This window comes from Penicillium canescens, assembly GCF_028828765.1.
Source record: "Penicillium canescens strain IBT 15451 chromosome Unknown utg000003l_segment0_segment0, whole genome shotgun sequence".
Lineage (NCBI taxonomy): Eukaryota > Fungi > Ascomycota > Eurotiomycetes > Eurotiales > Aspergillaceae > Penicillium > Penicillium canescens.
Genome location: NW_026703965.1, coordinates 4399652 through 4470315, shown reverse-complemented (window position 1 = coordinate 4470315; position 70664 = coordinate 4399652). Strand labels below are relative to the sequence as shown.

General features: G+C 48.4%; 11 protein-coding genes across 11 annotated transcripts in view; 3 read left to right on the top strand and 8 right to left on the bottom strand.

The window, feature by feature from the left end:
• Positions 1–940, bottom strand: part of N7446_005043 (carotenoid oxygenase family protein) — a gene marked incomplete at both ends in the record, with an annotated part of 1590 nt that extends 650 nt beyond the window's left edge. The window contains one exon of the mRNA XM_058513791.1: positions 1–940. This exon is cut by the window's left edge and continues 650 nt beyond it. Coding sequence (XP_058375120.1) covers positions 1–940 — 940 coding nt within the window.
• Positions 941–7764: 6824 nt separating this feature from the next.
• N7446_005042 (uncharacterized protein) lies at positions 7765–9702 on the bottom strand (the record flags this gene model as incomplete). The annotated part of the gene is made up of 7 exons (XM_058513790.1): positions 7765–8049; positions 8108–8813; positions 8896–9137; positions 9213–9346; positions 9453–9522; positions 9579–9609; positions 9674–9702. The coding sequence occupies 7 exons, from the start codon at positions 9700–9702 to the stop codon at positions 7765–7767; spliced, it is 1497 nt and encodes a 498-aa protein (XP_058375119.1).
• A 7384-nt stretch (positions 9703–17086) lies between these two features.
• Positions 17087–18170, bottom strand: N7446_005041 (intradiol ring-cleavage dioxygenase; the record flags this gene model as incomplete). The annotated part of the gene is made up of 2 exons (XM_058513789.1): positions 17087–17399; positions 17452–18170. The coding sequence occupies 2 exons, from the start codon at positions 18168–18170 to the stop codon at positions 17129–17131; spliced, it is 990 nt and encodes a 329-aa protein (XP_058375118.1). The 3' UTR covers positions 17087–17128.
• Positions 18171–38022: 19852 nt separating this feature from the next.
• On the top strand, positions 38023–40066 carry N7446_005040 (transcriptional regulator family TF; the record flags this gene model as incomplete). The annotated part of the gene is made up of 3 exons (XM_058513788.1): positions 38023–38082; positions 38136–39770; positions 39824–40066. The coding sequence occupies 3 exons, from the start codon at positions 38023–38025 to the stop codon at positions 40064–40066; spliced, it is 1938 nt and encodes a 645-aa protein (XP_058375117.1).
• Positions 40067–41527: 1461 nt separating this feature from the next.
• N7446_005039 (NmrA-like family protein) lies at positions 41528–42627 on the top strand (the record flags this gene model as incomplete). The annotated part of the gene is made up of 2 exons (XM_058513787.1): positions 41528–42484; positions 42553–42627. The coding sequence occupies 2 exons, from the start codon at positions 41528–41530 to the stop codon at positions 42625–42627; spliced, it is 1032 nt and encodes a 343-aa protein (XP_058375116.1).
• A 655-nt stretch (positions 42628–43282) lies between these two features.
• On the bottom strand, positions 43283–44194 carry N7446_005038 (SDR family NAD(P)-dependent oxidoreductase; the record flags this gene model as incomplete). The annotated part of the gene is made up of 1 exon (XM_058513786.1): positions 43283–44194. The coding sequence occupies one exon, from the start codon at positions 44192–44194 to the stop codon at positions 43283–43285; it is 912 nt and encodes a 303-aa protein (XP_058375115.1).
• Positions 44195–46241: 2047 nt separating this feature from the next.
• N7446_005037 (SDR family oxidoreductase) lies at positions 46242–47198 on the bottom strand (the record flags this gene model as incomplete). Its single annotated transcript, XM_058513785.1, has 1 exon — positions 46242–47198. One exon carries the CDS (start codon positions 47196–47198, stop codon positions 46242–46244), a length of 957 nt encoding a protein of 318 aa, XP_058375114.1.
• A 108-nt stretch (positions 47199–47306) lies between these two features.
• N7446_005036 (uncharacterized protein) lies at positions 47307–47573 on the bottom strand (the record flags this gene model as incomplete). The annotated part of the gene is made up of 1 exon (XM_058513784.1): positions 47307–47573. One exon carries the CDS (start codon positions 47571–47573, stop codon positions 47307–47309), a length of 267 nt encoding a protein of 88 aa, XP_058375113.1.
• A 4125-nt stretch (positions 47574–51698) lies between these two features.
• Positions 51699–52312, top strand: N7446_005035 (GFA family protein; the record flags this gene model as incomplete). Its single annotated transcript, XM_058513783.1, has 2 exons — positions 51699–51821; positions 51890–52312. 2 exons carry the CDS (start codon positions 51699–51701, stop codon positions 52310–52312), a joined length of 546 nt encoding a protein of 181 aa, XP_058375112.1.
• Positions 52313–56470: 4158 nt separating this feature from the next.
• N7446_005034 (Gfo/Idh/MocA family protein) lies at positions 56471–57698 on the bottom strand (the record flags this gene model as incomplete). The annotated part of the gene is made up of 3 exons (XM_058513782.1): positions 56471–56967; positions 57026–57430; positions 57503–57698. The coding sequence occupies 3 exons, from the start codon at positions 57696–57698 to the stop codon at positions 56471–56473; spliced, it is 1098 nt and encodes a 365-aa protein (XP_058375111.1).
• A 2147-nt stretch (positions 57699–59845) lies between these two features.
• Positions 59846–61587, bottom strand: N7446_005033 (cholinesterase; the record flags this gene model as incomplete). Its single annotated transcript, XM_058513781.1, has 3 exons — positions 59846–60682; positions 60733–61079; positions 61134–61587. 3 exons carry the CDS (start codon positions 61585–61587, stop codon positions 59846–59848), a joined length of 1638 nt encoding a protein of 545 aa, XP_058375110.1.
• Between the last annotated feature and the right edge of the window lie 9077 nt (positions 61588–70664).

The following is a 70664-nucleotide window of genomic DNA, read 5'->3' as shown; positions in this document are numbered from 1 at the left end:
AGGCGCCGGCGGAATGCAGGAGGAATGAATTTTGTGTCCATTGGTAAGTGCGCGCCTCACCCTTACTCCACCCTTCAGGTACTTTGTCAGCTCGTCTCGGAATAACTTGGAAGGTGACATTCCGGCCTTCAGCCCACTTCCAGTGATGACCACCGTTTTTCATGCCTTCCAAGTCCGCTTCGAATGGCCACATGAACAAAATTATAAAGTTTGTGGTGATCGCACAGTCATGAATCATGGCTGCCCATGGAGTATGATTCCACTGCACATCCTTGATTTCACCATCCCGTGTAATGCTGTAAGTCACAACATCGTCAGAAGCTAGCCCATTTGCTTCGTAGCCGTAGACAACAAGCTCGTTGGTGAATGGATCGACCTTAGGGTGCGCGGAAAACGTCTTTCCCGGAGATTTAAAAGGGTCGTAGCTCAGGGTCTCCAGGGTATTTGGGTCGACCGCGTAAGGCAAGGCACTTTCCTTGAGTGCAAGAACCTGCCCATTCCAGAATATCAGATTGGTATTTGCGGTTGAGTCAACTGCAGCGCGGACACATGGATGGTGGCTGAAAGGATTGCGGTACAGCCCGAACAAGCGTTTGCCCGCGGCTCGCTCGAGCTTGAGGCGCTCTGTGTCGACATATCTGATTTTAAGGTCGACCTTGCCGTCATGGATGCGGAAGGCAGAAATGCTCCCATCCCCTTCAATGGGAGGATTGCCCGGCAGCAAGGGATAGAAAGGATCAACCATGATGCGGTAGAAAGTACCATCAATCTCCTTCGGTAATTCACCGAGAACAACTAGGTCGGCCATCTCACCCTCAACGCGGCCAGGAGCACCCACCGATGCGGGCCCAAGTGCTGGAGGCTTTCGATCTGATGTAAGGCCAAAATGGTCGGGGTTGGGGTGCGCGTTAGACTGGTTGGGGGGTGAAGCAGGCGACATGGCGACCGAATTAGCGATTCAGGAGACTCGTGTGAGCTTTGGATACTTGAGGATACTTCAAAATGTCTACAAATACACCAGTGGTGATCTGAGGTATTTGTAGGCGGACGGCGCGCTATGCCTTTGCTTCTACGTGGGTCTTGTTCCATCGTACTCCATACACGGCTCGGTGATTTTGTGGATCAACAGCTGCAATGGGTTTAAAATACGGCGCCCGCTTGCACTTGTTCAGCCGAGAAAGTTGTCAGCGGATGTCGGAGTAATTCTTGGTTCTGCAGCAGGTGCCACCGGCAATTCTCGAGCTCATGGTTTGCGAGCCGCACGAACTCTATTTTCCGAACTGTTACGGGCGGTCTCGTAGGGAGAATAGGAGACAATGCAATGTATGGGAGTTTTCGCTGTAGATAGATTTCAACGATTTAGCAGACAGACCAGAAAGTACTGGGCAGGTCGGAAAATTAGATAGCAATAATTGAGGGAAGGAAAGAAATGAGTTTACGCCATACAACAATTGCGTTGGCTGAACCTTGTCCGGTCTTTGAACAACATATTGGCTCGTTACTCGGCAAATCCCCGTTGTAGACTCGGTCCGTTTTTCCCAGATTTCGATGCAAGGGTGTAATCGGCAAATTAGCGACCATTTTTATTGGAGGGATTAGATCTGAACGTGCATGCAGTACTGGTCTGTACGTTGTCGGTAGACTGTATCTCGGAACGTCTCGACGCGAGAATGGGGCATTGCTTTCAGGGCCATGTTACTTTACCAATATCAGCTGCTTGGGAATTCCAGAATATAAAAATACCTCTTGTCATTTACCGGAACCGCAACCCGTGCCCATCGCTTTTGTTTCGCCCGTTACCCTGGCCTGGCCCACTGGTCCCTACCAGAACCTTTGAGAATGCCGCAATTATAATCTGAGGGGTCAAGAGTCGAGCATCTCTGCTGCTCCACTCTACTAGTTATAGCCCGCGCAAAGGTTGTCGAAGCGAGGTCTCTCATAATGATGGATGGAGTTCTCTGTTCTACCTCTACGACAGGAAGCAGCCGATTTGTGATACAAGATGTCTCTGTTTTCGGACTTGGCCGTTGGAGATGCTTCTCAAGTTTAATGCTGACCAGCCCTCTTCCCGCGAGCAATTGGCGTTTTAAATTTCCTGTCGGTAACCACTTAACTTAGATCACACTTACAAAAAAGCAGGGTAGTGCTATCATGTGGGGAAGGCAGGGAGATTCCTTTTCCCGCCCATGCGGAATGGTTTCTTGACAACGAAGTTCCTCGAAAGCTCGGTCACGTTATTCTGCAATCACATATGCGTAGCCCAGCTAGCCGTGCCGCGTTTTCCGGGGAGTTAGTGCTTGTTGCGGTTACCCAGATAGCCATCCCATACCATAAAATTATCACACAACCACACTCTCAATCATCCATCATGCAGCGAGCCACCCGCGCTTGTGATATCTGCCGCAGGCACAAGATACGGTGTGGTGGGCAGCAGCCTTGTGTGCGCTGTAATCAGAAGGGTCTGGTCTGCCTTTACACTACTCCACATCGCCGGCGAGGCCCCGAGAAAGGGGCCAAATCACGCATGACCCATAGGATGGCTAGACTGGAGGGTCTAATTTATGGGAGTGTTGGTGTATCAAATCGAAGCGATCCGCAACAGCCTGCCTTGTTTTACGGAGATCCAATTGGAAATATGAAGTCAACTTCAATTCAAGAGTCAGCATCTCCTCAGCAGGATACACCATCTCGTAGGGTGGGATCAGACATTACGTCATCGTGGAGAGGACAGGGTGCGTATCTAATTTAATTCCGCCGCGTATACCATGCGACATATCTAACAAATATAGAATGCTCCGTGAGCGCCCAAGGGTCAGGGTTACCGCGAACAACAGTCCCTTCACAAGAACCCGTGCCAGACAGTGTCAATGCCTCGACATTGGGAGTGGCAATAACCGGTGATTCAGCTGAATTTTCGTGTCCTGCCGTGCCCCTTGTGGCAGTTGAGGCTTATGCTCACTATTCTACATTTCCAGAGAATGATCCATTGAACAAGTGAGGGATCAACGGTCCTGCGTGGGAAGGTATGGCAACTTACGAATTCTTTCAGAACGTATCCGGATACCGAAATCGTCCTTCATCTCATAGACAAGTATTTCTATCACTTGCACGGCCAGCAATATACATTTCTGCATCGTGAGTCGCTTGTTAGGGGTATATTAGAAAGGTCGGCTGCCCCAGAGCTCGTATATAGCGTCTGTGCAGTATCCGCAAGGCAAGTGGGATTTAGCCGTAGCAGGTTAACCGAGAGTACAATAACTAATATACGGGGACTTTGTCTAGGTTTTCGGACCATGACGCCATTATAAGGGAGCCTTTATATGCTGCCGGTGATAGTTATGGGGATGAAGCCATTCGACTCATCTACCAAGACCTTAATAACCCCACCCTAGCCAAGATCCAGTCGCTCCTTCTATTGTGCTTACATGCTGCGGGGGCTTCGCAATTCGCAAAGGCATGGACGCTGGGTGGAATGGCCTTTCGACTCTGCTACGTTCTGTGTTTGCACAAAGACACTGAGTGGCCAAGTGACTGTTGTTGGCTGGACGGGGAATTGCGAAGAAGGACTTTTTGGGCTGCCTTCCTGTTGGAGAGATTTTCTGGCGCAGGATCTGACTCCACGTGGATAATTGGGGTCAATGGAACCACTCCATGCCTCCCAGCCTGCGAGAGGGATTTTTTGCTAGGTAGAGGTATAATTACTCCTAAATTATTCGATTCGGACAATACCGATGCCTCTAATTTGGGTCTTGTCGCTTACTTGGTTCGAATCGCCGAAATATGGAGCAGAGTTGTTCGCAGCATTACCCACCGAGATCTACAAACCGTCCATGGCACCGCAACAACCGCATATACCACCTTGAAGTCAGACATTCAATTCTGGCGCTCCAGGCTCCCCGAGCGATTACATTACTCTATACAAAATCTTTCGCGATGTGTTCTGACGGGTGAAGGCGGTGTCTTTGCATTCCTTCACATGCTATATCATCTTACATGCTGTTTGATTGAACAACTGATCTTGATCAAACCGCGCGGCAGCATTCCTAAATTCGTGACAATCCAGTCAGAGTCAGTATTGGCAAATAATGCAATGGAGTGTATTATGGTATTTCACAAAACGACAACGACACATTCCTCCCTTTTGAACACTCCTATGGCTGCATATTTCCTACTCGTGTCTGGCATTGCTATGGCCCGTCAATGTTTTTGTGCCGACTCAAGATTGTCTTCTACCGCCCAAAACTGGTACAACAAATCAATAAACGGTCTCTCCAAACTCCAGAAGTACTGGAAGCCGGCAGAGCAGTATTCTGAAACTCTTCTCACCTATCGACGGTCCTGTGAAAACCTAACGGGCTCTCTGCCGGTTAGAAGACCACTGGGCTCTCAGAAAAGAAGAATGCATTCTCAAGAAAAACCTCTACATATTAATGAACTCCGTCGCAACACCCGGCATACAGGCTATTCTGATTTATCAACGGCGCCCCGAAGGAGCAGAGTGGGAAAGATGGCAGAACAGGCCTCAAATTGGGTCGGGCAAGATTTGCTCAGTCCTATGGCCATAGACTATGACCTACAGCCAATGCCCTGGTCTGCTCTAGGTTTATTGATGCCTATGGAATACGGGAACTTCTTCCCTATGAGTCCGCTGTCCTGGCTACCCAATGAAACTGACGGCAGCCAAGCGAATTTTGACTGCAGTCCGATCACACAGGACATGGAATGAAAGGCTTAACCAGTAAAGTTGCTTCTACGACTGCACCTGGTTCAAAGGAGAGTCCTACAAATTGATAGATCTTTGCGCACCCATGTACCTCCTCGTGTAGCCCTCCAATTTTAGAGGGTATCCCAGAAAAGCCCAACCTACACTATAAACTGTGCCTGAGGCAGTATACTAGGTCCCGGATAACTAAGATCTGCTGACCCATCTTAAGTCAAATTGGCCATAGGTATATTCTGCGAATGGGTAAAGCAAGATCTAAGTTTAATCTAAGTAGAATACAAACGGTGTACAAAGGGCTTTACTAAAATCAACATTATATGTACGTTTAAGAATCCCAGAACAAAGGAAAAAAAATACATTACTGTCTTTTTGACCCGACCTGGCCTGTTTGAGACCCTATTGGTGCCATTTGAACTTATTGATGCACCCGCCAACTTCTATCGATTTGTTAATGATACTCTGCAAACTATCTCCATTTGTTCCGCAATGCCTGACTAGGTGATATCCTGGTCTATAGCAAAGACCGCGCCAAACACACCCGTCACGTCTGTCTAATCCTGCAACGCCCACGTGGGCCACTAGGGCCAAACTATACAGGTCCGCGATCCCTCTTGGCTGTATGATGACACAAAAAAGTTATACAAAAAGGAAGGGGGTTCGCCTAACATAATAATACTTTTACGTAGTCACTGTATATTTATACGTTGATTCCACTGAGTTGCGGGATAGGGAATGGCAGCCTGTGTCTACAATTGAGCAACATTGGAAAGTTTAACATGAACCGTTGGTAGTAGTGTGCTTTATACGCTTCCCAAAGATCAACCACATTACCATATAAAGCTAGCGAGTGTAGGGAGGACGGAGAGTAACAGAAGCGCTCAGTCACATGATATTTACCAAGGAAGCCTTAGCGGTATTTGAAGACTGTTGAAAACTCAACTAATACAAGGAGTACCGATTTAACCCAGTGACGGGACCACTCATGGCTGGCCTTTGTTCATTAACTCTCAATCTCGGAGGTCGCATACCTGGCAGCAAGTCCGGTAGCATGGGCCCCTATATTATCTTCTTGAGCGCTTCGCCACTGCTTGAGATCGAAGCACACAAATACCAAAACCATGATAAATCTCTGTACGCTACCTGCGCGCAGTATCTGTCGCTTCCGAGATGGCACTTAATTCGCGGATGTTTCTTCTTTTGCCTGGTCTGAAAGACTCTGTGGTAAATTCGACTGTCGGAGGAAGACACATTGAAGTAACTATGCCCGAGAATGCTCGAAAATCAATGAGTTGATGGCAGAATAATGGAGATCTGCGTCGTATTGACTCGTCAGGTATTCTACGGAAATCTGGGATATACCATCCTGCAATACCACCGGGGCGCGCCCCCTCCTCTTCCCTCCTCCAATCTCCTCCATTATTGTAGGTTTATGTGATACTGTTACTATATTTGTGGCTGTCCCGGCGCGAATAGTTGAGGACCTGACGATGGAAACCAACATGGCCGGATCGGGATGATAACGGAAGGCGCTCCTGTTTCATGGGACATATCAAGCATCACCCCCCAGATAGAATCCTCTTCCTTTTTCTCTCTCCGGACTTGATACCTTCGTTAAATGCACAGGTTTCTCCCGAGTTCCTTCTGGCTGTAACAATACGGGCCACCTCGGACTATAACCCCCGAGTCTTGATTGTTCTCATCAACACCCGTCAAGTCCAGTAGTCTGGTTCGTTTTTCAGGATATTCACTCATTTAATCTCATCCATTGATTTCCCCTTTCATATCCCAATGTTCTGATGGGCAGGAAGTTCTTCGTATTTCGTAGTTTATACTTTCATAGTTCATACAGGCCAATCCAGTCAGTAACTCACCCTTTCGCGGTGAGGCGCTATGGTCAATACCTGTTCCGTGCGAGGATTTATGATGGAAAGGATATTGATTTGTGAGAGGGACAGTGCAATAGTTATCAGGCCAGCCCTGTGGGGGAAAACAGGGCTCGACCGCGGTAACTGATGTTGCAGCCACGACGCGAGGTGGAACCGGTTCGACTCAGGAGAGCTTAGTGATTCGCCAGACTTCATGTTCTACCTCATCTTGAACTTTCCCTAGTCTCCTCAAACCAAATCTCGATTCCAAAAATATTACGCTTCATCGACTTAATTTGTTTCCCGGTGCGTCAGAAACCTTCCACGGCGGCGGGTTCTCGGCACCGGTATATCTGATGACTGGTCTCAGTATGCAGGAATAAATCTTCGATCCACTTTGCTAGGAAAGTGCCTGTTTCGAATATCTTCGTGTCGTAGTAGAGAGAGAGCTTGTCGTAGACCTGTGCAGCAGAGTAGTTGCAAGTGGGGACGACTTTGCCAGTATTGGGCTTGGTTTCGACGTCAGCCGTGACGTAGTAGTCATATTAACTATTGAACATCACAAGCGCACAGTCCATGGAAGTATAGGGATGTCGGGCTTGGGTGCGTGGGGTCCAGGCGAAGTAGAAGGCTGAGTAGGACCGTGAGGAAGAGGGGCCCGCAAAATGAAAAAGATGTACCTCAATATATTAACTACGCCGAACGAAAATTTTCCTGTTGTGAGCGAGAGCGGTGACTTCTAAGCTTATATTGACATTCGTACCAGCGGACGACCCCGTTGTAACTTACATTCGTAATGACACCCGGCAACTCTTCAAGTTATAAGGCCAAATTGACCCCGAAAATGGGTTCCATGAGGTGCATCCTATTCCATTGCCTACCAGAAAAGACTTGAAGAAGTGAAAATTTCTCGTTGATTCCTTACACGCCAGTTTGGTATGCTGGTACGTCCCTTCAGACGCCGATAGCATACATGAGATGAGTGAATGAGGTATTGAGAACAAAATATGGATTATTCGCTCCGGAATGGTACAGCTTGCAATTAGTCTTCTAGATTTCTCGGAAGGCTCTCAATCTAGACAGAATGTGACATAGCGCGAGAAAGCATGGTACAGAGAATAAATTTACAACTCCAAGACGAAACAAAAGCATATTGCCCTTATCATGGGATTTTGTCTAGGGGCGAGGAAGGATATGATACTTGACTGCCTTGACGGTTGTCCAGCCTTCAAGGGCATCCTCACCCATATCGCGCCCGAACCCACTCTCATTCACTCCGCTGAATGGAACATTGGGACAGAGCACTGCCCATGCGTTTAATGTGACCTGGCCAAAATCAAGTGCCTTCGGGACGCGGTGGGCGCGATTGATGTCATTGGCGAAAAGGGCCGCACTGAGACCGTAATGAGAGTCGTTGGCTTTGGTGATAACTTCTTCCTCGGTGAAGAATTTGGCAATGCTCTGAATTTCCCATGGAGTAAATATCATTGGCTCGAAGAATTAGTGGGAAATAACTTACTGCAACGGGACCAAAAATCTCTTCACGCATAATTGTTGCATCATCCGCGACGTCTGCAAAGGCTGTGTTTTGAACAAAATACCCCTTTTTGCCCAATCTTTCTCCTCCGAACAGCAACCGGGCACCAGACTTCTTACCCTGCCGAATATAATCCAAGATCTTCTGATGCTGGGTGCAATTCACCACGGGACCCTTGGTAGTCGCAGCATCTAGCGGATTGCCAGCGACGGTTGGATTGTTGGCGGCGGCGTTTTGATACGCTTCGACGAAGCGATCGTAGATAGTATCCTGGACGTAGATGCGCGAACCCGCCGCACAAACCTGCCCATTATTCGCGGTAATTCCAATGCGCGTCCAGAACAGGGCATTTTCAAGATCGCAATCGTCGAAGACAATCGACGGGCCTTTGCCGCCCAGCTCGAGGCTCACTTTCTTTAAGTTGGTGCGTGACGCAGCTTCCAGGATTTTGCGACCTGCGATTGCACTGCCGGTGAATGCAACTTTGCGGACCTCCATATGTTCGGAAATAGCCTGGCCAGCGCCGGCTCCTTCGCCGGTCACGATGTTTACTACTCCAGCTGGAATGCCTGCTTCCTTGATGAGCTGCGCCAATCGCTGAGCGTAAAGTGGAGACACCTCTGAACTCTTGATGATCAGGACATTGCCTGTCGCCAGCGCTGGGGCAAGCTTCCAGATTGTAATCATTCTACCGGCCGGCGGAGATGTCAATTTCAGCACCGTTAATTGACATCGGGGATATCTCGCATGGAAATGGGTAAGTAACTTACAGTGGGGCATTCCAAGGAATGATTGCAGCACAGACACCCAGTGGCTCACGGTGGGTGTAGGCAATGCCACCATCCATCTCGAGCACTTTCCCATCGATCTTATCAGCCCAACCAGCATAGTAGCGAAGACAGCCAAGCGCCTGTGGGATGTTCGTTTCCATGGAATCCGTATAGAGCAGTCCGGCATCCACAGCCTCGAGCGATGCCAGATCCTGGGCATCGCGCTCAATCAGATCGGCCAGCTTCAGGAGAAAGCGACCTTTCGCAAACCCTGGGACTGCTTTCCAGGCCTGGAGGCCAGTCTTGGCCTACTCTACGGCCTTGTCAATGTCCTCTTTCCCGGCAGCGGAGATAGTTCCGAGCTCTTCGCCTGTTAAGGGATTCTCTATGCGCAATGTTTGGCCGATCAGAGACGGCACAAATTCATTGTGAATGAAAAGACCAGTAGGAACTGTATGAGGTTACAACATATTAGTGTCGAAAAAAAAGTGGACTTGGATCAATGTTAAACAGAGTGGAAAGGGAAAAGGATCACCTGTAACTTGGCGGCCTTTTACCCCAACTATAGCCAATGAAGACGACATTTTGAGCATCAGCCGATGTTTGTAAGATAGCCACAGGCCAATTCTACAACCGTTACGTATGAAGGGTAAATATCAAAGTATTCATTCATTTTGACCGACCGTCTCGAGGATCCTTTTGAAGACGCGAACCCTTCAGGTATAGGAACCACTGCGGGAGAACCAGACCGGCCCTGCGCGCCAAGTGCCAAACTTACACGGATTTAGGAGACGGAACAGGCCACATTTCGTCACAGCTTGCAGAGGGAATTTACTATGCGTATTCCTCGGAAATCAGGGAGCTCCGCTATTGGTTGCGCAACTCCCTAACTACCACCCCGCATTCCCCGGTGCAGTGGATGCGCCCCGCATTCCGGAATCGATCCCGGCCGGAAAAAAAACGCGGCTTCTCAAGCCGCTAAGACTAAGTGGAGCTGGAGCACCGGGAGAGTAAAAGATCTTGCGACTTTGGTCCTTATGTGGAGCTTGCACAGAATTTAGACTTGCAACTATCTTCTTACACTTCTTGGTCTAAAATAATTAATAAATATCGGCAATTAAATGACCACTAAGCCCTTACTGCATGTGTTCATGTATCTAACTTATATTTCCTCAGGCCTTTTACGACCTTAGCGTATACAGCCTCCGTTAGTCCACCGTGGACGCAGGCAATACAAAACATGCATCCCAGAAGATTAACAGTGGTTGTCAAGCGACATTATTCCCCGTATACTGTAACAGTCTTCGGCAGGATATATCCACAGTGGTAGTGCGGTATCGATAATGTTTCCGACAATAGTATTCGGAGGACAGAGCGTTTAACGCCGACAGTCCGCACCGAGGGTCACTTTGGCAGCCCGTTGCGTCAAACCCGGAGACGAACGGTCTTTCCAATTCGCTAGCAAACAAACCCTCCGTTCTTAATATATCGTTTCTCTATTGATGTAGCGCGGTAAAATGGGAGGTAGGCCTTACCTATTCTTCGATGTCGCACTGTTTAGAGGCGCGAGAACCGTTGGAGGAAAACGCAGGCGTGAGTCTAGGGACGGAAGAAACTCAAACAACACAGAGTTATGTTCTATATGGTAAATTGAGTCATCAAATAATAATATTGGAGGGCAAATATCCAAGAATTAATCCAGTGCCTAGCGGCCCATGATTTGGTCAACCGAACAGGATTCAATTGGTTATTCCACGTATTGCTCGTTTGATCCAGTTGGGTCTTAAAAATGTACTTGGTCAAGTAAAAGAAAACCCTAAAAATGAGACGGCGGAACGGGTTTGCTCCGAAGCCCACGACGAATGTGTTCGGACGAGAGTCCGGAAAGAAGAAGGTCTAGATTCTCACGCTGAGCCCAGACTCCACTTCCGTCTTTCTATAATGGTTCTTGGAGCATACAGTACTGAGTAGGCCTAGCCCTTTCTCAGCCACCGCCCCACCCCACCCCACGTCTGATTGCAGGGGAAAGACAGCGAGGAAGAAAGTTATTTCCTGGATGCATGCCCGGAGATTATTGAATGCCACAAATTAAAGTTCAACCTCGGCACCCAATGAATGTCGTCGCAGTGGGCACGGCAAGCCACGGCATCCGTCTACGCGCCGGAATGAAGTCCCTGTCTCGGCGCTTCAGAAGGACTCCAGCTGCCGTATGGATGATTAGTCGGCTGCTTTAGAGACGGGAACCCGGCTGGGAGAGGAGATATGAGGGGTGGCTTATAAGTTTTAGTAAGCGGCGTTTCGGAACTCACGAAGTCCTTTAGGAAAGGAAGGACGATTAACTTCTGTTTACAGTACTTGAATCCCTCAAAGCTTCTTCCTCATATTCCTTGCTCTACTTAGACTTTACTAATATCACCTACGGAACGAAGAGGAATTCCAGTTAAAAGCGCCCCGTACGACGGACTTCAGATTGGCCTAGCTTAACTCCCCTAAATTATCAGGCTAGCGCTTGATTGTTGATAAAACAACGCTGACAGCCCATTACTTATCAAGTGCACTCTACTATCATTACCACGGCCTGTCTGCGACTATCGAACGATGACACTCCCACGAGTTTCATCTCCAAACATCTTAATTTTTCAAAGATTGCGAGATGACAGCCCAGAATTTGCAACCAAATATCTATGTACTTTTGCCGTTCTGATTACTTCTTATTACCTCGTTCCGCTTCTAGGTTGTTTGTTCTTCTCTCACCTTTGAGGAAGCTTTCTGGTCCATTTTTGGCCCGGATGACACGCTGGTGGGCATATCTTTTAGTGATGAGAGGCTACTCGAATCTGGAATACGAATATCACATGATACATACGAAAAGTCTGTCGAATTCCATAGAATCCCATAGTGGATCCCTGCAAATTGGACTTTGCAGATGCCACCCGATGTCTTATTACCGGGAGATCTGCCTCGAAGCACCAGCTTTTCATTTCAGCCGCACAATAGACACACACTCCTTTACTAGCCACACAATTGCGTCACTCAGAAATGCTGGATCTTCGCCAACCTCTCCAGAGTTTCATTTCCAGTTTCAATAGAGATTAGAAAATACAAAATAAACGTCTTTCAGATACTTTCCGTACGATTAGTAATCAAATTGCTTTTTGCCATGAACGTAAAGAAGCCACGTACTAAAGTAATATAGTGATGATTTCCTATAGGGACGATACTGCAAGGCACTACTTTACATCTGCAATGCGCAAGGTGTTTAACCTCTCTGCAAGTCGCCGGGTCCTAGTCAATCTCACAACAGCTTCCTCCTTGACAATAATTCACAGTTCGGCAAATTCTATTGGGGTCCTCTTGTTAAGACGTATAAATTGAGTTATGCAAGGGACTCAGATCGAGATCGAGATCAGCAAATTTGGATGTGACCTCACCACATGTAAACAATCCATAACATTTTGCCTAGTAATCGCAGCGCGTGGAATACGAAGTATCCTTGATATATTGTAAATGTGATACCATACCTATCTATATCCTAAATATTGGTTATCTTTATTTTATTGACAAATAGTTCAGCTGAAGAAGCCGCGAATTTGTTCGTCAGACAAAGTCTTCAAACCAAACGCCTCGTTGAACAGCTTTCCGGAATCGAACTGGCTTCCGAAACCTTCTCCAAAGATCGCTCGCTGGATGAAAAGGGGTGCAAAGACTCCTGGGTTAGGAGCCGGCTTGCCCAACTCCACAAACGCATCCTTTTCCAAATCAATTGTCGGGACGGTCTTCGTCTCAATACTCTTGCCCGACAAGGCCAACAGCTGTTTCTGGGACACAGAGGTCGAGCTGACGTAGACGGTCTTGTTCTTGGTTTCCGGGAGGTTGTTGATGATTCCGGCAATTCCGCGACCAACATCGGCGAGAGTGGTGGCGTTGAATTTTCGCTCGCCGCCATCATACAATGTTACAACAGGTCCAGAACGTTTGAGCAAGAATCCCATTTTGAGGCCCCAGTCAAGGAATGGGCCAGTGATGAGGAGCGAGTAACTCAGACCAGATTTCTTAGTGGCCTTTTTAAGATGTTCCTGAATGGCCACCTTGTCGCCATAGACGGGAAGCTTGGCAGTCTGGGGATTGGTCGTGTCGCATCCGTATTCTGAGGGAATGTACCGCTTTACTCCAGCGGCGACAGCAGCGTCAACGAGACGGAGGTGGGTGTCCCGTGGAACTGCACCCACACCAAGTGTGCTGACCACGACATCCTGGCCAGCCAGGGCATTCTTGAGGGAGTCAAGAGATTCATAGTCGACTTTTGCGACTTGGGCTCTTGCGTCGAAGGTCTTGTCACTGTCTTGACGAGTCAGAACTGTCACATCGAACCCAGCGTCCAGCAATTGATTCAGGACAGCTGGGCCTAGGTTGCCGCTTCCCTGGTCGACGTTAGTTAAGCGCAAAAGATAGGATGGCAAAGTTACTTACACCGGCGAGAGCAACTTTAGCAGGCATTCTGTCAAGATCAAGTCTGGCTTTGGTAATGTTCGTATCGAAGTTGGTCTGATTGAAGGTTGAACAGTTCAACTTTCGAGGAGGCGTACCCTCGTTATATACCTGGATACATCCTTGGCATTGTCGGAGGGATTCGCAATCACTTTCCCCTTTGTAATCACCCCGGGCCCTCCGTTTTGCATGATAAGTGATAAAAATGCCGAGTTGGTCAGCCTTAGGATCTTGGTCCCGCGCTTACATGTATATCGTTAGAAATTTGCGGAAAACTCCCGCACAGGCAGCGGCTTTGTCACCCCTCCCGTTGGCATCGTTAGCGTCAGTCTACCTCTCTCAGTTTGATACTGATAATGGTCGGTGTCAGTTTCCCAGTAAGAATTCTACCGGATATTCTTGCTGACCGATATACTGGCCCGATCAATCCCCTCATTCCGGTTGCCCTGGTTTCATCGATCATGCTATTTAGCAGGATAGGCGTTACAGGATTGAGCGGTTTGTATATATTTGAAGTGTTTTACGGCGTATTCTCGGCTAATCTGCAATCCTTGTTTCCGGCCAGTCTAACATCATTAACAATGGACTTGGAGAAGATTGCTGTTCGAACTGCAATGGTGTTAAGTATCAGCTACGCAGCCCTCACAGGATCGCCAATTGGGGAAGCATTGATACAAACCGGTAGCGGCAGTTACTTGTGTACCCAGTGTTTTGCTACTGTTATTATGCGTGTTGGGACTATTGTACCTGCTAGATGGCAAAGTGAACAACATGGCATTATCGTCGTTTGTGAGAGGTGAAGCTGGACTTGGGGCACAGAAGGTGTGGAACGAATTGAACGAAATCTTAGAAATTCAGCCAGGAATCACGAGCTATCTCGGTGTACCTGAGGAACACAGGGAGCCAAATGGCGAGGCGTCGGGCTGAGAAAGGAGTCAGACGGATCTTGTCGATCCACATACGGTTACGTGCCTGGATCATAAAGCACTAGGTCAAGTACCGCAAATTGCCGAAGAACTACCGCTTATGGCCGTGTCGAGCAGCGGCAGTTGCACATGATGATAGCTATCCGTTACCTTTAAGATATTGGCAGTCTATGGCCTGCAGTGCTTATCAGACATGGAGGTTGTGTGTCGAACGCGAAACAGTAGAGAACATGGCTGAATCGGGATGACAAGACAAGGCGCTCCTTATCATGGGACATATCGGGCAGCATACCACCAGCTAGATTTCTCGTCCTGTTTCCATACAATTTGCCCGGATTACTGCAGCGCGGCGTCTTCCGCCGTATGGGAATGAACTGCAGCATGGGTTTGGTTCGGAGTGGAATTAGGGGGCTTGATCTCGTTTTCCCAACTGACTAACGGGCAAATGCTCGCCGCTTGTAAGTTTTCTTGCAACCCGCCATTTGTGGTGGTGTTGGTACGAACTATGCGAAAAGAATTAAGCGTATAGTACACAAAATGTGAAGGAGGCTGTCTTACCAAAATCGGCTCTGCTTTGCCAGTGTGGATTTTCATGTTCTCCCGATCTCGTTATTATCTGGTACCCATTTCCGCAGGATTCTCCCGAACAGGAAAGTGTACATGGCGTCGGCCGTAGGGAGTGAGCGATCGGAAGAATACATATCTTTAAAACACAGTCCCACTGGATTTGAATGCTGAGGGGGAGTCATCCTTCGTTGAGCCGTGTATCCGTTCACCGGTGGTTTCTTAAGAGCTTATTCATGCTGAACTCAGAATCATGGATGTATTTCCGCATATCATAGAGATCGAAAACCATGTCTCGCGCATGAAATGAATGGTAATAAAAGGCCATAGGAATCAGATGAGACTATCTGCGAATTAATTTGCTGTATTAGCGACAAAATACATAACAAAAAGTGCAATGGCTCGGAGAATCAGCAGAACGCAACTGCCGGCAGACCCCGCCGCGGATGACACTCATTGTGGTGGGGTGAGGGACTATAAGGTCCCAAGTCTCGCCCGAAGAGATGAGGGCACAAAATGGACGCCTTCGAGTACAATCCCAACCTCGGCCGTGTCGTCTTCGGCAGCGGCACACTGCAGAAACTCCCCGATGAGATCGCCCACCTGCAGGTGAAGGCCCCGCTGGTGCTGTCGACGCCCTATCAGCTCAGCCAGGCGGCAACCGTCAAGGATGTGCTCAAAGGTCAAGTCGCTGGCATCTTCAGCGAGGCCACCATGCACATACCTACGAATATCACTGACAAGGCTCTCGAATATGCTAAGGTAAAGGGAGCCGACTCAGTCATCTCCATTGGAGGTGGAAGTACCATCGGCCTTGGAAAGGCGATTAGCATTCGTACTGGGCTGCCACATATTTGCATTCCGACAACTTACGCCGGTAGTGAAATGACCCCCATCTTGGGCGAAACCGCCGATGGGTTGAAGAAGACTCGTTCTGATCCTAAGATCTTGCCTGGGACTGTCATTTATGACGTTGATTTGACGATGACTCTGCCGGCGGCTATGAGTGCCACCAGTGGTGTCAATGCTATCGCTCATGCTGGTAAGTACTCACAGACTCATATGAAGTCCCAAGAAGATAAGTCCAATGCATTTCGACAGTCGAGGCTCTCTACGCACGCAACACCAACCCAATCATCACCATGATGGCACTGGAAGGAATACGAGCTCTAGCATCCTCCCTCCCAGAGATTGTCAAGAACCCATCCTCGCAATCCGACCGATCCAAAGCTCTATACGGCGCCTGGCTCTGCGGAACATGCCTGGGCAGTGTTGGCATGTCTATCCACCACAAGCTATGCCACACCCTCGGCGGCAGCTTCAATCTCCCTCATGCTGAAACCCATACCGCTGTTCTGCCGCATGCCATCTCCTACAATGCACCTAGTATCCCTGAGGCTATGAAGCAGCTCGCCGACGCTCTGCCCGACAGCAATGGTGACGCTATCCACGGCCTGAACGTGCTCCTGGCTAAGCTTAAGGTTAAGCGCGGCGTGAAGGACTTCGGAATGAAGGAGGAGGATATTGATAAGGCAGCGGATATTGCCCTTTCCAATGCTTATTGGAATCCTCGTCCGATTGAGCATGCGCCTATTCGGGAATTGCTTCGCAGAGTCTGGGCGGGTGAACCGGCTCGGGCTGATCTGTAGATATACTACGATTTGAATAGCGAAATGAGAAATGAGTAAATTCCTGAAACCTTCAGACTTATTCAATTGTTTTTGAATACAAAACAACACGTTAAAGGTTTCTGGCGCAACTTTATGATCTGCCAATGGGCTTTTTTGTACTTTTGTTCTCGATGGCGGGGGAAAGTGGGATATATCTCTTTTTCTCCAAAATTATGGCTTCCCATATTCCTGTGACATCACACCACCCAAATCCTTCAAAATGGTCTCTGAAACGGAGACAGCGCCTGTGCTGTCGACTCCTGACGACCGCATTCTCGAAAAAATGAAGCCTGTAGCCTCGCGAGACATTACAACTCGAGTGTCGGACGACGAATGTTCTATTACCTACGATATCGAGTGCCAGCCAGTACTGCGGCAGATATCTCTAGCTCCCTGCCGACAATCTACTCAAGCCTTTAAGGCCAAGATATATGGATGCACGGTACTACGTACTTCAAGCTATATTGATATGCAAGTCTATTTTTTACTAGTTGCCAGAAGTAAACAAGAAATATCAAAGACAGTAGAAAGAAGTACCACTTGCTCTAATTCATCTTATATTCAATTTCATAGCTCTATCTACACCTAATCCAAATCCGGCACAGGCAACCCATTAACAATCTTAACCCTCCGACCCAGCTTATCCAGCGCAACCTTGGAATTATAAGCGCGCAACTGGCTAGTCTCCTCATCGGAAACAAGCACAAAATCATAACTGAGCAAAGCATGTCCTTCAGGAACATCGTACTTCTTCGACAATTCAGGCCCGACCTTCCCAATATCAACGGTAAGGGAATCCTTAACACCGAAGACAGCATCCGAAGTCTCATAAGGATCGTTGCGAAGGTAGAGAGCCCTGTATAAATCAGCAAATCGTCAATCCAAACGGAAAGAAGAGAGAAACCCACGTAATCAAATGATCATACCCCTCCTTCTCAAACATAAAATGCATATGCGAAGGCCGGTACGGATGCCGATGCAACTTCTTCAACAACCTTCCAACAGGCCCATCATGCGGAATAGGATACGGCACGGGCGTAATCGCCTTGAACCAAAACACGCCATCACTCCCAGACCGCATAATACAACGCCCATCAGGCCCCTCCCGTCCAGCATACTGAACATCATAATGACCCGATGAATCCGTCTCCCAGATATCAATCTTAACACCCTCAACAGGCCGTCCCTCCGTATCACGCAGGGTACAAACAACAAGCAAAGGTTCACCCTTGGGGTCGTGGGACATGGAGTCTCCGGCACTCATTTCCTCGGCATCGTGCGTGTGGAACGGACCGAGGACTGTGCCTTCTGTTGAGCCTGGTGGTTTGGGGTGGTCGATTGAGTCGACGAGAATTGAGAGGCCCAGGACATCAGACAGGAGGATGTATTCCTGTCGCACTTCTGTGGTGATTTGGCCCACTTCTGTTAGGAAGCGCAGGCCGGTCATCCATTCGTCGCTGCTGAGTCTGGTTTCGCTGGCGAAGTCGTGCAGGTGGGTTACTAGGCGTTCCAGCATGAATTTCATGCGTACGTCTTTGCAGAGGCTATTGGTTCGGATTACATTTTCCGTTATGTTGCCCACTGTTAGGTTTTTCATTGGGGGGATTTTGACTTCGGAGGGATCCATGGTGCTGGCGGCAATGTCGATGTCAATTGGGTTGTAAGAGAGGGGAGGGGAGAAAGAGACGAAATCTGGAGGTTACAGGAGTCATACCATGACTTTTTAGTTCGGATTATGGCATTCGGCAGTTCCGACGGGAAACAGCCGAATCGGTCAATCAGCAACTGTCGAAAAGAAATCAACACCCCGCACCCCAATCGGGTATCCCCAGCCAAAGCTACCCTTCCATATTTCAGCTATGCTGAAATAAACCACTGTACATGCAAAACCATATCCAGAGTAAAGCCGAATACGGCAGAGAGTATATCCGAACGCCCTACACTTGGTCATCACTCACTAAGTTCTTCATAAGATCAGTTAGAGCTAGGGTACAGAGCCGGAGCTGCCCAAAACTACTGTTTTATCCACGAGTGCCAAAAAGAAAAAGAAAGGAAAGGTTGCCTCCAAGCTTCAATTTTCCGTCGATACCCCTTGTGAGCATCCTGTGGAGTGAACTTGAAAACATTGTCGGAGAGAATATACAACTGTTTGGACTAATCGTCTTGTCCCAAAAAGACTAAACTGATTTATTAGGTGGAGAAGAGACAATAATATGGGTGAAGACGAGAAGAGAACTTGAGTGAACGGCCAAGACCAATAACTTTGCATTGTAGAATCATCCCATAAAAGCTTGGTAATTATCAGCTCGTGCAACATCCTTAACCATCTCCCACGAACGGTCGACTAGTCCAGATATCATGGAATTTACAACTCTTTCGTACGAACAGTTCAAAAGATTCCGACCAAAGAAAATACTTCGATATCATGACAAGAGCTTCACACAATATTTTCATTTCAATGCTACATCCGGAGTGTTGTAGCTCGTCTCGGCCGTATGTTACCTCGGGATATAATGAAGGGACACTCAATACGAATGCCACCGGGAGGATTCGTGGGGAGGCGGCAATTGTAAAAAGCCCAGCAATGACATAGCCAAGGGGGAGATCAGTACGCGATAAAAATCTGTGCCGCTGAGCTCTAAAAAGCCTATACTTAGAGCAAGTTAGCAAGATACACAGTGGCAATAAACTCATTGTTGTCATCATTAATCCACGTACCAGCAATATGGATGAAATATTGATTAGTTACTTGCTTACTGATGTCATTTACTCTGGCCACTCGCAAAGTGAAACCGATGTGCAGGATACCACAACTACATGTATCCGAGTATGTCCAGTATGCGTATAGTAATCTATTTCTGGAAACAAAATTAGCCTTATCAAGATCTACCATGTTACCGCTTCCATTTTTAGTTTTCTCCACCTGACGCGCAACTACGAAATCGCTAACACTTTGGCGAAGGCCATGACATTGAACGTCCTTGTTCACGAGACGATACGGTTGATGATAAGGATGACTTCATTCACCCAGGCCTCTCACAATATTTTAAAAGCGATATGCACGATACCTCAACTATGTATATCCCTGCATGTACATGTGTTCAACCTCCTGAAACTGAACTTAGAGTCTCGTCACGGCCTGCGGTGGCCTGTTGCCGCTCGCAGTACTGCAGCTTCTGAACATATGCTGCAAAGAAGCGGTCCAAACTTATTCAGTGTTAATTTAAATGAGATTGTGAACGGAAAAAAGACACTTATTCTTATACAGAAGAATAACTTATAAGGATGCACCCGTCTCCCAGTCGCACCGTAACAATCGAAGAAGACTCATCTCAATCTATCTTAGTCCCTTGAATCTAGAAATGCGATCTGTCACCTATATTGGACAATTGAGTTAGCAACACATTTGTTGTTTTTAATAACCAGGGTGTGTGCATGATATGGTCTGATAGGACTTTCCGCTGCACTGGGTACTCAGAGCCCTTCGCCGTACAAGATGGGGATGATTGTTCAAGTGAGTGCTAGAGTGAATGGGAGGATAGTGGTTAGTGACTAAGATGATCAATCTAGACTTTTCTATAAATGGAACAAGTAGACTTCTCTTGGGTATTTAGGGATCAATCTGCGGGGGTTTAAGTCCTCCGAGCAAATATTTCACATAAGCTAAATAATCACCAGCGAGCAAAAAATAGGAGATTGCAGCAATAACCTATTATTCAAGCAGAGGTGGCTTTTTAGCTGTCGATGTTGTGCTAGCTAGTGCTTACAGGCCGTGGCAATGTTAAACGGCTGCTGAAAGTCCCCTTGCGCTGTGTAAGGCGAGAATAAACACGAGCCAATGAAGAATTGTTGGTCACCGAATCATCTTGTGATAACTTGGGGACAGGAAGGTGACGTACAATTAGTGTTGCATGACCCCGGCAAATTTTACGAACAGATAATGCAAAACTAGCATAGTTGGTGAAAAGTGAGGTTGCTTTACTTATTCACTTGAATATGTTCACTTTGGCTGAGAATCTGGCGCATAAAAGCTAAATATTGACACGTGGACTTTATATTCCGACGAAGACTTGAACCAACAGCATCTTGAACCAAACGTATCTTGAACGAACATTATCTCGAACTTCATATTCTGACGAACATTATCTTGAACGAACAGTATCTTGAACGAATACTACCCTTGATGAACAATAGCATGGTTGGCTTCTAGTATTTAGTTGAGCCACTAATTAACCAAAACCGTCTCTGTAATAAAATGCATACTAGATATTTTAATAATTCTTTCGCTCTGTCTACAGGCTGGGGAAATCGTTATAACCACAGTTAAACAAATATGTTTTGACCAATGATTCCATTAAGGATAAGCCTAACACGATCCACGTCACCTGCGGGTATTTTTGCCGTAGGGGGATTCTTTAACAGAATCATATGTGTAAATACTATGGCCAAACAGAAAATAAAAGTTTTATCTACTTATAGAATGGTCATTTTGAACAGGTTCGAGTTGAGCTAAACAGGTTCGAGTTAAACAGGTTTAAATTAAACAGCTTAAAGCTCGAGCAACCCAATAAATGTGTAGCCTCAAAGTTATGTGGTCTTATATTTTGCCCATACTGATTTGGATATTGCGTAGTCGAGATTAACTACCCTGTCGTTCTGCGATCATTATTTGCCTCTTTCAGCTATCCTATGCCGTTTAAAGGTGGTGTTAATTGCGCGGACATATGGTCTTTGAACAACATTGAAGTTTGAAATTTTGAATTGTTCTTGCCAGTTCCACGGACTGTGTAAAATGTCGTGTAAAACTTGAGGATAGATCTTGGCTTCCTTGGCTCAGATTAAACCGAGTAATCTTAAGGTGGGATGAGATATCTTCGCGTGCAAGACTTCGTCATAATCGTCGTGCTAACATAAAAGGTCCTCCCCATCGCTCAATAACCATGAAAGAAGGTGTTCTAGTGTCTCCTCATCTTCTACGATCGGCTCGTTAGAAGGGGTTGATGTGGTGGACGAAGATGTCAGCCAAAGCGCAGAAAGCAGAGCCACCGGCTATATTGGAAAATGTTCCGAAGTCTCGTGGATACAACGTCTTGACTTAGAGACTAGAAGAGAGGGACGCACCGGGCCCTTTTCTGGAGATTACCAGCAGTATCGGGATTCAGCCAAGGCTCCGATTTCCTCATTGAATTACCATCTTGATTCTACGGATATATCGAAGCTAGGAACGAGCAGTCTTTACGTGTCACCACCAAAAACACTTGCCTACCAGCTAATCGGTCTTTACCTGGGAAGTATCCACCCATCTTTTCCTATTATACGACAAGATCAATTCACCGATCACGTCCACAGGCTGTATTCGACAAGTGCCACAGATCCAGGTAAAAATTGATTGGCGCTCTTCACTGTGGTACTTGCCATTGGCAGTAAGCAGCACGCCTTGAGATAGTATCGGTTCCACGTTGCAGGGAGATAGTGCGCAATTTGGACGGAGCTATGATAATGTGCTTTCCGAGGGCCGGAATTGGCAGAAGCAGCCCTCCGAGATTTGCAATATCCCATTGGAGTTTACTAGACGTTGACTTTGATACGTCTGACTACGCTTCATATGCAATCGATCCGATGTTTGACGAGTTACTACTTTCATTAGGAGTGTCTACTAGCCAGGCTTTTAATGATATCTGAGTGAATGGCAATTTCTGTCTTTTTCCCCGGGACATCGCATTTAACCAGTTATCTTTTCATAAGATCTAGAGGACAGAGTATGGCCAATTCTTCGCAAGCCAGAAGCATGACGGCGTATTAAATCCATTAGCTATGGTAAGCTTTTGCGCGCCACGTTCATACTTATCATAGAATGAAGGGTCTACATCAGGATTGGTGGGCGCTGGAAGGTTGTAGGACGCCGTATGTCTTCGATCGAGACACCGAGTCGCACTAAGGTATCTGGAAAAGGGCTTTACTACCGGATAAGAAGAATAAATAGATACAGGAAGAGACGGATGGATGGATGATTCTATTTGCGCCGGCCCGTCGCCAAAGTAGAGACCTTGAATTAGTTCGTACCGGGATACCTTTCCGGCAGCCTCTGCATCATCGACTGGCTCTCCGATGAAGTGACGTAAGACGCGGTAACCTCAAGTCTTGACAATCTAGTAATTTTTCGTGTCACAAGCGAACGAATTCGCCGCTGGTATACTCCTTGTTTCCGGTCTTATAGCTGTTATTATTGTGAAGCCTCCGACAATTGGTATCACTAGTGCCACCGCCAGCGCTCCTTTTGTTCCTCGTGGACGCCCAAGTTGCGGTAGTCTTGGTTGATAAAATTGCGAAGATACCGGCGACCGGAGTTTCCAGTATCTTACATTTGAACGTTAAATGAGCTTATGACCGAAGAACTACATGAGATGTGCATTGAGCCGACTTGACTTGTCGCCCAAAGATACTTGAGTGGAACATAGCACAATTATCTCCAAGCTTAGGCTCAAAGTCGATTATTCGATAAGTATACCCTCATTCGTATCTGCACGCCAGTCGAATGGAGACATGTTTTACGTAACGGTTTCGTAGATAGGCACTTGTCAGTGTCCCAAGGTCGGTAATTTCAAGCCCCAAGGAGCACCGAAAAAATTGACCCGCCCTTAAGACGGTCCTTTGTGCAAGAACGAAATTGAACTCAGAGTCAGGACATTTTTCGTCTATCTCGAGTAACCATGAATGAAAATGGATGGCAATTTTAACAGGACCATAGAAAGCTTTTCATTGCTGAAGACTATAGTGTTTTGGTTCCGGTAAATAGCAATCAAACAGAGGGTTATAGGAAATACTGGCACGAGCCTATCTCCAGTCCCCTTTCGGACGGAGGATCAAGAAGGGCTTCCACGTATTGTGCTATATTTGAAGATTTGAAGACCGTTCATATTGGTACATGCAAGGAGTTACTCGTCGCCATTCGTCACATCATCAATTCAACTACCGCAAAATCTTCCATATTGATGGCATATCGATTCAAAACAAGAAATACATATGCAAGAGAGATCATCCCAGCAAAACCGCATGTTTCGCGTCATCATGACTGAATCAGCCTCAAAATAGATGGCTGCCGACAATAATAGTCTGAGCCAATCCAAAATCATTATAATTGTCGCGTAATATAAATATCACCAGACCGAAACTGCAAAGTCGTGAAGTCTTCGTCTGGCATCGATGGAAAACAAGGTATCTATCTCAACCATGATCGCAAGTTCAAAAGTTGACTCCCGTCAACAACGACCAAGCGTCAACGGGTTGATGGGTTGAGTACCCGCGCCCGTGCGACCGCAGCCTGACGCTTTCCGCAGCCTAGACGGGCAGAACCACACACAGCGCAGACAATCAACACTCGAGCGAGGCCAGAAACATTCCATGGTACTTGAAAATTTGAGCTCTCTTGGTGAAATCAAAGAATGATCAGCCTCTAGTGCCTCAATATCAAGACCGTAGCTTTAACAGTGAGCCAACGTTTCTTAACCGACTCACTTTGACTCATTCTCTACTTGACTCTAGCATGTTTTCTCGGTGAGCATCTAAAATCGCACCAAGAAATTCTCTGCAAATAGTTGCGGTATATGTTACATTAGGCCTCACTTAGGATAGACATCGTGTCCTTCACCTAGCAGAGCACCTACGCGACAGGAGCCGAGAAGCCTACAAATACGTCCTCTCCCCTCAGCAATTTGTTCTACAATTCCATCACTTGGCTACGCAAAATTCGAGCAGGCCTTGCGTGTGAGGAACGTGATAAGTTCTTCCCTTCATCCCTACTGTACTGACATCTATAGATACACTGTGGCCCGACAAGCTAAAAAGTGCTTGTAAGAGATGTGATTCCCACCAGGTCCACTATGTCACCCATGCCAGCCGATCAAAGAACAAGATTGGGGTTAGCTGGTCAAAGTATGTATGCAAACATCTGTCCACCATAGCAGCGGACTCACTGTCCCGCCCTGAATATCCCTGATGCAATAGAGCGGTTTCATAGAGGTATGTAAGTCTCAGCACGATACTGTCCGAATTCAGCTGACTCCAAAGACGATGCGAAACGAAAATACGTGCATTCCGTCCAATATACACCAGCGCAAAAACCTCGGAGCCCTTCTCCGTGTTTTCTTCTCTAGTATTGACTTTTAGAACATGTGAGTCATTGGATCCCTCGCCGATCAACAAGATAATGTTGGACAGGAGACGGTTGACAGCGCACCAAAGTAGAGTCAGTGCCCCGCGCAAAACCATGGCTTATATACCATTTCTGATCCTGCCGCTTTTTATCATGCAGCGTTACCTATGAGGACCATTGCAAACCAAGGTCGCGGGCCAAGAACAGGACGTATAAGCTCCTGACGTTCTTTGCCCACGATGTGGTGAGTGGAATATCGCAACTCCTGCTGCGCCGGTTTTGATTTTGTGCGAAGTCTGTGCCCCAGGCACGAACCCCACTGACATCTTCATGCTGTTGTAGGAGCAGCCCATCGCCAACCGCGAAAATCTTGTGACAAGTAACCTATTCCCGCCGAGTCAGATAAAACCAAGGGGCCGACGCGCTTCATCGCGTCTTTCACCCTCCACCTACCGCCTTCACGCCCTCAACAACGGAGTGCCTCTACACGAAGCAGTCTCCCTATATGACTGCACAATTTCTTGTCACAAGTGGGCTCGTCACGCGCCTTTGCCGTCTTGTAAACTTGCCCGGTGCATCCAGCGCGGTTTCTCGAAGCGACAGCCGGAGAGTGCGACGAACCTGGATACAACATGGCATATTGGTGACTGCATTGCAGAAGAGAATTGGCAGTGATCTAGTTGGTAAGCTGGTTTGATGACGATCCTAATTGACCGTCTGTCTCAACCGTACACTCCGCGGATTCTTCATGAACAACGTAAAGTACAATACCTCATCCAGCTGGATCAACACTTGCTGACTCGGATCTCACCACAGGAAGACACCCTCAGATTCCCGACTCGAATGCGAAGCGAGCAAATGTCTTGTCTGCTCAACGTCCCCTGCACCAACACCATCGCATGCTCTGTTTCTTCCACATGACTACCGGTGGCATCGACGAATCGCTACCTCGACCTTCTCCCAGTCGATTTGGTTCATCAGATCACGCGTTGGTATGCCTACCTGATGCAAGACCCAATGGAGCGCATAGCAGTGTCTGTCTCTCGGCATTTGAACACCCACATGGGATAGCCACTTGCGGCTTGGATCCCTGGCGTCCAGTGGGTGACCATCGTTGTCCTTGGATGGCGTCTAGCGTCTTTCGAGCCTGAAAATCTGAAGACACCGGAGGAGCCGATGTGTCATCTTGGTAGAGCCGTATTTTCGTACACGGCGAGGTTGTTCGTCGAGTCTGCTTGCAAGGAGAATGTGAGGTGAAATTCCCGTCATCTCTAGCCGAATCAACTACTGTAACAATAGCCATGTCAGCTTCGAATCGATGGACAAGACCGAGGACGGCCAAACGAAAGAGAGGACCCATGACCCAAGAACCACGTCTGATAGAGTCCCCCTGATTCCTCTTCCTCTCCGAGTTGCTCAGCTTATTGACATATTCGAGCGAGCGGGAACCACTCGGACATACACGGAGCTGCATGCTATCAGGATTGTTTGTCTTTCCGTGTTAGACAGAAGCTTGGTGATTTGAATCCTAAGCCTGTGTTTTTCTATCCAAGCCCGAGCACTACGTGCAAAGCCCATACACTTTGAATGTCACAGCAGCTGGAGGTCAGTCAAGCTATCCAATATCCCTTGTCTATTGAGACCGTCTTCTAACATATCGCAATAGGCGGCACAAGCAGGTATTGCCAGCAAAGCACCGACATCTCTACCCCCCGAGCTCGCTGCCCTTTGAGCATCGATGATGTTTCCTCAAACTCATCGGGTCCGGGCGATATCTGGCATATCACTGTTCGCGCAATTCACAAGAGGTGGGTACGATGATTGTAACAGCACTACAAGAGCCCTCGGGTTGTAGGACCTCTTCGACTCTCCAGTACAACCTATACTGAATTTTCTACCCCTGATAAGCCCTTACGCCAGATTTGCTTGGGGAGGAGTTTAAGCGGATGCCTGCTAGGACCACACGTAGATTAGAGCACCCCTGTGCAGATATCACCCGGTCCTGAGCGGTGATCGTGGAGAGTGTCTTTACCAGTTCTGATTCCAGATGGCTAGTCAGACCCCGATCGTTCTTCAACCGTGTTATATCAGCAGCGGAGCATGCTGTATCCCATGACTCAGGAATACGTCCACAGAAAGCAATGACCGTCGCTTTAATCGTTGGAGTGGGCTTCTACGAGGGATTCGGTAGAATATGAATCGTAGTTACTGACGGGATATTATTCACAAGTTGCGACGGCTCCTACATGTAGAAGGAGCGAATCAGATATTCCCGAGCCAAAGCTTCCGATGACACGTTGACCTCGAGGGAAAGCAACTCTCACTTTAGAATGTAGGCATTTTATTATAAGGTAGGTTCGAGCGGCACGCAATAGCCATGTGGAGAAACGGCTCTGACTACACAAGGAAAAGAGCGTATCGCATCATGATGTTTTACCCACGATTCGTGTTTTCGAGACACGTCAGATAACTAGCTCTACATCCGTAGTTCTGATCTTGAGCGCACAGTATATCGCGTTATCATAGTTGAGCGACGTTTGAATTGGAACATCTCAATTGAGTTGGGTGCTGCACATCAACGAGCGAGAAAAAGGGATGAAAATTGCCTTGCGGAATCAAAATAATGTAATTGAGATTTCTATGATGTTCGTGACATGGCAAAACACCGCGCTGCCTCCGTGAGACGTTGACCACCCCTCCCTTCACCGCCCGACCATTCACTACAAGTGATGTTTCGCTACACATTTCACCACATCGACATCAACGCTCATCAACATCAACACACCAACTCATCAACTCATCAACTCATCAACACATCAACACATCAACACATCAACACATCAACTCATCAACACATCAACACATCAACACATCAACACATCAACACTCTCACTAATTCTCACCAACATGTTTGCTCTACGCCTGAATGAAGGGTGTCAATTTCACTACGCGAAAGGACTATCGGACCGCAAACTATCAGCGCAGAACATTTGGGAACCTCCCCTTTGATAAAAATGACAGTTTCGTTGTTATCGTATAATTTTGGCCATTGAATTTGGGACGATCTATCTAGGGCTCATTCTATCTGTCCAATGATGATCCTTCGGAAAAAGAAACAGACTATGAGGAGGTTGGCCAGGTCTTTGCTTCTTCGAATACTGTTGAATATCGAATACTGGTCTCTAACACCACGAAGAGGTGCCTGCACATTGCTAGAGGGCTTGTTAACGCAGCAATCCCCTGCAGAGCACGTTTGTTGACGCAGAGCTCGTCCTGCGAAGCACCTTCTTACACTCGCGGGGCTCAGGGCAGCGAGGGAGCACATTTTTACAGTCACAGGGCTCATTGGCTGTGAGGGAGCACATTTTTACATACACAGGGCTCATTGGCTGTGAGGGAGCGCAAATCTTACATCGCTGGGCTCGTGGCAGCGACAGCCGTGGTCACGGAAGGTCTGGAGTTCTTGGTTTCGCAGAGCCCATCCTGCGAGGCACACTTGTTGACGCAGAGCCCATCCTGCGAAGCACACTTGATCACGCAGAGCCCATCCTGCGAAGCACACTTGTTGACGCAGAGCCCATCCTGCGGAGACTCTTGTTGTCGCAGATGTCCCTGCGGAGACTCTTGGTGTCGCAGATGTCCCTGCGAGGCGCTTTGTTGACACAGGACCTCGGCTGCGGAGAACTTGGTAATGCAGCGGTCTCCTGCAGAGAACTTGGTAATGCAGCGGTCTCCTGCAGAGAACTTGGTAATGCAGCGGTCTCCTGCAGAGCACTTGTTAACGCAGCGGTCTCCTGCGGGTCTCACTTGTCATCACAGCGCCCCCTGCGAGGTAGTCTTGTTTTCGCAGCACCTCCCTGCGAGGATTGTTGTTGACGCAGACCTATCCTGCGAGGTAGTCTTGTTTTCGCAGCACCCCCTGCGAGGATTATTGTTAACGCAGACCTATCCTGCGAGGTAGTCTTGTTTTCGCAGCACCTCCCTGCGAGGATTGTTGTTGACGCAGACCTATCCTGCGAGGTAGTCTTGTTTTCGCAGCACCCCCTGCGAGGATTATTGTTAACGCAGACCTATCCTGCGAGGTAGTCTTGTTTTCGCAGCACCTCCCTGCGAGGATTGTTGTTGACGCAGACCTATCCTGCGAGGTAGTCTTGTTGACGCAGCACCTCCCTGCGAGGATTGTTGTTCACGCAGGCCTATCCTGCGAAGCACCTTTTTACGCTCGCGGGGCTCATGGCAGCGAGGGAGCACAGTCTTACATCGCTGGGCTCGTGGCAGCGACAGCCGTGGTCACGGAAGCTCTCAAGCCCGCAGGGAAGAGAGGGACAGTACGATGCATCAAAGTGTGAGGACCAAAGTGTGAGGATGGAAGTCCTGAGTTTTTTGGGCTGGGAATCCGGCCCCTTTTATAATTTTTCGGTCAAGTCTCTACCGTGGAACCATTGCGCCGAGGGTAGAGAGATCACTGTCCTTTGGTTGGCGTTGAAGCAAGTCGAACGACGTTGAAATGGTGTTTGGAGGATTTGTGGCCTATAGACTCAAGTTTCGACCTGGGATCATTTCTCTCAAATCTTGCGTTGAGTATGGTGAACCACTTTCATCAACTGTTGAAAGAAAGCAACGCTGCAAAAATGCGATTCCTACATATTGTTGAGCTTGCAATTAAATCGCTCAACGGGGTGGCACTCTACATCTGCCTGTTTTAGCCACGGTCACCTTCTCTTTCATGAGGGTTGAAGTGCTTCAACAGATGCCAAAATAATAGGTTGGAACTTTTCTGGCTGACAGAAACGCTGGACTGTGCCTGCGGTTGGCTGGAGGATCCTTTGGTCTCGCTCGAATCAGTCCTGTTCATCCTTGGCCCCGCGCCGCTGAATGTTGTTTCTTCCTTGTCTACTCGCAGCCAGCTAATGTTGCTTTTACTAGAATCTCTACTCCCTTACCGCACAGATATTGACATACTCTCAAGCTCAGGATGAGGATTGTCCTTCTTTGGAGGGCATAAACAAAGTCCAGAGCTTATTGGAAAGTTTCCATAGGAAACCGAGTCTAGGACAACCATGTGAAATGTGCAACCAGGCCCACGAGCTAGGTTCGCGTGATCGCCACCCCCTCGCAAGATTGCAACGCTACTATCACATTGATGAGACTCTGGATACAAATAGCGCCCGACGGACCAATCAAACAGAATGCGCGAATTTAGACAGACGCAGGTACGGAACTGCGATGCAGATCCCAGCGACGACCCACGGGACACTAGTTCAAGGAGGTTCTATTTATGGCTCGGAGAAGAAGTGAAGAATTTGCAAAGGTCCAGACCGATCCACAAGTCCAAACTTGACGGCCGTCAGTGTCCGATGGAAAAGGACTCTGTTGCTTAGGACGTACGGCCGAGGTACGGTCCAGGCAGGTGAGGTATTTGGAATATCACGCGGAATTCTGGCAACAGAATGGTAGGCTAAATCCCGATCCGTGGTTATGCTTTCCTGGTTCCTGTCACAGGAGAATAATTCTCCTGTCAAATGGCAAGTTGCTCCTTGTCTATCAGGTCTGTCGAACGTTCTAGAAGCTATGTTTTCTGTCCTGCATAAAGCTTCGCGTAAGAGAATACTCTCGTTGAATCCGACACAACCCCATCATCGGCCCAGTTCAATCGTCAGTCCCATATCCCTAGCGGATAGCTTGTAGAAACTATGCCAATCATGGACAGATCTCATGAGCTTATGTAAAAATATCTCCGGTTTTTGCACTAAAACCGAGGAACCATTGGCTGCCGAAAATGGATTGAGGTTGTGGGCCGGCCCTCCTGCGGCCCCTAAACTTTATCTCAATCACCCTCCGCATCTTGATTACGACTGTAGCGAGAGAGATCTTTCTAGTACACTGCTGGTCTGTTCCAATTCCCTGTACATGAGCAGATCAAGACTGTCGTGAATCTGCCCCAATTCTCTGGACTTCTCTTTTGGGCTGTAGGGCTTAATCACGAGCAACCGAGAACGCAAGTGGGGCAGAAGCCCGGGCCTGAATCCTTCATGACGACCGCATTCTCTCACCGAGCAGGCGATTCCATGGGTCGTCCAAACTAAGCAGTCGAATGATTTGCGGTTCCGCTAATGATCGTCAGCTGCCCTCGTGATTCCACGGTCTCTGTCAAACTAATTTCCTCCTGACTTAGGTGTAGGTCAAAACAAATCGTACGCTTCACCCCAAGATTACCCTGCTTTCGACCATCAATCCAATCAAGTCCAAGCAGACGTATTACCTTGAGCCGACAAGAATGCCGTATTTCCATTTTCCCAGAGCCCCCTTGCTACCATGTCCTGTCTCCCTACGGGAAGACTCATAGTATCGTGAATCCTTATACGCTGTCCGCAGTACTTCCCGGGCCACATAACACTCCGATGAAATCCTTCTGGTTCTGCATGACAAGGATGAAAATGTGTAGGCGGGCCTGTTCCAAGGGCACCACAATCGTGCTCGAGTCCTTTGACTTTGGGACATCCTCTATATTGTTGTCATTCCTAAGAAGGGCGATTGCTACTTCCTCTACGGAATACATGGAATGATATACAACTACGCTTATATTCCTCATGCTGACGCTTCATTGCTGATCACCGCCTTTGCTGTAGGGACATGCACTAGGACTTGTTTATCAAGATAGTTGGCCACTGTTCCTTGGACATCGCAATGTGGCGATCCAGCCTAAGAATGCTGCTAAAGTGCACGCTCTGTTCGCCGGTATCTCGGCTTCCTGGCGGCACAGACACGATGCACATAGTCCCACCTCCAGGATGACGATCGTGTTCTTTTAGGCCGGCACGGAAGCGGTGCTGGCGTTAAGCGGTCTTTGACAAAGGGTCAGTATGTAATATGAGACGATTAAGTGTTTCGTACCTGAAATTGGGTTCGTTTGAGTTGGCCTTTTGCTGTCATCGGGCTGGTTAGGGTCGGCCGCTAGAATTGTTTGGAACCATTTGTCGATGTTCCTTTGGGCAGGGGTCTTGGCTGAAAGACTCGACTGTGAAGCGCTATCGACCACGGAGCGTCGTACGGCAACGGCTCGCTTTGGTTTGCCTGGATTTTGGGAAGCTTTGGCGCCAGTGCGACTCTGCTTCCGCAGAATATGGTACTTTTTCCCTCGTAAAGATTCAACGCTTCGATGCACCTGATAGTCTTCATAATATGCGTCGGAAATGGCTTTCCACGACAGCTCTGGATGGGCATCCAACCATGGGAGAAGATTTTTCTCTTCCCATTCTGGCCAGCCATGTGCGCTACGTTGGGACATGGTGATGCTCGGGCAAGTTGCGAAAGTAGCCGAAAACGGGTGAACAAAACAGCAGAAAGTGAGTGATTTGGAAGGTGTAAGGTTGTTGAGTTTAAAAGGTTATAGTGTGTTATGAGCTTTGGCCTAGCCTAGAGAGCCCGTATCAGACTCTCACTACTCGTACCAGTTCAAAGTTCTGAAGGCCAAAAAGCCCTCACTTTGTGATGCGCTACGTTCGTTGAGAATCAACAACGCCTCAACTTTCGATGCACTCTGCTTCGTTGATAACCAACAACGTTGAACGCGGCCACAAGAGCCCGTTCTTGTTGACAATTCCCCATTGTTTCAACCAATTGTTGAATTCTATTCTCTGATCCGCCTCTTAGTGAGTCATTATTAAAAAATGTGCAGATACAGAAATAGATATCTACAGGTAGAAAGTAGGAATGAAAAATGCGTGCACTTGCGATCCCCCTCAATTGCGAGCAAGCAAACAGTCAATCCTGATCCCGCGATACAACATGCTATAAGACCCGAGCGCCTCCTCCTATCACAGAAAACCATAACTAGGACGACTCCTCACCCCAGCGTAACTCAGACCCAAGTATGGGCGGAATTCCGAAAGTCTCGCACACTCCTCGACGACAGAACTTTCGAAGCCGATTGCAACGTGCATTGTCCTTGTCATCTGAGTCTGAGGATACTGGTAGTCCATCCGGATCAGCTACAGGCGATACCACAGAGGACGATTCATCCTTTCAGGAGGAACACGACTCTGGCAACCAGGACAATAGCACCTCGACTGATGAGAGTGAGCAAGAAGCTGTGCGACAGCGGAAGAGTGTGTTTGGACACCAAACGGACTTGGAACCAGGCAAGCAGACAGGGCAGACTAAGCTTTCTGGCGATAGCAATTCGGTTGCTCTGGAATGCCTGACAGAGTAAGTACCATCCCGTCAAGGTCATAACTTACGATTGGCCTGCTAACAACATTCAGACTAGATAAACGAATGAGGTCAGTTGTTGTCCATCCCGAGTGAGAATTTAAAGCGCTAACTGTCTCAGCAGGTGTATTGAGGGCTCGTCGCATGACCAGGCCACCTGGAATGAAACCATTCGCAACGATCTGGCGAACATTTTTGGTCGATTGGCAATCGTCGAAAGTGAGATCCAGAAGGGGACCAGGCAGGGTTCAAACCAAGCTACAGAGGGCCAGAAAATCGGCCGGCCCCTGCGTCGGCAGCAGTGATGCGTCTGGAGGTTTACTTGGATGCCGAACCATATATATCAGACCAAGATCAGTCTGTATTGGTCTTGAGGTATGATCACCAGATCAACCAACAGAATATGAACACGCTCATCATCGATGCTGGATAGGACGGTCACTGGATAAGCCTCGATTGACTCAGTGCCAAGCTAATGCCATGGCGAGCGACATATCATTTGTTGTTGCATTGGGGTCTTCGTGTTTTATCTATGCTTCCCTTAGCTGTGCAGACGGAAACTATGACTGGTATATGAATTGTGCCGAGATGGCTCTCCTGAACCGACGGGCTATAGTCGCGAGCGACTACATGTTGCCGAGTAGATTACATACTTGATTAGTTCCATCACTGCAGATGATTTGTATTGCCTGGCCCACTATGCTTGTACTTGGTCTGTATAAGTGACGAAATTCCCAAGAAGGCTAATCCTACAGTAGTGCTCTAGAATCATACGCCATGTAGCAAGGTGCGATCCTTAGCAGTTGATACTCGCACAGTAGTGCCACATCTATCGACTTGCGATATCCCACTCAACGAGCAATTGCTATTTGTGATTGGGCTGGACCAGGATACTACGGCAAGCTTTGGCTAATAACTATAATGCGCAAGAGAAGCGTCGGCTTCTCTACGAAACCCATAGCTCGGATATTAGCGATATTCCGATCGGACCATTAATAATACGTTTCCTTTACGGCATGGGAGACCGCGTGAGAAACAAATCCACAGGCCAACTTGGCAAGGTATTCTTTCTCACCTAAAGCGTATCTGAGAGTCTCGGCCTTGATAGGTCTGATGCTGAATACCGTATCGAGGTGCTTGCGCGTGCTCAAGTTACGAAAGAGCGTAGCCCTGACCTTTACGACAATTGATAGAATTTACAATACACACGATTTGGCACAGGATATATATAATCAGAACGTAGCAAAATGCTTCTTCAAGAACTATCTGCGCGTCGGATACAGCGAAAACCTTCTTCTGCAGGAAAGTGAGGACCTTTTCAGAACAACGCACCCTAATCGTCAGACAAAGGGGTCGTCTCAGTTGGTTGTGCTTAATTCAGGTTGAATACCTGGGACATGGTTATTGTTCGATTCGGAGATGCTGGGGGGCATATCCTGGCCAAGCGTAACCGCGCCGCCCTGATCGGGCCATTCCGCCTGGATCATTCCGGAGCCTGGCAAATAGGATGCAAGTCGTCTGTTCTGGAGGGCGTCGATTGCGCGCCAGAATCGAGTGGTCGCGGAAACCAGCTCCGCGTGTGCCTGATCCAACACTAGCTGTATATCATTCCACGGGACCTGATCTTGCAGCGCGGTGTTTGTGGATTCCAGCTGCTGCTGCAATTGGCAAATCTCCCGCTGAAGCTTCTGCTGCTCGGCTAATGCAGTATCCCTTGCCGTAACTGCGATTTGCATTTCCGAACTCTTTTGCGCTTTGTCGGCTTCGAGCTGGTCTAGCAACTGAGAAAGATCGTGGTTCTCTCCATCTCTCTCCTCAAGCACCTCTTGAAACTCCTCCTCAATATTGCTCATCACCCGGAGACACTTTCTATGCGTCGCTTTGTCGTTTTTCCTTTTCGGCTTCTTCGTAATGGAGGATTTCTAGCATAGTCAGTAAAGAGTACATTGAATAAAAGGGATGCAACCGGGGCTGTTCTGGCCATAGAGTAGTACGATCAAACAGGTGAGCATTGGCGTACCGAATCTCTGTGTGATTTCGTCTCTGGTTTGCGTGACTTTCGTCTATCCTTGGTCTCAGAACCAGTAGAACAAACGGAATAGAATGACGGTGCGGCACGCCGTCGTACGCCGTCAGACCTGAGGTCTGCGTCATCCTGAGGAGGCTTGGGATTCTTTGCCATGTTCGAACTTTTATTACCCTCAATAAACAGTGAATCAACGAGGCGCAGAAGATATGAGAAAAGTATGAGCAGTGACCTGCCGAGAATCTGGCATTATGTAGGAATAGGGAGAGGCCTAAGCGTAAGATCTGAAACAGAGCAGGGCTCCTACCAAGCAAGTGCGTCGGGACGAGAATCACGAACTCAATAGATTGAGGACTACTCCATATGCCAGACTCCGTGGAGCGTTATCGCGAACGCACTAAACATCTGCCCTTCGATTGTAATGTCGGGGATGCGATCAATTAGCCCGCACAAAGATGCATGTGGACGCACACTACCTTTTCACAGCATGAACAGGCCAGCCTCATATTATTACCAGTAATATCTCACATGAATTACGTTGCACTTTACTGAATAAATTCAGTTCAAGCAACAGGCTCAGCAGGAACCAAGAGTACAACGGAGCCCCGACAACGACTAAGCGATGTGTCGTACATGTTTGGTGATCACTAGACCACTTTCCATGGTGTCATGAGGGATCGTACGTGTGCCTGAAGTCTGTTTGATAGGCCTGGAGGATTTACTACCATTGATACATCTAAAGTCAGTGAATCTTTGGACGAAATAGAAGTTTTCAACCGGTATACAGTAGCTGAGCTGTGAAATGGGAGTTCGTAAAGTCCAAAGGCTGGTCAAAGGCAGGAAGCAAAAGCAACATTTATATATATGCATTGATTTCAATGACTTTCTAGTGCAAGTATAGTGAAGACACATCACATCATCAACCCACGATATTTTTAGCTGAGTTTTTACTTCTCTGCTTTTTTACAGTACTAAGAGTAATTGAGTCCGAGCCCCGTATTCATTCTCCAGTCTGAAACGGAAATTCGCCTTACGGTGAATATGACAACGGCAAACAGACTTCCACAAGAGCAAGAACCGCAATTGGGATGTCGATGGAGCTATTGAACACTGTTCTATACATTTAATACATACCAGACCCAACGCGCCTCAAAGTGTGTTTCAGGTCATCCTCAGAGGTAACAGCGGTGGGATGCCAAAGAATCAACTTTCAACTCAAAAACCCACGCAAGGCTTGGCAATGCCCGCTCGTCTTTATCACACTGGGCTATACTAGAAGCTGAGGGCAATCTCATTACCCGAAGAATGGTTTCGACACCGAAATTGAGTTCCAAAATTTGAAATTGAGCTCCAAAGAGTGTTTCGGGCGGGCGCTTTCGGATACGCACATGACAACACCTCCAGGTGTCAGTATCCTGACTGCAATGCCAGCTACAGGCGCAAAGAGAATCTGACCCGCCATGAATTATCAAAGCACGCTCAGCAGCAGGAGTTTGTATATTCCACTTATAATCGCGAATTTTGAAGGTATCCACGCATTCGTACTCATCTCCGAACAACCCTAACTCTAACCCCCAAATCTTGAACTTACTGATACACTTCGACGCCATGTTTTAAAGCAGCACAAAATAGCAGATCCTCTCAACCGCGCACGACGAGCTTGCGCGAGTTGCTATGCAGGCAAGTCTCGATGCGAAGGAGGCGTGCCCTGTGAGGAGTGTGCCCGTCGCAAGATTCAATGTTCTTTTCAAAACCATACTAGTGCTTGGAAAAAGCTACATCACAGCTCATTGGGCTCACCATCCTCATCTCCAAAATCTCCAAACCTTGAACAGTCAAGGTCAAATCATTGTGATAAGAAGAGGGAATGTATTGATCGCTATTTCGAGGTGTTTCACCCAAGTTGACCTTGTATCCATAAAGGGTCTTCCAATGTACGCCGGGAAACACCATTACTTCTACAAGCAATGGTGATGATAGGCATGTGGGTATCGAGATATTCGTATAGGAACTGTCTAATGCTTCGCGACACCGTGAATGGATTCATGGCCCTTTTTGAATACCTTGTAAAGATGGTCAGTTTTTCAGACGATCAACATTGAGCGAGATCAGATATCATCTTACAGAGGCTCCTATGAACACTTGATAAGAAGAGGATGGCCCGGGCATGAGTTTAGCAGCTGTATGATGTCGAAAAACAAGTAGATACAGGTTCCATGACGGGCAAACTTAAGAGAAAATCAGCAAATTTTGTGCGCAGCCAGGAAGAGAAGAACTCGCCTTCGGTAATAGTGACGAAGTCCATGGTTGATGATGAAGGGTATATTTCCCGACTATGTCGAACGTGTACGTCAAGGGGGTGTAGACTGAGCTCTAGGTCATTTTCGCCAGGGGTGGTATGCCTGGTGGGATGTGTTGACAAAGGGGTTTGAAGAGAGTTGTCGGGGATAGGTCGGATTGAACAGGCATTCGTAAAGTGGCCAATCTTTTGGACCTGCACTCAGGACAGCACAATATGCCAGGCCAGCAGGAACGAAGTTCCACAGTTTTGGCGAAAGCAATAAGAAGCATGCCTGATTTTCCATTCATTTACCTGGTCATAGTAGGTCCAATTGAGTCACCACCAGCAAATTTACGTACGAGCAGAGTGCCGGTGGGATAGCGATGGGAGACCGGTGGGAACCAGATCGCTGGTTTGTAATCTCCCTTTGGAATAAATTACTAAGGCAAAGCACGAGTACTTATAAATCCACAAAGAGTATTCTTTTCCCCCGATACCTAAAAGCAGGGGCAAAATCACTCCTGACTTTGTGAACACCCAATCATACGGTGCGGCGGCTTATTTCAACTTCGTAATTACATCGTATACAATGACCCCTGCGTCAGTGGACTGCAACTTCCCTCTGGGCTTTCAGACTTGAATTGTTACTAGGATCAGGGCGCTCGTTCCTCGGCCGTGTAGGTCAGTTAAGGGTCCCCATTCTTTGGATGCATTAGACCACTGCGCCGAAGCAACCTATCTGTGTTTTTGCGCCAATATTAATTGATAGTTGTGGGCTGGGCCATTTTAACTGTCCCAAATACTCACAAATGCATACCAAAACGCGATTGCGCAAGGCATGTGATGCGTGTAGTATTCGAAAAGTGAAGGTTAGTCTCACGATTGCCAAAGCCTCCGGTAGAAATGTTAACCACAAGGAAAGTGCGATATCAGTGGGCCACCATGTCGATCATGCGTCTTGGTGGGCATCCAGTGTACTTCTATGAGGCCAAGCAGGAGAAGAGGACCTTCAAATCGTCATGCTGAAAGTTTGAAGAAGCAAAAGCTTCAAGCCCAGTCGGATAAGTCACCGCTTAGCCTATCTGCACATCCATTGCCAAGCACTCCTCAATCGTGTGCAGCGTTTACTCATTTGCCAACGACAACTATTCCCGCTTCTGCGGAAGCCATATGTTCATTGCATACGGTACAGCTGCTTCTTGACGATTTCTTCTTTTACATTCATCCCTTGGTTCCTGTTCCCCATGAACCTACTTTCCGCGCTGCCTTTGAACGCCGCGACGATACCACTAGCGGCACTTTCTTAGCCCTCTTGGCTTCCATGATAGGATTTCTAGTGGCTTCCTTTCCCCGACGGCCCAAACTACGGCTCAACACTAAGACTGAACGTTCTGCATTCCCGAACTCTATAGCATTGGTAAAGCATTGCCATAATGTTGCCATCCAAGCTCGAGGCATTGGGTACCTTGAACGCAATGTGACAGTCTACGATGCGGCCACCAGTTATTTTTTAGGGGCATGCTCCGGCTACGTTCAAAATTTACACCGATGCCATGTTTATTTGGCGGAATGTCTCGCGATGATTCAGGTATATGACCTCTGTCATTCTCCTACAGCTCTGCCTTCTACGCCCGGAAGAAACGCCACGACTTCAATATCCTTGAAATCAGGAATAAAGTTTGATTGGCCGGCCCGGAATATCACAGACAACAGTGAGATCGATCTTATAACGCAGGAGTTGGGCCGTCGGCTGTTCTATGTCACCTTGGTTGAATATCAACATCTGCATCAAATGGGCTCTTCCACTACCAAGGTTCATATACCTACGGAAATTGACCGGTATCCACCGCTCCCACTAGAGATTGACGACGAGTTCCTCTTCTCCACCAATGTCGGCGCTCAGCCTGCAGAGCGGGTATCACGACTTGTCGCTTTCAACGCAAATGTCCGCGTGTACGGCTCGAACAATGCCTTGTTGGCTTGGGAGGTTGCATTTGGCAGTGGCCAAACCTTTGACTGGGAGCATCAGCGCCTCGGCCTATGGGAATGTCTACAAAAGGCGAAGTCTGCACTTTCAAATGTTCCTGCCGAATTGTCTCTCTTCCACCCGAAGGGAAACTCCGCGGCTGAGTTTTCCGGATTGAACGAGGATGGCTCGATATTCGACTACCCCAACGAACATAGCCATCAGGAACGGCGCGCAATCCAGTATCAGATCCAAAAAGCCAACATCTATGTCAGCCAACTCTGCACAAGGTCCTACCTTGTTGAAAAATACTGGGATCTCTTTGATACATTCACTAGATATGGGAAATTGGCAAAAACATCCACCCCGGCACTTGCCACGTCGCACATGAATGCCGGGCCCTCATCAGAGGCGCCTGTAGAGCCCTCCTCATTAGCGAGCCCGATTATCTCCTCTCAGGCTCTAACACACGTGCACACAGACGCCATTGGCCACGCGATGGCTGAGGAGCGCAAACTGGTCATCAGGGAGTTGTACATCCTCCTGCGAACCGTCAAACAGGAGAACATGGAGCCCAACGGTGGCAGCATCGTAAGTCTTTTTCTACAACCCTTCTTCAAAATGACAGACTAATACCAAACTAGACAACCAAAATCCGCCAAGTAGCATCCACCCTCCTCAACCAATCAACAACCTCCATCCCAACCGAACACCCATTTGCCATTCCCAGAGCGGGATTTTTTGATCCAGGTCCAAACACCTCAAAACTCCTAGTCCTCACGGCCGATGAAGCGAGATTCTATCTCCACAGCTTCATCGATACCCTGATCCGCCTTGACGGCCACGCTTCCGCAGCCACAGATCCGGGCAGTGGAAACGAGGCGTGAGCTCGCGCGCAAATTGGCGCGTAATTAATGACCTGAGCGCTATGAGTGTGACTAGGAAGCGTTGAAGCAGTTGGCAAGCTCAAAGAACTATTAGGAAGGTTTGGATTAGAAGTAGCGTGTACACGACAGGAATAGCCATTCTCTAGTAAGGCTCTGTCAAAGCTGGCCACACGGGTGCGAATATGCCGCAGGTGGACTGGTATAGAAGGCGCGGCCTTCTTTCAAAATGGGAGGAAGAGCATCTTTAGCCTCCGCCGTGTCAGCGGGTTTGTCGTGGTCATCCGTTGAGTGTATCTAGATCGCGGAATAACTGCTTTGTGGAAGAATTGGCTGCTCATTTTCACGCAAAAATCCTTCCATCTATAGTGTGCCCAACTACGAGAGACTGGGGTGAAAGCCTGGTATCCTACAACGTTGGCTCTGTTGATGGAAATTATGGTTTCTCGATCGTCTATAAGTCTTCATGCATGGGGATGTTACTTTTTTACGTTTGTACTAAAGGATATACGTAATTCTGATTGAGTACCTTGTACCTCGTACCATAAATTCCAATTGCATCAGGATTCGCCGAGGCTTAGATCAATCACAGTGCGTTCGACCGAAGGCGGACCGAAATACATTTCCTTACCCTATGCCCAGTACCAGACCATGGCAATGACTGCGAAGCCACCAAATACAACCGGAGCATAGTTCACCGTTTCGGGTATGACAGGAACGTAAGAGGGCATGCAGAACAAGGGTGCAGCATGCATACTCCAAGCTAAGCAAGAGTTTGATTAGTCTTCTGACACAATCAAGGGAACAATAACCAGCACTTATATGTGTTGCTGTGATAATTTTTTGATCTGGTCACTTGATTGGCGGTGCTAATAGGGAATCTAGTGCTGGCAAATATTCTAATTCCTCGTGACCAAGACCAATTCTCCAAAACGGATGGATATTGTTAAGTGGAAATGATTGATATCATGTTAACAAACCAGTAATTCTATAGGCACACGAGAGGCCAATTGTATAAGTGAATATATCAGTACAATTAGCTACTGTAAAGGGGCGTGTAAAGGAAGGGGGTATACCAATCCGACAGCCACCGGTCTCCCACCGGTCTCCCACCACAGCACCGACTCACTCATGGGTTTTCCGTTGCATGTATATATAATATTCTCTTTTTATTCAATGGTGTCTTGAAGATCAATTGAAGAAGGTTTAATTGATGATCATGGCATCATTTTTATAGAAAATTCTACATGTAACAGTGGGGTACCGGTGGGAGACCGTTGAGAACAGATAGAACAGATGATAATCTCGAGAGATTACGTACGAATCTATTGCTTATAAATTAGACCCTGCTCCCTCTGGTAGCCACTACGTATTCATTCCTAACTAGCACCACTGCTCAACAGCCTCGTGGCGGCACTATCAACTTCTGCTCGTCAACTTCTTGATTTAAAGATTTCATTGACGATGGCGAGTCTCTTGGTTGTTCTTGGCATCACGGGTAACCAGGGTGGCAGCGTTGCAGATGCCTTCGTTACTGACAAGAACTGGCGAATCCGTGCCATTACGCGCGACACCACAAGTCCTTCCGCACAGAACTGGGCATCACGCGGTGTGGAGCTTGTGTGCGCTGACATGGACGATATCGACTCCCTGAAGGCCGCCTTTGCGGGCGCGCAAGCTATTTTCGCGATGACAGACTACTGGTCTCCTCTTTCTGACCCAAAGATAAGAGCAAAGGCCACAGAGCGTGGAATAAGCGCAAATCAGCTATGCGCTGAGCTGGAGGCTCAGCGTGGTAAGAACATGGCGATCGCGGCCGCGTCTTCCAAGGTGCAACAGACGCTGAAGCGTTATATATACAGCAGCCTGCCAGATGTCTCGCGGCTTTCAAGCGGAAAGTACACTCACGTGTGGCATTTTGACAGCAAAGCTGCGGTTGAGCGATTCATTCGCGAGGACATGGATATGGTGGAAGCAGGCTTGGCTGAGAAGGCCAGCTTCATCCATGTTGGTCTTTATTCCGATAATTGGATGCGGTCGGGTCTTGAGATCCAGAAAGACCACAGTACGGGTGGCTACTGGCATATCGATATAGGTACTGGCCATAGGAAGCAACCGTTTGTCTGGGCTCGCAGAGACACTGGTCCACTGGTGAAAAGACTCATTGAGGACGTGATACCTGGCACAAGGCTTCTGGCTGTCAGCCAAAATGCCAGTTACCGCGACTTCATGGCAATTTGGGCGAAGACTCTCGGAAAAAGTCTTGCTGGCGACGATGGTATCAAACAAATGCATGATGAGGGTTACAGGAAACTGATCTCTGGCGATGAGCACCTCAAGGAGCACATTCTGCAATACGGACAATATGCCCGCGAATTTGGCTATGACAGTGGCGATACGGACACCCTCTACCCTATTGATGTAAGCCGCCTCCTTCCGTCTGAGAGTCCCTTGTAGTCAAGATTATATACTGATCTTAGTTCGCGCAGATCGGCGCAGAAGACCTCGTTACTTCTCTTGAGATGTACTTCAAGCAGGAGGATTGGTCTATGTTGCCTTTGTAGGAATGGTGCGAGTATACCTAAAGCGGCGCAACCTCCTCAGTCTACATGAGTAAGCTGTCAAGGCTTCATGACGAAGCATGGCTAATTAGATTATAGATCTGAACCTAGAAGCCCATGCTGGATCGAATGAGGCTCGGGATATTTCAGTTGAGGTGTGATGAACAAGAGGTCAATCGGTTTAGGGTGATCGTTTGTCTCAAAGCGGACAGTGATGAAACCTCTCCAGCAATAATCCACATAATGCCATCTTGGTGTTGTCAAAAGGCCCTAAGCTAAAATATTGAGGCGGGGTTCTGTGGAATGTCCGTGCGCTATCAGCCCTAAAGCAAATTTTCACGCAAAACCAGTCTGATGAAAAAGGCATGCGAATATAGTAGAATGTGCGGCGCAGATGTATGCGTGGGAATTCGAATCCGAGAGACGAGCCAGGTACATATCTTGCCAGCGGATACTTCGGGGTTTGGGGCTCGTTGGGATCATGTCCATTAATGCAATTGAGTGTATCATTCGAGTGGTCATACTATCAGTGCCGTGGCGCCGACCGGCTAAGTAAATGACTATGGCCGATTCCAGTTTTCATTGAGATCCAGAAATCTTGGAAGGCATGAAAAATGGCGTCATGTGCCTTAAATCCAAAGTTTATCAGACTCAAGACTCAGAAATCCATGCTGAGCTTAAGCTTGTTCCCTTCCACTATTTCATCCTCCCTGCCCATGAGCTCTTCCATATCCCAGGGACAGCTAATATATCTTCCGCCCGTCCACTCTCTTCGTTCCGCAGCGAGCCAGGCGATGGTGTCGCCTGCGATTTCTGGCGTATGTGGCAGCATGTTACGCACCTCCTCGGGCTCGTTAATCGTCATATGGGTCTTGATTGCTCCGGGGTTTACGCAGAAAGCAAGCAAACCGTCATTGCAGTGTTCTAGGTTCAGGGCCTCTGTCCAGCGAAGTACTGCAAGCTTGGAAGTTCTATAGCTTGCGCCGCCTTTTCGCACACTAAGAGCACCGGAAGAGGCTACATTGATCATGATGCCCTGGCCGTCGTGTTTTGCGCGCGTGTCAATCAGCATAGGTAGGAACGCCCGCGTCATGTTGAATAGCCCATGGACGTTGACCTCCCAAGTCTTCCAGTACATATCTGGGTCTGCGTCCAGGATGGAACTGTAAGGCTCCTGATGTGCTGCATTGTTGACGAGCACATCCAATCGATGCCCGAAGGCATCCGAGACGGTCTCCTTGAAAGCCGCAACGCTTTCCCAACGAGAGATATCAACACGGCCGCTTACTACCTGAGGTTCAGGCCGGCCTGCCTCTACAGCCGCAGCCTTTACTCGAGAAACAACATCATCAGAGACGCCATGTAGGTCTATGACAGCGACTGCGGATGCTCCAGCGCGAGCAAAGGCAGTGGCAGTTGCATAGCCCACGCCGTCCTCCCGGGCAGCGCCAGTGATGAGCACACGCCGTCCAGAAAGGTCCTGTGCCAGTGGCGAAATGAAGGGATAACTTGTAGCATGAGTCTTTTCAGTGAAATCGCGGCGCACGACAGGCCGGTCAGTGGAGGACATGGTGACGTGAAGGGTGTAGCGTAGAGGATGAAGCGATATATTATGCAGGCGGCGGAGAGGGGTACCCTAGCTGATTAGATCTTGGCGGTCTGGGTAGATACTCGTAGGGACGACGATGATGATGATGTCGGAGAAAGCATCGGTAGAGTAACGCGGCAAGTGTGAGACTTCTGCATCGGTTCCACGCGAGAGCACGTGACTGTCGTTCAGGGCTTGTAGATAGCAAGCCGCGGAAGGTCCGGCTGCTGTGTCCGTAGTTAGGTACGGATTACGTAGCGAGTCTGCGCACACACTTACAGTATTTTACCATAACAATGAAAACGACGGCCATTACTGTCTGTGCGGAGTATTCCCGAGTTCATGCGATGCATGATGCTCCGCCGCTGATATAACACAGTTGAAGTCCGATCGGGGTCCAACTGACCATTCAAAACCAGAACTGGTAAAGTCATCTTTCCACGATCGCCGCTCAGGACTGGCTGATATCCGCACGGGGGTGCTCTAATCCACGTGTGATCGTAGCAGGCATGCGCCCAAACCATCAACCGGAATGCAAACATGACATGAGCACTGATTAGGGGTAGAGGCTAGGTCGTAGGAGACAGTCCAAGAAGTCCTACAACCAGATGGCTCTTCTGATGTTGTTACAGACATCAAAACCACCTTCACGGTGAATGGCTCGAACAGTGATATGCCAGAAATGGACCGGGGCGCGATGACGAATACATCATCGATGACCAAAGGACAATGAGCTCGGGGAGGTAGGAAAGTCGGCGATTTGCTGGCAAGACCTGCTTGCGCCGTCATTGCGATGTCTTAGAAAACGGTCTCAATGGATAAAGGGTACGCGATAGCTTGACTGACCTGCAGCTGCAGGTACATTCAAAGTAGACGGGCTTTGCACGTAGTGCTTGGGCTTGCACAGAAACTTGTGAGCTCAGAAATCAAATCTATCAACCATCTGTCCACCGGAGACATCACAACACTTCCCACACCCTTATGATGCAGCTGTGTAAATGCCCGATTGCTTGTTCTGCCCCCTTGGATACGTGAAACAGCTCAGTAACGCGGAGTGGGATCAGGTAGGACTGTATCAGACGGTGGTTCTTGGGTCATGGGCCCTCTTTTTGGTTCGGCTTTCCTCGCTCTTGTCATCTCGATTTGAAGCTGAGATGGTCATGTTAAGTTGTTTGGCTAGAAATGACGGGACTTTCGCCTCACCTTCTCCTTGCACGCAGACTTGGACTAACAACCTGGCTGTGTAGAAAGGTACGAACGACTCATATGTACTGTATGCCCAGTGTAGACGCCGATAACACAATGCATACCAAGATGTGTCATATTACTACCAGTAGATGCTTCATCGGGCTAGTGTATATATTCTAGTGATTACTGTAAGTAAATTTTCGAATACAGACAGAAAATCTCATGCAGGGCCTCGGAATATCTTATATTAGGAATTGACCACTGACTTCAACGGTCACGCTACCGCAGGACGTAGACAAGACGTAGTTAAAGGAGCTACAATAGGATCATGGGCCATCACAAAATGCGTATCACCCCATCTGGACCACGTCGTGTTGGCCATGCTCCCGCGACCTTTCAGTCCTGTACTTTCTGGAATCCTGAAAATAAGCGGCTAGTCTGGTCGGTCGTTAACTGGGATGGTGCTCTCCTTGCAAATGACGTTGACGGTTGCCGTCGCGATAGCTGACAAACTTAAGACCCTGTTACCGCTAAACACAACATTCATGCTTCTACTAGTTCACTGAATAATGAGAAGAAGGCTTAGTTTCCAATTGGTCCATAACACCATTATAGGCGTATATTATCGAAGTATAAAAGTTTGTTGAGAAATCGGCCCCTTGCGCGAAGAGGTTCTAAGCGCCTAGTTGCAATGCACTAAACTCGCAGTCCTACAGTGTAGTAAACGGTCATTATTGGGTTAGAACTAATATCTTTGATTATGAGCCAGATAGATTTCCTATTTCCCCAATACAAGCAAGTTGTATCACCCTTTGATCCACTTTTTCAACGTATGGTTTCCTTAGCCCTCAAGTAAAGCCTTCAAGGTATCAGCAGGTGTACGCTTTGGAGCAGCAAGCCTCAGGACCTCCTTGCTGGTCGTAGAAGTCGAGCATTTCCCTTCCCACACGGTCTCGGCGGCCCGCGTCATTGAATAGATGACGTTCTTCGATTGCTTGGTTGCCGCATACTGGTACTCATACAGCATGTCGATGAATGAGACGTCCTTGTAGCTAACATCTTTGACGGGCGTACCAATGTGCTGTTCAACCATTGCGACAATCTGCATTCCAGTGATGTCCTCGGGTCCATTCAGAACGTATTTGGACTTGTTATGGGCGGAAGTGTCGTCCTGAGACAAGAGATGAGCTGCAATAACACCAACCTCGTCAGGATCGATAATGCCGATGGGTGCATTCTCTGATGGCACCAACCGAAGTGTATCCTGCTCTCCAGACTTGCGGTATCTCTTGATGAATTCCGCAGCAGGGGACATGACGAATGGCGAGAAGATGTTTGGCTGAAGAGAGGTCCACTGCAAGTTGTCGAACTCGGGTGACCCGAGGAGAGCCTCGATGGCCCAGTGCTGGCGCGGATAGTAAGCGGGGCAATCGGGGCGGACATTTGCAGCCGTAGTTGAGATCCGCACGACATACTTGACGCCGGCGCTGAGGGCGTTTATGTGGAAGGTCGACTCTTCGGCAAATTGGTTCGGTTCATTGTGGGGTGCAATGAATACTCTAGTAACTTGGTGTTCGCGGAGCCAGTCAGCGGTGATCTCAACCCAGTTCTGTTCGACCACTTCAATTCCAGGGAGCTTGGCAAGATATCGGGCCACTGGACTATCCGAGGAGCGAGTGAGAGCAATAACGCGGTACCCGGATAAGGTGCTGCTGGATTGAAGCAAAGTGGGCAATGTTTGAGCGACAGCTCGGCCGGTATTGCCGGTGGCGCCGGCGATGAGGATGGAAGGAGTCATGGTTTGAGGTACGTGATATAGTTTACATTGACTCTTCAGGCTTTTACTACATACTTATACCCGGCTTCTTTTCAGGTAGTCCCTTCCATAATCTCGGTGATTAGAAATCTAGGAAGGGAATACGAGTTCGAGCAAGTCGTAAGTCGCAGAATTACTAACAACCTCTTGCCGGCCGCCGGCATCCCACTGAGTAAGACTGTGTTGTGTGCCCTTTGCAAAATTCCGCCTCGAAGTGGGTCCCGGATTTCTCTCTAAGCTCAGAAGCGGTGGGAGGCCGGTGGGAGAAGGCCGGTGGGAGGCCAAGGAGTTGCCACCAGTTCGAACACCCGCGCAAACCTCAGCAAGGCCCACTCCTCCTCCCCTTTGCCAGGTCATTTTTTGAAGGAGCGCTGATTGCTAGAGCCAGTTTTACTGATGGAAGAGTTCGGCAGCGAAATCGAGTTCTTTCAGAGTCTCTCGGATCCTTTCGTGTACCGCGCGTTCCGGTGTCAATTTCCTGGCTGCAATGCGAGGTACCGGCGCAAGGAGCAGTTCATACAGATCACTCAGGGTCTTTTTTGAATGACTACAATCCAGAAAATGTTTTGGACTACGCCTCTGACGTCGTCAATGCAAATAAGTTGTGGAATCTCAGTGAGGCAATTGTCGGGGAAGAATTCCGTTGAAATGTCTCTGCGGTTTCTGCTTCCAGATGATCTCCAGACGTGTTTTCGAACACATATGGCTGGACGGAAGCATTCGCTAACCTACCTGCCTTTGGGTTCTCGGTAGCTAGAAATAATGAGTCGTATTGATCTGGAACACAGTCTTGAATTCTCTTCTCTTTTTGGGCAATGGCAATGTAGAACTATGATTAGTCTCTGACGGCGACCAAATAACCACTGGTAGCACCCACCAAGACATGATTATTTGCCTTGTAGTTGTACACGGTGGACCGCTTATTGTATACCTAGGGAGGTGTCCGACGGCCACCATTCCCTGCGGAAGAACTCCAAGGATTGGTAAGCTCTTCTAGGTCTATTGATCAATCGAACGCGGCTTCTTCTGCGAGGCAGAATTCCGCTGAAGCGCAGTGTCATTAATTAAGGAGAAACAATCCCTCAAATTCAGGTGGATATTTAAAAGCACGTAAAGTATGGAGTACTCTACGCAAGATGGAGGACGCGGTCGCCCGACGAAGAGGCTCTTCAGGGGGTGGGTTATGAACATGCAATATGCCACAAAGAATTTCCCAGCGAGCGGGATTCGGAAATAATTTTTGATTCCAGCTGGCTAATCTTTAAACGCAGCTTTGCTGGATCTAAGCTTCCGGTCAAACCTCAACCAAGGGTTCTAGTGAAGAAAACGTGTTCTTGAAATACCTAGCTCCTAGTGGAACTCATATGCAGCCCGGTCTTGACTGCGCGGTCAGATACAGCAATGGACGTATAAAACAGTTCCGACATTCTAGTGACTGCTTAGTGTATTAGTGGGAAGACTGAGACATGAGGTGCGGTGATGATTCTGATTTGGCATATATTTTTAGGATTAACGTATGTGTTATTTGAGTACCTCACTCTTGCCATTGGTTAGCCGTCAACAATAGCAATGCGTATATCGAGGATGCGAGATCGGCCCGGTAACTAGGTCTCTATAGCTGTATTTCCCTACCATGAAAGGCTATTTTTATTGCGATTGTTACTACGGGGTATAGAAATCAATATCGACGACTTAACGAAAACTCAGTTTGCTAAATGACAATAGCCTGAAATCTGTGCCCATTGAAGAGCCTCGTGATGATTGAAACTTTGTTCAGATCTGAGCAAAACCAGCACTAAATAACCTCTGGGTAACCGCAATGCGGAAAATATACTTGGTAGCGCTTGCTTTTCCAGCCTTCAAGTCTTTCAAGGCTGCCTCAACACCGTCGAGGCCTCGCGGCCTAACTTCGAAAGGATGACCAGAGAAACTGCCATTCTGCAATGCTCTCGTAAAATACCGAGAGAAAATAAATCCAAGTTCCTCATTGTCGCCAAATCCAGGCTGCTTGTGACTGTGATCGATTTGATAGTAGGCAGACGCCATACGGAGCCTGGCAGGCTCAACCTGGGGAGCCTCCCTTTCAGCCATGCGCAGAATTTACCAAGCAGTGGTCATCCCCCAGATGCTCTTTGGGGTAGCGGCCTGGTACCAACCAATGGTGATTAGCAAGACGAAGGCACGCACCGTCAGCCAACCGTTCGTGACTATCCAGAAGCGGGCAGCGTGCCTGATCAGTGGAGCGTTCAGAACGACGGCAGCAGAGGCTCTGAACACCGAGTTACACCTACCACCGATCGCGATTCACATGAACCGCCTGGTCAAAGAAACAGCTATAAGACTACGAACAGGACCAGCATTTGCTGTCCCCGCAACAATGCTACGACGCCGACCGGTGGACGAGACAGATTGGTCTGGATGGACACCCATGGAAGCGCAAGCCTAGAAGACGGGCGGATGCCTCATGGCTTCCCCGGAACTTTGGCGAGAGACTGGGAGAGTCGTAAGGCATTCGTCTAGGCACCATAGCAGGCGCCGCCAGAGGTGATCATCGAGGACAGAGACACAGCAGTGAAAAGCCACGACCATATTCTATCCAAAGACCCAAGAGGAAGGCCCCTGACTCTCTACACCGACGGGAGTGGGATCGAAGGGAAAATTGAAGCAGCAGTTGTTGATCTCCAGAATCACAGTGCCCATAGCCAAATGGGGGACGACGATACGTCCACTGTGTATGCCGCCGAACTTCGCGGCGTCGAGATGGCACTTAACTCAGCACTGGACAGCACAGAACAATGGACTGAACAGGCGAAAAATGGCCTTGTCATCTTCGCAGACAGCAAAGCAGCATTGAAGGCGCTCCGCAAACCACGGATGCCGTCGGGACAGGTCTATTTGGAAGGGTGCCTCGACCTGATAAGGCAACACGCTGCCAACGGTATCCAAACAGAGCTTAGGTGGATTCCTGCTCATCAAGGAGTGGCTGGCAATGAAATCGTCGACCGACATGCAAAGGAGGCGGCTCTGGAACCGCAAGGACCACAGAACCCAGATAATCGATACGTTCGTCTCGCAGCTACGGCCAAACGCCGTATCCGCCGCGAGGCGAAAGCCGAGTGGGCAACATCATGGGTCGCAGAGAAAACAGGCCGGCCGACGAAACGCTTGATCGAACTACCAACTAAGAAGACCCTGGAATACTGGTCCGACCTACGGAAGGCGACGGCATCGGTTCTGATGCAGCTTCGTAGAGGGGAATTGGCCTTGCGGCTTACCTGCATCGCATCAACCGGCGCGACTCAGCGAGATGTTGCGATCTGGGGAACCAGACGATCAGTCACGTCTTGCTTGAATGCCCGCTGCTCCAGGACGAGCGCAATTGGATGAGAAACGCTCTGTCAGAGCGTGGAGTCGCTCTTCGACTCGATGAGCTCCTAACGCGGCCGGAGGCCCGCGCGACTGTGGCCGAATTCATGATACGGACAAATCTCTTGGATCAGTTCCAAGCAGTCGACCCAATGGCTCTCGGGGTCGAAAAAGGCGACGGGAAAGGATGACCCCCAGGACAGTGTGACGGAAGGAGAAGGATGGTGCCCGTAAGGAGTGCAGTGCCAGGTCCACTGTACTCCCTTGATGCAAGCGATCACAAGAGCGGTAGCCGACAGCCGGAATGGCTGTGTAGATAGAAGAGTGTGGGGGAGGAGTTGGGTAGTGAAGTGCGCCTGGGTTGATATGGGAGGGGGCGACGCTTAGAGTTTCTTTGTATACTGTGCTTACGTAACCGAGTTTTATTCTCGAACGGCCATTCAGAGGGGCTCACCCAACGAGCCCCATGAAACGGATGTTCAGTGGGCTGGCAACCACTTTAAAGCTGTCGGCAGGCCTGACAGCACTCCCGCATAGCAGCATATATTAGAGCAAGCTACATCGGGCAAATGAATTCATCATCATAGTAGGCAGACGTCTAGGTCGTTGGGCAATACAAAATTAACCTGCCCGCCTAGGGTGACCGACTGCTTCAAGACTCTGCGCTTTGCGTAATGATAACGGCATCAAGTACGTGCCGCACAGAAGAATGTCCAGCTTTTTCAAGTCTATCTCTTATCGCCTTGGTCGTTGCTGCTACTCCTTCACGGTAGTCTATCATGGTGAATTACGTTACAGCCGAAGACAGATGTTCATTATAAGCATGCACATTTGCCTTCCCCGCTATTGATATTTCATGGCTTATAAAGCCCCTCTTCATTCAACAGGTTTCATGGAGATTTTATCCCACCATCATACATTCAATTGCGTCATAAACGGCATAATCAATGATAAGCGAAGTGCCAGTGGTGGGAGACCGGTGGGAGAGTGGGAGAGTGGGAGACCGGTGGGAGCCGGGACGCTGGTTAATCTCCCATCAGGATGAATTATAAGGCAAAGCACAAGTCTTCTCAAATTTACGACAGAGTACCCTTTCTCGCTCGAAAAAGCCCAATAATGGCTACTGCGAGAGATAATTCCAAGCCCTACATACCTATTGCCGGTGGCGCAGATGATGGCTGGTCAAAAGAAGGCGAGGCGACTGCCACATGCTACTGTGGTGCGGTCCAGTTGGCCTTTGTAAGTACGCCCAGGCATCCCTTATACCCCGTCTAGTATATTCCGTTAACATGATGGACAATCTTCAGCCAACACAAGGCCCAGGCCTAATCGACACATTCACCTGCCATTGCGCAGACTGCCGAAAAATCACCGCATCCATGTTCGCGACCAATTTCATTGTGGCAGACACACATCTAAAACACCTACGTGGCCAAGAAACCCTCAAATCATTCAGCCAGTCGAAAACCATAGCCTCCGGCAAGGCAATGACAAATTGTTTCTGTTCCACATGTGGATCGCTCATGTACCGCATCAGTGAAGTGTTCCCAGGACATAGTATCCTGCGTACCGGAACAGTGGACGATTTTACCCTACATGAAACCAAATTGAAGCCCAGGTTTGAGCTATATACCAAGGACCGAGTGGGATGGCTTCGGGGTGCAACTGATGTGGAGCAGGTCAATGGATCGGCTTATACTCCAAAGGGACCTGGTCTTTCTGGACTCTGAATGAGAACTACATTGATTGATTCCTCAGGCTTTTCGCAGCCGAAGGCTGCATGTAGCCCCCTAGCAAGTATCTACTGAAGCCAAGCTACCCTTAAATGGATGTGCTGCAACATCCGCGAGTCGTTATTTGTGTACACAGTATAATAAGGTACTCACTAGTGGGGCAATAAGTGACAAAGGCCAATCAAATACTGGCACAAGGCGACCAAGCAACTAGGCGAAAGCGAGTTCCCGTACACACCCAGAAAGTCCCAGAATGCGCGCAACCCATTTCAGATGGTCTCGCAAGGCAAGAGGACGAATATAAACTAGGCAGATGGAGTCGCCTCGTCCTTTGATGGCCGTGATCTGGTTGGTCGGCTGCCTGCCCTGCGAGGCATTGTACCGACCGTTAAACGTTGCACATGGGAAGCCCGCGATATAGGCGGTATAGGCGTGGACAGCAGGTGATCAGTGGGAAATGATATCAATATTTTGCATAACCATTATACAGTGGAATGGAATAAGTCAGGCATAAAAATCATCAATTAAATTCCGAAATCCCCCGACCGCTGACCCTGCAAATGGCCAAATAGAGAAGGCGATCGCACGAGGTTGTGCGGGTATTCCTGGTATCATCGCAGAAATCAAGACCCAGTATTAGGCGACTACGGCCTTGGGATGACTGAACGTGGTGGTACCATACTGTGGTGGTGGGAGCTTGGTTCTAAGCAGTAAGCTACACACAGCAACATAGGGATCCAATGGCAGTCAAGAGTAAGCATTAGGAAATGACAGAAAGGCAATTAGGGCAATTAGGGCAATTAAAGACACATATCAACTAATCAACCAAAATAACAATGGCTTTAGGCTCTTCTATGAGGCTCTGTATTTCCTTTTCCTAGCAGGTGGAAAATAAACAATGCCGCCGTGATTATAAAGAACAAATTCCACCTCCTTGGAGTGAGCGCGAACATGAGAGTTTATCAAGCCTCTGTCCTTGTTCAGTTGTCAACCCGATTATGTCACCAACATGTAGCGGGGTTAAAATGGTAGGCTTTCCCTGGTCCCTGACTTCGACATCGTGAGCACCGAGAGATCGCGAGGACTGAGCGTTACATTGTAGGAAGCCCTCTATGAAGGGCAGCTTCGTATAAATTGAGCACAATGCTGGCTCATGTATGTTCAGACTTACGCGACACAATAATACCAAAGGCAAGGCACTTTCGACAAGCCGTAGGCCTGGGGCTTGTCCCACAAGCTCAGTGAGAGGAACCGTCAGTGAGTCCCAGCTTTCCGACGGAGGGTCACCGGGAGGCTCAAGACAGGTGAGCTCAATAGCCTTTAGGGTTACGCGGCAACCGTTGAGAGCTGCCAGGATCAGTTGGATGTGGTGCTCATAAGACCTCTGCTGTGTCATATTATAGGCCTGTTGGTAATCGCTCTCCCGATCCTCGTCGCCCCGTGTTTGACGAAATACCAATATCAATTCTTTCAAGTTAGAGAGCAGCTTGAAAGCAACGCTGATCAAGGTTGAAGCCCTTCCTGTTTCTATAGCTCTTGCTGCTCGGCACATATCCGTCGTAGTGTCTTATAAACACGCGTGTATCAAGGGTGATCGCCCGAGAAGTATTCCATTTCATCCCAGCCCTCACGACCGTTCACGTCCTCATAGCGCTCATACGTATCGACATATTCGTAAGGAGTAAGAATTTATGTTTTGAAAAACTGATAATATCGTATCTCTAATTTGAGGTCAGGCCTCTCCATAGATGGTTTGCTCACGGACCCTTACCTGGTCTAAGTAACATGGGGGCGATGTACTCGAAGGAGACGATATACCGATGCAAGTTTGATTCCAGAATGCTTTCCAACAAGTCGAGTCCCTTACAGGCATACTCGAAATCGCCTTGACCAAAACACACTGAGATTGTAAAATGCATCTTGTATGGTATTGTATCTTCACTTGTAAGTTTGCTATCCAGCGCTTTGATTTTTAAGCGACAAACCTCGATGGTCACTGTACTGTACAAGCGGCGTTTTACGACAGTCCTCAACTTAGTTTGGTCCGCTCAATAAATGATCTGTGCTAAGGGCCTTATGCAGTGGGGCCAGAAAAGAGATTCTCAGTGTGTTTTGGTCAAGGCGATTTCGAGAATGCCTGTATTTGAGAATTTAATGCGGAGTTTGCGAAATAGGGAGGGCAGGCAGACGTCCCTCATTTTCCTACTAGAGCGGGAAAGCTGTTTGACATCCCGATTGTCAAGGCACTTCACGATGCCGAAGAAGATTTCGGTAGGAAGCAATGATGATGATGATGATGAATTCATTTGCCCGATGTAGCTTGTTCTAATATATGCTGCTATGCGGGAGTGCTGTCAGGCTTGCCGACAGCTTCAAGGTGGTTGCCAGCCCACTAAACGACCGCTTCATAGGGCCCGCTGGGCGAAGCCCCTGAATGGTCGTTCGAGAATATTAAAAATGGTTACATAAGCACAAATAAACAAAGGAAACTCAAACTAGTTAGCGTTACCCTCGCCCCCCAATAACCCCGGCGAACTTCACTATACAACTCTCTTCCACACTCTTCCATTTGCACAGCCATCCTGGCTGTCGGCTGCCGTTCTTGTGCTCGCTTGTATCAAGGGAGTACAGTGGACCTGGAACTGCATTCCTCGCGGGCGCCATCCTTCTCCTTCCGTCACGCTGTCCTGAGGGGTCACTCTTTTTCGTCGTCTTTTTCGACCCCTAGAGCCACTGGGTCAACTGCTCGGAACTGGTCCAAGAGACCTGTCCGTATCATGAATTCGGGCACAACCGCGCGGGCCTCTGGCCGCGTTAGGAGCTCATCGAGTCGAAGAGCGACTCCACGATCGGGACAGGGCGTTTCTCATCCAGTTGCGCTCGTCTTGGAGCAGCGCGCATTCAAGCAAGATGTGACCGACCGTCTCGTTCCCCAGATCGCAACTACATCTTGCTGAGTCGCGCCGGTTAATGCGATGCAGGTAAGCCGCCAGGCCGATTCGCCCAGTGCGAAGCTGCATCAGGATTGATGCCGTCGCCTTCCGTAGGTCGGACCAGTATTCCAGGGTCTTCTTGGTTGGTAGTTCGACTAAGCGTTTCGTCGGTCGGCGTGTTTTCTCTGCGACCCATGATTTTTCCCACTCGGCTTTCGCCTCGCGGCGTATACGGCGTTTAGCCGCAGCTGCGAGACGGACATACCGGTTATCTGGGTTCTGTGGTCCTTGCGGTTCCAGGGCCGCCTCCTTCGCATGTTGGTCGACAATTTCATTGCCAGCCACTCTTTGGTGAGCCGGAATCCACCTAAGCTCTGTTTGGGTGCCGTTGGCTGCGTGTCGCCTCATCATGTCGAGACATCCTTCCAAATAGACCTGTCCCGACGGCATCCGTGGTTTGCGGAGCGCTTTCAGTGCCGCCTGTCTGTCCGAGAAGATGACAAGCCCATTTTCCCATCGTGTCACCCGCGGTGCTATGTTTACCAGGGTTGAATTGAGTGCCACCTCGATGCCGCGAAGTTCGGCAGCGTACACAGTGGACGTGTCATCATCCCCCATTTGACTATGGGTATAGTGATTCTGGGGATCCACGACTGCTGCCCCGATCCTCCCTACAATGCCACTACCGTCGGTGTAGAGAATCAAGGGTCTTTCTCTCGGGTCTTTGGATAGAATGTGGTCATGGCTTTTCACTGCTACGTCTCTGTCCTCGATGGTCACCTCTGGTGGCGCCTGCCATGGCGCCTGGACGAATGCCTTACGACTCTCCCAGTCTCTCGCCAAAGTTCCGGGGGGAGCCATGAGGCATCCGCCCGTCTTCCAGGCTTGCGCTTCCATGGGTGTCCATCCTGACCAGTCTCTCTCATCTGCAGGTCGACTTCGCAACATTGTAGGGGGAACAGCGAATGCTGGTCCTGTCCGTAGCCGCAGGGCCTTTTCTTTCACGAGGCGGTTCATATGGATTGCAACTGGTGGTAGGTGTAGCTCTGTGTTCAGTGCCTCCGCCGCTGTCGTTCTGCAAGGGAGGTTTATTCTCTACAATTGGTTTAATACGATTATGACAAGGGTAGACTAATCTTTAAATGGGCTTCTCCCACTATTGCATGTATCAAAGTCTTGAATATGGTGAATAAATCGGTTTCTCAAAGAAATGGTAAACAGATTACACCCCGGGGTTTTGACAGTAAACCTCCTCAATGAACTGGTGTCTTTTCACAGCCCTCTCAAAATCACAAAGAATAGTTTTGTCACCTGCAGCAATCGCCTCATAAATACGGGCCACATTTCTATGTATCGGACCCATCTCGGCAAAAGCCCCGTTCTTGAGCGCAATTTCCACAATTTCGTCGGTGGCAAAGTCGTGAAGCTGAATGCTGTTTGTACCGACGATCTCAATGAGAGCACTGGGACCTGTAATTCTGATCTCTCCTTTTTCACCGTAGATGCTCCACTCAAGTCCAGGGGATCCCTTGAATGGTGCTCCTCCTCTGATCATAGCCGAAAGTACGGCCCCTGACTTGAGCGAGCCCTGAATCATAACATGATCTGGAGTTGTCTTCTTGGCGTTCTCTTTGGCCACGGAGCCATCGGCTTTAACAATTCTAACCACTGGTCGTTGGTTTGAAAGAAGAGATCTGAAGCTAGAGAGTTCGCCAAGGACTGCGATCGATTAGCGACCGATGACAAGTTTCCTAATGTGTTGGGACCTAAGACAAACCTTCCTGAACGGTATCGAGCAAATGTAAAGCTGGAATCGAGAGTAAGGAGCCACCACTTTCACGGTCAACTAGGTAAGTTTGACTTTCAAGCTCTGTCTGTCCTGCAATCATTCCTTGACTAGTGATTGTAGTGCTAAGAACTTTGCCAATTCTTCCTTCTGCCAAAATGCCTTTCAAAGTTTCGACAATGGAGTCAAACCGCCCTTGAAGGCCGACTGCAGTGAGCTTGACATTGTTCTCTTTTGCCACACCGAGGAGCTCCTTCGCTTCCTTAAGGCTCCCACCAAGGGGCCACTCGACAAAGACATCCTTGCCAGCTTTAAGGGAAGGAAGAATAGACTTGTAATGACGATCTACTCGCGTAGCGCAAACAACAAGGTCAATGTCTTTATCGTCGGCAATACCTAGTCTTGGGAGTCAGATATTTCACTGTACTTAGGGAAATGCACAGAGGGGAACATAATTTTGTTACGTACCTTGCACATTTCCATATGTTCTTACGTGGCCTGGAAGCTTGAGTTCTTTGACGCTCTTCGCAGCACTTTCCTCAGATGAATTACAAACAGCCACAATTCTGAACTTTGAATCGGGGGTCTGCAGATAGGGTAGATGAGCATTAGCTGCCCATGAACCAGTTGAAAGACCAATTATGCCAATGCGAATTGGGCCCATGGTGATGGTTTGATAATGAAAAAGAAAAGTCTATGGTTGATCAATCGAATGGCCTAGCGTTCCCTCTCTTTAAATATATGGAAAAGTTTTGATAGTTTGATTCATTACATCATGACTCATCACCCAAAGAAAGTCAAAGAATGCCCACCCTGCTAAACTGATGATGGTTTGTCATCGGTATCCTACCGGTAGTTATCCCCACCACCGACACTGTTTGTAAGCCAATTAATGATGACAATATGGATACAGTTGTCCTAGAGATTTTTCTAGGTAGTCGGGTTCTGCGGCCATTATTAATCTACCTAGAACGGGTAGTGGAATGTCGGCGGGAGGCCGATGGGATACCGGTGGAGGTGGGTGAGAATAAAGATCGGATGCCAACAGGAAGTTAGGTGTTAAATAGAGGTCCATTCTCCTTTCTGATGCATTTTGAATTGCCCTTGTACGTACTTTGAGGACCGCTGTCAATCATGGCTCATTCTGTTCAAGTCGTCCTCGTTACTCTCCTGGCAATCATTCTTGGTTACCACAAGATTTATGTCCACGATGCGGTCCAGCTCTTCCCAGGCCTTGAAATTTTCTGGGGGAAAGGTGCTAGTTAAACATAGTATTCGCAAAATTATCTCCATTCAGCTTTTGATCCTAAAGAATGGGGATTTCCATTTTCCAATGTAGCATGTTTTACCCTCGCCTTTGAGCACGGTTAACGAAACCGTGACTGAGTGCAAGTATAAAAGACTGCTCTTGCACAGCAAATCGTGGAAGTGGCTACTTAGAAATGGCTGCTGCACAACACACCCGAGCGAGGCGATTTGTTCCAAGCAAGAAAGCAAAGCGCCAGAAACGATGTCGTCGTAAATCAACTCTGATGACAAAGACATGTGAATATAGCAAGAAGTGCGATGCGGATGTCTGGCTGGGCATACGTCTCCGTGAGACGGGCCAAGTATACATTTTTTCGGCGGATGCTTCGGGATTTTGGGCCTTTCTTGGCTCTCAGCTAGTACGTCGCCAATGCTATCTGATGGAAAATCGACTAATGGTTCCAGAATTCATATTATCCAAAACCGAAACTAGTAACGGACCGGAATCTTGAGGTAGCTTGACGCGCATACACAACTCGGGGATGTCAGATATGGATCAAGAGAGCAAAATAACGAAACTAAGGGACCTGGGAGCGCTCATCCAACCCTGATATCTACATCCTTGATTACCTATGCTTTCTAAGTATAGCGTCCCTTTCCATGCTTCTTGGATGACGCCTATTATACCTTGAATCATCTCCCATGATAGAGCTCAAGTGAACTTCCTCGATAGAGAATACAGCTGTAATCTGTCTGCTTCCTTCTCGCACCTGCTCATGATTTATGAAGAGCGTGCACTCGCTGTGCCCGTTATTTTTCTTTTTCTAAAGCGCTAAATCGTGAAGCCACGGAAGTAGAAGTCGGGTGAGAGCTGTGGACGCGTGGAATACACGCTTTCTAGAAAACGTGAAGTGCCGCACGGAAATGGAAGCCAGGTGAGAGTGGAAACCGGGTGAGAGTAGAAGCCAGATGAGAATGCACGCTATCAAGCAGTCGACCCAATGGCGGTCGGGGTGGAAAAAGGCGACGAAGAAGAATGACTCCTCAGGACAGTGTGACGGAAGGAGAAGGATGACGCCCGTTGGGAGTGCAGTGCCAGGTCCACTGTACTCCCTTGATGCAAGCGAGCACAAGAGCGGCAGCCGACAGCCAGGGGACTCAAAGGGACTTCTCACGGTGCAATTGTCCCTTAGGTCCACGTGGGAGTCACGCACAGATGGCGATGTTCCGTCTATACTCTTTAGACAAGCTCTTTGGAAACTGCAATTGAGCTCCACTCGGATGTCAGTCCTGATGGTACTTCGCCATTGATGATTACGGCACGGCTGGCATGGGTAATTCCTATAGGTGTGGCCTATTGAAGGTTTCTATGGCATCTTCGATACCTTTGCTGCATGGAGCACTGAAATTGTGTTGTTAATGACTACGCACTTGATTCTTGTGATTCTTGTGTCGTTAGGAGTGTGCCCAAATATAGTTTTCAAAATAAGAATAAGTAGAAAAATTTATCCAGTTCGGCCATTTATGATCAAATAGGACCATCGGTTTAATACCCTCCCCGACTTATAGTCGGAAATTCTGAATATTGTCCTTGAGAAACGCTGCGGCCTCACGGCGGAAGTCATCAGGAATCAACTCTGAGTGATCAGCGTACATATTTAGCAGTCGGTGACTCTCACTCCACTGCGGCCAGTGACCATATTTACCATCGTTACCGTCGTTTGGATCTAGTGAGTTGACAAACGAAATATAGTACGCGTGGAACGCGTCCGACGCATAATTTGGTAGGATGCCGAAGAAAACTTGGAGAAGATCGCTCCCGTGGAAGGTACCCAGGACCGGTGTTCCGTGGTCATAAGAGCTCATGTATGACCAGGTTGGAACGTCTGGGCTCATAGACTCCGACGCCTCCAGTAAAATGCGCCGACTGAGTGAGAACTCATGGTCCCCGATGATAGCGGCCAATCGTTTGAACTCGGGGTAGACGTTCCACCATTTCCTTGTGCGGAAAGGGGCGCCATCCTTGCTAATGTCGGCGTACAGTGAGACGAACTCATTGAGGACTTGCTTAGAACCGTTTGGAAAGAAGACGTTGCCAAGATAGTCCACAAGCACCCTCTCCTCTGTAATGTTGGACTGGAAAAGGGCAAAGAGCGTCCCCTCATCCTCTTGACTACCAGCAATGTAAGGGACCTTGGCGACCTTGTTTTTCAAAGCCAATTGGTCTGGTGATTCTGCCAGCACAACTCCATCAGGACGAGGGAGGTAGGAAAGCGCGAGGGATTGGTAGCCTAGCATGGCTGGAACAGAGCTCGTGGCATTGAGTAGAGAGGTATAGTCAAGGTTGCGAAGGCATTGCAGCGTATCTACAGCCGCCGAACAACCCGCACTGTCGACGACCTGTAGACTAATTAGCCTTGATCTCTCGCTGTAGGCTTTGGAAAACAAACGTTGTCGTAGATCCCCTGAGCTTTCGGACAGTCTGTTGCGTCCGCTGCTAGGAATGAATCTGAATTCATAATGGCCCCGCGGAATAGGGATTCTCCATTATGGGTATTATTGCCAGAATATAGGGCCATTTGGTCAAAGACAGACCAGGCCCCAGCAGACTCACCCCAAATCGTGACTTTCGCAGGATCCCCTCCAAACGCACGAATATTGTCTGCAACCCACTGCAGGCCCAGGCGTTGATCTAAAAGCCCCGCGTTGGACGATCCCTCTTCCTGGATTTCTCGACCAGGAAGAAATCCAAATCCTCCCATTCTATAGGCGACGGTCACCACAATCATAGGTTTGCCTAGCTCAACAGACTTCTTTACCCATGGTGTTCCATCATGCATCGAGTTCTAACCTAGTTGGAAGCCACCACCGTAAATGTAGAAGAGGACAGGAAGGTCGGCCCCCTCTTTGGCGCCCACCGGTCGATGAATATTGAGGTAAAGGCAGTCTTCGCTGGCTGCGAGAACCGGCTTCTGGAATATGGGGCTATTGATCAGAGTGGCGAAGAACTGCGGGAGAAGGGAATTTCCGTCTGTCGTGCTGGCGATGAATTGTGGACAGATATTCTTGTTTTTTGTAGCTTTGTAGACCCCATAAGGCTCGGTCAAGTGTACAGGGGGCTTGAAGCGGAGATTTTCAACCGGAGGCTTAGCGAAGGGTATGCCAGGAAATTGTTCGGTCTCGCCAGCTAATCCAATTATCGTAGCCGCAGGCGAGGCTATAGTGACAGTTGGGGTAGGGGAAGTACCATGAGCCATAGGTAAGATGGCAAGGATGGTTGCCCCGAGTGGCATATAGGTCTTCATAGTCGATAAATGTTGTCCGAAACTTATCAAAGAACCAAGGCCCAGACACAAAATGAAAAGCTGAAATGATCTAGAGCATTTACCTTTCTCCTTCCCCCAGGTTATATAATTCTCACCCAGCGTTTTATACTGCAAGAGCATGCCTTCGTTTGGCCTTCCACTTGTCCGAAGAATCCCGTAGCTTTTGGATCCATCCTGTGTGCAAAGATCAGCAGCTGGTGTGAAAACAGCCACTAGCAAGCCAGACGTACGAAAATACGCAGCTGAATTGAAACTAGGCCCAGAAGGAGGGAACTTCCTCAGTACCTTGGTAGTCCGTGTAGCACGCAATCCACACGATTGGCTGTGGAGCCCTCGGGCCAAAGGATTCAGTTTCAGACATCGCATTCGCCTAGGATAGCTAGTATAGGTATCAGCAGATAAGATCCTCCACTGGATGAACCGCGTTTTCCTCTCGTGAGGAGTTAATGTCGATCGGAGAGACTAATATTACAATCAGCAGCAGGATGATTCAGCAGATACCCAATCTCTTGCCTGTTTTATATAGTAATCGGAGTATTCTCGAAAACGGCATTCTAAACAGGAGCCTACAGATAGTTCTTCAATCAATCACCGATCGCTGGGATTGGTTCAATTGGCCCTCACGAGTACTAATCGATACCGATATCCTTAAGTCCGACAGTTAATCCTATATGACCTTATATTACCCCTGATTCTGGAGGCGCTACTTCACCAGCTACATCCAGGCCCGGCAACGTGGAAAGTTATCCTCTGAGTACATTCCTCTCCAGCCTGTGACATCCTGACCATGTAGAATATGGCACACGCTTGGTTTCTTTTTAAAAGGATCGACATAAAGAGACTGCTCTATTCCTGCCTAAGATTTTGGTGGTTTCACTAGGTCTCAGCCACAAATTTGCTAACGTCGAATCCAACCGGAAAAGAGCTGCGACGCAACTCTAATTGCAAGGTCTATTGCTAAAACCGGTATCCCACCGGTCATCCCACAGCTTGTACTCCACTTGATTATGAATTTGCTAGTGTTACAAAACGTGGATAACTAGTTATAACGTAATTCACAAGCGGGCCGCTCACACAAGCGAGCCGCTCACCTCTAAAACACATAGTAAATGCGATTTTTCCAGGTCACGATGACGATGATAATGATGATGAATTCATTTGCCCGATGTAGCTCGTTCTAAATACATGCTGCTATGCGGGAGTGCTGTCAGGCCAGCCGACAGCGAAAAAGGGTTGTCTCCAGCCCGCACGACCTCTAACTGGTCTGGTCGTCTAGAGGTGAAATACGATAGAATACGACGCTTTGTTTCCCAGCGCCCCACTCAGATTGCGCTAAACTTAACTCGGTCAGCCAAAGTCCCCACCATCTTTTTGATATATTTCTGGTAGATCAACAAAATTGCCGTAATTACAGATTCCGGCATTGAGCAGACCATACTTGCCGAAACGCCCTGGGGCCATAACACTGGAATTCGAAAGCTGATTACCACCAGACAATCACAGTTTGCTTCTCGGTCTGTACTTATAAAGATATAAGTTATATACAGATAATTCCCTCCCCATCTTCCCGCAAAAAGTAATGCAGATTGTGGATATCAGACAAGAGATTCCCGAAGCTCTCGAACATCCATGTTTTTCTCTTCGGAAAATAAATCTTGTTCACGTTCGTTGATTGATCCGCCATACTTTGCAGTTGTAAAATGGCCGCTTTCAAAGGTGGGGGGCATCCACATTATTGTAACTAAAGAAATCAAATACTGTGATTGCTGAGTCATAAGAACACGATAAACGCCAGAGTCGAGAGCTATATAACCACTTTTTCATAGCTCCAGTGTTCTCGTCCACCACAAATGACTCTAACCTCGAAATATCAACATTCCTGCCCCAGCGGAGTTAACCACGCTAGTTTCCATTGGGACGAGCAAACAAAATAATAGAAACTCGACAGGAAGACTCGGCCGGTTGAAGAATACGGTGCTGTACTGTACTCGAGATTGTCTCTACAGGACTGTTTGTCGAATGTTGATCATTAAGCTAACATCAGTCGGGATAAAATAAGGGTTGTGCCATTTGGTGTTGGTAGGCCCGCCCACTTATCAGCCCTTCCAAACCTCGTTGTCATTCTGGCCTCAAAAAGCAAGTAGACCAGAACAAATGTTCTTTCGCCGTGTTCCCTTGTATAGTCTGTAGAGCATCCAGTTATACTGTATCTATTCCTAAAGTAGGCCTCTTTTCGTGAACATATTATCGCCAGTGGCTCCGACTGTGGTTTATCATCCAATTGCCCGGCCCGTGTCTGTTGAGAACGCCTCAGGTTAAATTCCCCGTATTATTGTCACAAAATCTACACTGATTTACTCGGCTCATGAATTTATCTTTTCCCAAAACTGGAGAAAGGCTCTGCGCGAGATCTAACCGTGCAAAGTTTGGACAACGCCGAGAAGTTTATGCTGAAATTGCTGCTGCGCTATTCAAGAGTAGGGTTGATGTGTCTGAAAAGTTGAAATAAAATTGGTAAAGGAATGTGAAGGGCTGGTAAAGTGGATCCAACAGTGATGTTTGATGGCAATTTGAACGTATTAGCTAAGGATACGTCAACTGGCTTAGGGTCGATGATAACTAACAGGCAATCAGGTGATAGCAGGGAGAGTGGAGTGCTAGATCGATGATAAACACGCCGTTCAACTGGATTATTCAGAAGTTGTTTGTAGCTTTGCGCACCAACTGCCCCATGATCTCGAGCATGACCAAATATATAAGTTGTCAGGCCGGGCTGGTTGAATGACAGATAAACAATTGTTTACCTAGAAACTAATTGCCCAGGATAACTATGAGTCGAATAACCACACTCTTTTCTGCGATTTGTTACCAAACATTAAATTACCTGTTCCCAGCATTTTCTGTCCGCAATATTCCACTTTTCCACTTTCTAGCCATATTGAACTGTTCTTTTAATCAGAGTAACAATGTCTTCTGTTTAATTGTTCAATTTTTATAAGCTTTGAGGCTGGCTATTCAATTTGGGCATTCGCCCAAGAATAACGGATTGGTCACCACACCCAGCCACCTTCACTCTGCCCCTCTTATTCCACAGAGCTAAACTCTCTGGTCAAGCTAATAGTTTTTTGAATAAGAAAAGGGTGGGTGAAAGATATTTTGCGGATATCTTCACCAGTCGGCAATGCACGTGCTTTCTCCTTGATGTTGACAGATGTTCAGCTTCGTATGGCGTCTACTTCCTATCCTTGAAGGTCTCCAGGTTTCCGATGGACCGACAAACATCGACACGCGTTGGCCTTTCTTGGAAGAGCAGATCGCACATTTTGAGTGTGTATAAAGCCTGATAGCAGAGATAGGTATTCATATGGGAGACTTCCTCCGCTAACTGTCATGACGAAATAGGAACATCAGTCGACTCGAATTCTACAGCCACCAATGGGCAAGATGCCAATGATCCAATTAAGAGGAACGCGCTACATGTACCTACAGGGCTCTAATCAATTCTTGAAACACCATGGTAGACTCGCAAGACGTCAAAATAGCCATCCATTTCATGCGCTAGAGTTTTCCTCGATACCCCAAATGGTGTGCCAGAACTCACTGACGAAAGGACCGCCGTCTTCTAAAATTTCTCGAAAAATTCATTCTCACCAATTTGACCAAGAACAGAAACAATGTAACGTGTTACAAAATTCCTCATGGCATCAACTTTCTCACCGCAATTTGGTGGTGTATTCATGTAGACAAATCGAACAAGTTCAATGATACCACTCACTCCCGTATCATAAAGTTTGAAAGGCCGCGGGAGATTCGAGACGCCGTCCACATCCCTACACCACGCCGCGACCAGGTTGGATACCGTGCTCCTACGACGGCTGCTTGCGGTGTCAGGGATCGATCCGAATCTCTGTGTTGCAGACCACTCTCCAATTTCCGTTGCCGCATATCACGGACGCGTGAACACGGTTGCTTGTCTACTGAGTATGGAGGGCGTGGAGATCAATGGAAGGGATGTAATAGATCCGCCTATTTGTCGAGCGGTTGCACATGGCCATCTCGATGTGGTAAGACTCTTAGTGCAGCAAGGCGCACGTCTGAACATCAATGAAAGCACGATCGCAACTCACGACACTGCTCTCTGCATTGCCGCCGGTGGTGGTGACTTGGAGATGGTCGAGGCACTACTAAGCCATGATCGGATTGATATGAACCTCAGGAATCAATGTTCTGAGGATCCATTGATGTTGGCGGTCAAGGGCGGGCATTCTTCGATTATTGATGCACTTGTGGTCAATCCCAGACTGAAATACTTCAGTTTGACAAAATCCCTGGATCTAACAAGGAACGATTGCATCCAGAGGGCCATTCGAAGCAGAATGGAAGATGCCAACAATCCACAAAGATTGTTGAAGCGGTCTCCAGGGAGAAGGTTTGGTGTTCTGTACGAGCTGGCGACATCTACTTCGGGTAGCTGTCGTGATGCAATGCGGGACGGCCGAGTTAATCGACACTTCCTCCGCTAGCTACATTGCCCACATTGTCACTGGATCCGTAGTTCCTTGTTCATAACATATTGGGTTAGTAAACGTGGAATTGTCCCAGAGCATGCGGGAGTATTGCAGACACATTTTACGAAGACTATTCTGTGCCCTTCTTACTGTAATCAGAAGACAAGCAACCGTGTCCACACTTCCGTGCGATGCGGCACCAGACATTGGAGAGTGGCCTGCAACACAGTGATTGAGATCTATTCCTGGCACCGCAAGCAGCTGCCGTAAACTGCAGTGTCCAATCTGGCTGCCCCGTGATGAAGCGATGTAGAAGGTCCCTCGCGCCTCCCGTAGCCTCCGACGAAGTTAACATCGATGCCGATCTCGGCCAGTAGCCTTTCGGTTATCTCATCGTATGACAAGTGCGTTGACAGCCAAAGAGGCGTATTGCCTTCTTTGTCTTTGCAGTCCACATTGGCACGAGGATAACTCAGGAGCATATTGACCACTTCGAGGCGTCTGCTATGGACGGCGACATGGAGGGGCGTATCACCATTCGGGTCGTGGGCGTCCAAGTTCAGACCCTTTTGTCCGAGAAGCTGCTTGACTGCATCTAAGGAGCCATAGGATACTGCTTGGTGAAGAGGTAGCTCAGCATCCTGTGATGATTGGGTACCAAGAAATACCTTGGCCATCGGATCGTTTGAAAAAATCATTTCCATCACGGGTCTATTGAAGCGACATGCCCACTCTCATGGCGAGTGGCCCGAATCGTCCTGTAGATCAAGCTCGCTGCCTCTAGAAAGTAGCAGATGCACGAGCCCTATTCGGCCTGCGAAGACTGCTAGGTGGAGCGCCGTTCGGCCGTCTTTGTGCTTGACGTCCACCTGGACGTTGGGTTGTTCTAGAACGCGCTTGACGGTGGAAAAAGTTCCGTAGTGGATGGCATACCACAGGGAGCTCTCCCGCGCTTGATTTTGAATGTTGATGTCTAGATTTCCACGACTCAGCAAGAGGTCCCGCACAGCAGCGGAAGAGTATTTGAGCGCCCTCATTAAAGGAGTTTTGCCTCGGTAAAATGCATTGATGTTGGCGTTGTGCTGGAGCAAAGCCTCTGCAAGACCAACGTTGTCGTATTTGACGGCCAAGTGCAACAGATTGCTGTTCTGGAATTTGATATTGTATTTCCAGATGCTGGGCTGCAGTCTAAAATCAAGGTCTTTGCATGATTTTGCGAGGGCAAATAATGCACTACCGTCCAAATACGACACAATCCACAGCAAAAGCTCGTTGGGCAGGTCTCTGATATTTGGCTCTAATGTATTAGCTCATCGGTAAACTCCGTAAGAACGAATGAAACAGACCATGATGGGACAGCGGATTGAGCTAACGAAATGTAGATGGGGGTGAGGTGAGAGTTGTGAAAGTAGGATATGGAAGGCATTTATATACTCACCTCAGCCAAATTCCACGGTCAGCTATGAGTGTAGTCTGTCAGTCCGCTGAGAGGTGCGTAGCAATCACACGGCAGCAACGAAGCCTTGACAACAATGTTCAGGCGGAGTTGGAGAATCTCTGGAGCCTAGCTCCTGGGAACGCCAAAATTGTTCCTGGTAGTGTGTCGATGGCCTGGGAACCGAATCTGTCTCTACGTATCCACATCTTGCATCTAGCGCCATAAGAACAAATCACAACCTATCACGCACTTCGAAATCCATAGGCAACCCAGAATCTAACGCAGCATTTATCGACTTCGCTGCCTACCGCAGTAGCCAATCTATTCGCCAATGTATGGTCCCCGCGATGGATAGTCAAATGTGCAGCTGATTGCAGCAGTGGTCAGGAATGATATCCCTTCATGCAGGCCACTGACCGGCTGTATACGGCGCATACTGCGTGTGAATGCATTCTTCGACGTACCGACTGTTTCAAGGAAGTGTTCCATGCCAGCCACGCAGCCATGTAGGTAAGGAGCCCACGGCGATGGCATATAAAGCTGGCGAGGGAACGCCGCAGTGATTGCCGAACACCACCACAATCCGAAGCATTTTCTGCCTTTGACGACTACCTCAATAACTACCATGCTGCCTTGGAATCCGTTTCTTGTTTGTGAGATAGAGGTCAGCCCCAATGGCCGTCATGGCTCTTGTTGCGGGACGACGAAAAAAGGCGAGCCGTGCAAAAACTCGATCAAAGTTGAAGACACCAAGGTCGGCCATCAAAAGTTGACCACTCTCGCCAGAGAACCGTTTGACTTGTTATCGTTGCAGTCGAAGCTCTGTGATATCGCCAGAGACTTCCTCTGCGCGAGATGGCACCGGCAACGGCAGGCCGACCAAGTTGGCCAGCAGTGGTATGAAGCCGCCGTCCGCAACCAGGCGCGAGTACCACATGGCTCCAGAATGGCTTCTCCGTCAGTCATTGTACACCGGAGCCAGCGTCAGACATCGTCAGCCTCCAGGCGACGCCCTGCATCAGACAACACCCGGTCATCACCACCACCGGTGCCCCTGTCAACCAACCCCGAGCCAGTGCAGCCATTCAATCCATTTGTGACTTCCACAATGCTGCGGACGAACAGTGTTCCATGGCGTGTTTCGCCGGCCCAACCGGCTATTCTGGCGTCGGTCGCTAATATCCGGGCGGGTTTCCAAGAATTGACGCTCCAGAGTCTCGCCCCGAGTGAAGAGGTCGACAACATCCACTGTGTGTTTTGCCTGGCCGATGATGAAGACCATGCGAACGAGCATGTGATCTTGCGCTGCCGTCAGTGTACATCGCTCTGCCATCTATCCTGCGCGGAAGAATGGTTCGAAAAGCGAGATACAGGCTTTAGCACCTCATGCTGTGTGTGGTAAGTGTGGATGACCTTTATTCTGCGACCAGGATACTGATGATTACAGTCGAAACGAAGGAGCCCTAGATGCCTTGATTCGCCCTTTACCAATCACCTCATCGGATGCCGAAACACATTCCGTCCACACAGCAAGCGAATCGTCTCCCACTAGTGGGCCCCGTCGCTCAGCCAGACTAGCAAGGCCTCATCTACCGCGAGACCCGTCCACCTCTGCACCGCTTCGCCGGTCGGCACGACTCTCCGCTCTGCGTGGGCGATCGTAGGGTGCAGGCGAGGTAAGATGGAAATAGAACAAGGGACGGCCAATCGCACGCGAGTGCACCTGACCGACACTCGGCATCGTGACCAGCAACTGTCGCCATAGCATTGATATAGATTTTTGAAGCAAGCCTAGCAAGAAATGAGATCCCGGTTTTTTAGACTTCAGATTACAAGGCGGCCGTTCATCTTTGCAAGTGCTGGACACCACTAGACCTTAGCCAAAAGATACTGGCTGCGTCGCTCAATTCGAATCTGACATAGTTACCTTACCAGCGATGACAAAAAGACACGGATTCAGCTCAGTGGAGCCGCGTCGAATAAGGCGGAGGTTGTTGACAGAAAACGCAACTCGCGGGGCTGGAGCAACTGACAGATTGCTGTGCTTGTTGAATTGACTGTAGAAATCACTATGTTGACCCTGGAACCTTCAAAAGCATTTCTAGGGGCTGTTTATCCCCTAGGAAAGCGAGGTCTACCACTGGGATCTTCACTTAGGTTCCTGACTGAATACGAAACTGGCTCTGGGAGCTATGACGCCCCTGGGAGCTTATGTTAGAGACCTAGAGTCACTATACTGCCTTCCGAGATCGCAGAAGCTCTCACAAGACACCTTCACAGGACCTGCGCACAATTCTGCGTCATTCGGTCACTCCTAGAGGGCCAAATTATAGCCCCAGGAATCAAACAAATCGTCAACAGGAACGCGGCTTTGATTCCCCGTGGTGGGGATACCAGACCCCAGAAGCTACATCGGGTTTCCTGGGGGCTATGTGGCTCCTAGAAGCTGCTTCTTTGTTCCCAGAAATGTTATAGGAGCCCCTGGGAGTTATCTTACTCCCAGGGTCAAGAGATGAGCTCCTAGCACTGATCGAATCGTCAATAGGAGCGTGAGAAGTTTCTTTATAGTAACAGCGGATAGTCTTACGAGCCGCGAATAAAACCCGCGTAGTTGACTCTACGTTCACACTGGCCTACGGTTTCTAAATATTACGTATCGATGGCTTCAAATGGTGTTGGCTCTGAAGATTTGACGTTGAGTATCAGTTATGCAACACAGATCCATCGCCGAGCGGAATTCAATAACTCATAGGATATTCATCCTACAGGATTTCATCAATCAATCATAGATAGTTCATAGCGATTTCCAGATCTCCAGAGCTCTCCCCAAATCACGAAGCATAATTTGGATCACCTTGTAGGAATAGTTGAAGTGGATATGAACGTTCCTCGATCAATCTATCCAGTTCATGGGCAATGGCAAGGCTTGTTTGCAACCCCGCCATCCTCATTTCTTGGTTTGAGTAGGGGGAAAACGGCTTTTCCAAGAGAGGTATGTAAACTGTAAATAATCATGTACCTAGTAACAGATGTGGGCCTCACCGTCGCACTCTATCTCTTGTGGAGAAGTCTCTAGCGTTGCATATCTCTAAGGAGCCAACAGTAAGCCG